Raw genomic sequence first — 72,089 nt, 5'->3', positions numbered from 1 at the left:
GAGTGTAGGCCCAACAGGGATAGGGCTGCTGCCAGCACTATGCTGGAGGCTCTCTACTGCCACCGAGGTGCATGGCAATCCCAAATCTCACCGGCATCTGCAGCCATGACCAGCTTGGTGATGTCCGTAGACTATGCTGGTGGTGAAGAATGCCAGTTGGGTGGCTGGCGGTGGCGGCGAAGACAGGCAGATGCATGCATGTGGGACAGGTGGCAGTGAAGAAGAGGGAATGCAGGCGGGTGGGTGGGTGGACGCCATCTTCGCCCATCCTTGAGTCTGTTAGAGAGCTCAGGAGGGGAGATTTCTTTATCCACCCCACCTGCAGCAGAAGTGCACAAGTTAGGAGGGCACTGGTGATTAGTTATTGTCTGGAGACATGGCATTACAGTTCTAAGTGATGTAGTTTTTTATTTTTATTTTATTTTATTTATCAAACTTCTATGCCACCCAAACTTTCGTCTCTGGGAGGTTAACATAAAACAATTAAACCATATATAAAAAGTTAAAACAATTCAGCAATTTACAATCAACCCTAAAATTCAAACAGACAATTTTAAAAAGCTTGGGAAGCTTGGGTGAAGAGATGGGTTTTCAGATGTTTTCTTTACATCAGAGAGATAGGAAAGGCCTACATGCCTAGCTGCTTGTTACATCAGGAGAGGGGCGAGAAGACGGAAGTCTGCCTCTCAGGTGAGAGAAGGAAACCTGAGAATATCAGCCTAACAAAGGGGGAGTAGAGGAAGCAGGCTCAGAGAGGGAGTGCCCTTACTGGCTGTCTCTACCCACCAAGGCTCCTAGTGGTCAACAAGGTTGGTGGTGGTGCTAAGAGGTGATGCCATGCAGTGCTGCATCTCTAACAGAACCTTGCTCCAGGGTCACCTGCAAACTTCTTACACCTCTGGTGTGTTGTCTGACTGTTTTGTGATTAGACACTGTGAACGTTTCTAAGGCTGTAAGGTGCTTTTGGTGGCCATACATGGGAAAAGTGGGACATTTAAAAATAATAATAATAAATGGAATAAATTCACTACAGGATAGAGAGTGGGTGAGAAGTCTCACTTCTCCCAACAACCTAAAGATGTCTTCAGCAACCATCAAGTAGGACAGGGATGTAGCAACCCCCTCACACACACCTCCGAAGAGATCTCCCCAAGCGGAGGACCCCTTTGGGCATGACCTCTATGGACGCAGAAGGATATATTCCAAAAGCAGCTGAAGTCAGCTCAATATGCTGGGGCTGGCAGAGGGCATGGATTGTTCTTTCTGGTCCCTCCCAGGTACATGCAGTTCTTGCTCCTCATGTGACTGAATTGGAGCAAAGGTTTCTTTGTTTGTAGCACTGACTGGCCAGGGAAATGCCACTGCTGGGGAACTTTCCAGTAGGGGATCTGGACATGGTTGGTATGGTATTTACTAGCATTTTCAACAGTTTAAAAAAAAAAAAAACCATCCCAAGATGTCTCTGTGTGTGTGTGTCTGTGTGTTTAAAAAGATCTGGGGAAAACGAAGTCCCATTTGGAGCTATGACCTTGACCGAGTTCCCACAACCAGAAGATATGGAGGTGAAGTTGTTTCTGGGATGTACCATGGCAAACAGTGGGCAAAGGATTTCAGGGCGAATTGTTGCTGTATGGGAAAAAAAAAAAATCCAATAATCTTTAGGCTCATATAAGCAGGCAGGGCAACCCCTAATTCCTCCATCAGATACCCCAAGGCAACCCTCCCTCACTCTACCTTTCCAGCAAATTCCTGATACAAATGTCCTGCTTTCTCTCTTCTCTGTCTCAGGGCCAAACTTTGATGCAAGTGTAAAGTCAGACTCTTGTTATCTAGTTAGGGGCTTAATTTTAGTTTAAAATTGCACCATCTGGGCCCTGATCGAGATGAGGATCATGGATTGAGGTAGGAGTTTTTAAACCTTCTGTCTCTGTGCCATATCGAGGGCTGCCATATGGAAAAGAGGACAGGTCTCCTTTAGCTTGAAGAGGTGCACAGAAGGTGAAATTGCAACAGGTGCAGCTTGTCATGCGGAGAAAAGAAAAGCTTCTCCTGTTGAAATTCCCTCTTCTGTGCACCTGTTCAAGGTATAGGAGACCTCTCCTTTTTCCCATATGGGAGGAGATCTGCTCTATATGGGAGGAGAGCTGGTCTTGTCATAAAGGTAAAGTGTGTCATCAAGTCGATTCCAACTCCTGGCGTCCACAGAGCCCTGTGGTTGTCTTTGGTAGAATACAGGAGGGATTGACCATTGCCTCCTCCCGCTCAGATGAGATGATGCCTTTCAGCATCTTCCTATATCGCTGCTGCCCGATATAGTACCAGTGGGGATTTGAACCGGCATCATAGCAATCATGAATTGTCTCCTTTGCTAAGCAGGATTCTTCCTGGTTTGCATTTGAATGGGAGACCACATGTGTGAGCACTGTAAGATATACCCCTTAGGAGATGGGGCCACTCTGGGAAGAGCACCTGAATGCTTGCATGCACAAGGTTCCATGTTCCCTCCCTGGCAGCATCTCCAAGATAGGGCTGAGAGAGACTCCTGCCAGCAACCTTGGAGAAGCCGCTGCCAGTCTGTGTAGACAATACTGAGCTAGAGGGACCAAGGGTCTGACTCAGTATATGGCAGCTTCCTATGTTCCTATCCCATACTCGTTTGACATTGACCAGAAGGCAATTTAAAACAAAACAAAACAAAACAGACTTTTGCCTTGAGAGAACAAAAAACCAAAATGCAGAAGTGATTTCAGCCTTTTCCTTCAGTAGTAGTCATGTGGAGGAAATTTATTCCTTATAAGCATCAATGCACTGAAAGTCTAGAACAGTAAAGGAATAGTGGGAGGATATCACTGCAGTGCAGCAGAGAAGCGAATGGAAATGCATGATCAGCGGGGCGGGGACATCTCTATCCATTGTGGCCAGGGATGATGGGAGTTGTAGTCCACCAACGTCTGGGAACCCAAGGCTGAGAACCCCTGACTAAAGGGGTTTTCAAAGTTCTGGCTGAGCATATCTTTACACTGGAGACGGTGCTGCTGAGAGTACGAGAAAGGGCTCGGCTCGGAAGGAATTCCGAGCCGAGCCCTTTCTCATACTCTAAGCAGCACCGTCTCCGGTGTAAAGATGTTCTGAGCCAGAACTTTGAAAACCCCTTTAGTCAGGGGTTCTCAGCCTTGGAACAGACTTGAACTGTGGTTGTTTCCCAACCTGTGGCTTGTTGCTGACTCTGGTTTTCCTTCTTTCCTTGCCAAGGGAAACCCCACCCGCTGAACCTCCTCTTGCTCTGTTTTTTCACCCAATGCGATCTCTGCAGCTTGGACTGGAAGAGTGGGAGGAGGAGGGACTGTGCCTTCCTGCTAGGCAAACATAGACTTTGGTAGCTGGAGGCCTTCATGCAGACAGCGATAACTACTTATGTAAAGAAACACAGCTAGGGCCAACTGCTGTGGTGGACCTCTGCCAGCTGGGATATTGGCCGGAAATCTGCATCAGCTGTCTGGAGACTGCAGAAAACTCTCGGCAATAGAACATCAAAGAGCTGAGAAAGACCCCCTCCTCAGGACCACCCAGCTCTTGTGTTACACAGGTAGAAAGGAAGCTGCCATATTCCAAGTCAGACCCTCGGTCCATCTAGCTCAGGATTGTCTGCACAGACAGACTGGCAGCAGCTTCTCCGAGGATACAGGCAGGATTTTCTCTCAGTCCTGTCTCTAGTACAGGTAACATGTGCCTTTGAGTCGGTGTTGATTCGGGGTGACCACAGAGCCCTGTGGTTGTCTCGGTGGAGTACAGGTGGGGTTTCCCATTGCCATCTCCCACTCAGAACAAGATGATGTCTTTCAGCATCTTCCTATATCACTACCGCCTGCACCTTAGGCAAAATAGACCAAAAGGGGTTTCCGGTTTATGGAAACCATCTGAGAAGGGGCCATGATTCAGCAGGAAAGCATCTGCTTCGGACACTAAAGGTAGAATAATAGAACCATCAAATAATCCCGGATAACTGGGCAAAGAGGCACCATTCAAAGTGGCGATTCTCTTATAATTAGCAGGGGGAGAGCAACTGGCCCTATCCATCCCCAGCACAGCATCCCTCCAGTGGCTGTTGCTGGTGTCTAGTTTGTGTTTCTTTTAAGATTGTGAGCCCTTTGGCAACAGGGAACTATCTTATTAATCTTATGTATTTTTGAGAATCTTGGTTGAAAAGTAGGGACATAGGAAGTTGCCATCTACTGAGTCAGACCATTGGTCTATCTAGCTCAGGATTTTCTTCACAGACTGGCAGCGGCTTTTCCAAGGTTGCAGGCAGGGATCTCTCTCAGCCCTATCTTGGAGATGCTGCCAGGGAGGGAACTTGGAACCTTCTGCTCTTCCCAGAGCGGCTCCATCCCCTGAGGGGGAATATCTTGCAGTCCTCACACATCAAGTCTCCCATTCATATGTAACCAGGGTGGACCCTGCTTAGCTAAGGGGACAAGTCATGCTTGCTACCACCAGACCAGCTCCAGTAGTTGAAGAGAAGTATAATGTTAGAGCTGGAAGGTCTTCTAGTCCTGCCTTCTGCCCAACACAGGAAACTGCTACAACATCTTTGAAGGATGGCTGTCCAGCCTCTCTTTGACTCCTGGGAAGGAGAGCCCACCACTGCATGAGGCAGACAGTTCCATGGGTCTCAGATTCAACCCCTAGCACCTCCTAGTCAGGCTGGGAAAGGCGCTGAATTCTTGGAGATCTGTTGCCAGCCACTGTAGACCAAGGCAGCACAACTTGGGCCCTCCAGCTGATTTTTGGACTCCCACCAGGTCCACCCACAGGGGCGTATAGTCAGGGATGATAGGAGTTGTAGTTCGGCCTCTTCAGGAGGGCTGAAGTTGTGCAGCCTTGGTATAGACCAGGGCAGAGCTGCCAGATTTGGCCCTCCTGCAGGTGTTGTCCTATAATTCCCATAATTCTTGGCTACTGGCCACTATGGCTAGGGACTATGGGAGTTGTAGTCCAAAAACGGTGGGAGGGGGGCAACGGTGAGCAGGCCTGGTGTAGACAATCGTGAGCTAAATGGACCAAGGGTCTGGTGGTATAAGGCAGCTTCTGACATTCATATGATGCCTGTCCCATTTCCCCTTGAAAACCCCTGCTAACTGGGCAAAGAGGCACCTTTTACCGTGGTGATTCTCTTTATTTAGCAGGGGGAGAGTAACTGGCCCTATTCATCCCTAGCACAGTACCTCCAGTAACTGTAGCTGGGGTCTATCTTAGGTTTCTTTTTAGAATGTGAGCCCTCTGGGGACAGGGAGCCATCTTATTTGTTTGTCTCTGTGTAAACCGCCTTGAGCCATTTTTGGGAGGGTGGTATAGAAATTGAACAACAACAACAACAACAATCTTCACAAATGCAGGAAACAATACCACCCCCCAAGACAGCTTATTCTCACGTTTTCTGCCTTTATGCACCCCAGTCCGAGCTTTGTGTCTCGATCCAAATTATGCAGCTGGAAGCCGAATTTATGCTTTTGTTTAAACTGTGGCTTGTGATGCCCTCCAGTACCCGTAGGAGGCATGGGGCTCTATGGAGAAATGTCTGTCCATGGACTTGTGCCAAGCTAATATCTGAAAGTGGGGACTGTCCATCTCCCAGGACATTTGAGGGGCAAGGCGGGAAGAAAGAGTGGTTGGTTTTCTACTGGGAAGACCTCCAGCATTTTCAGTGCTACTGCTTTCACCACCATCCACAAAGGCATGACCAGAATATGAGAGAGAGAGAGAGAGAGAGAGAGAGAGAGAGAGAGAGAGAGAGAGGACATATTTAGAGGATGATGTCCTAGTTCATGGATAGAGCATCTGCTTTGCATGCAGAAAATTCTGGGTTCCCTCCCTGGCATCTCCAGGTAGGGCTGGGAAAGATTTCTGCCTGAAACCTTGGAGAGCTGCTGCCAATCCGTGTAGACAATACTGAGCTTGATGGTCCAATGGTCTGACTCTGGTATAAAGCAGCTTCCTGTGTACATATACTGCTGCTGCCACCCCCTTGAAATGTTAACAGTGTTTCTCTCCCACCCCACCCCCTGAAATTGCTCTGCCCTCTAAACCATTCAGCACCCTGAATTTTGCTAGAAGTGCTCAAAAAGAATTTACAGCTGGACTCTAGTCCAGAGGCGTAACACCTGGCCCTTCTCCTTTTGAGGCCTACTCTCAGCATTTCTCTGGAAAGATCCAGATCCAGCATAATGAAGCTTCCGTCCGGTGGTCTTGATTCGAACTCCGCCATGAGGGAGGCTCTCCGGGGTTCAGAACAGCCTTTTATTTCGGTTTCTTACAGCATAGCTTTTTGGTCTTGGCGCAGGTCCCAATCTGTAATTCAGCTTCCTTGCAGGCATCAGATTCACAGGAACCACCTCGGAATAAGCAGCCTAGTGTGATAAAATCTCCTTTGCCTGTATGGAGAGCAAACAGAGATGTAACACCATCATTGCCTACCATTTTGAGACTGATTAGCTCTGACTGCCACTGGAGAGAGCAGAAATATATTTCAGCCCCTGCTTGGGCAGTGGCAGGACCCGGCCAGGCTGCATACGGCCTTACCCTGGAGATTTTAAAGGGCTAGATTATTACTCCATTGGCTCCTTGGGCTACTTGATTCCTATTGGGCTAGAGGCTGCAGTACCACTCTCAGACATCTGCAGTGGCGGTGCTGTAGCACGGCTGAAGATCAGAGGACACATTCCCTCCAGGTGCAGGGAATAGGGTGCTGGAGCTTTCCAGATCCCGGGTCTTAAACTTCTCCTGACCAATGCAGAGCCTTCATACTGCCTGCCAATCAGTGGAGCTGATGTTGCATTCCTTTCTTCCCTTCTGGACCTGGAGCAGGCTTGAGCACATCTGGGGTTGCCCACCATTACTGATCTCAGCCTCAGGTTTAGGCTGAGTCCTTGATTTTTGGGAAGAGATTTCTGAAGTCTTCCAGAACCAGTCTGGACTAGGCACAGCTCTTGCGGCTTATGTCCACCAGGAACCCTCTTCAGAATTCCTGGCCTTAATTGTGTTTGGGAAGGGGTGGGGAGGGCAGGGGAGGGGGCTTCAGAGAGGTTTCTAGAACCTGCCATTCTTGCTGTGGGAGCATGACATGGCCTAGACTTCAGGGGTTCACAAGTCCTCAGATGTTGTTGGATGAAACTGCCTGTGCCCATTTTGGCTGGGGGTGATGGGAGTTGTAGTCCACCCGCATCTGAGGACCAAAGTTTGAGAACCCCTGCCCTAGAGGTCTCATTTTAAAATTGGATTAATTAGGATGTCTGGTGCACATACTCCTCAGAATGATGGTGCAGCCGCATTTGGAGTACTACGTGCATTTCTGGTCATCACCATATCTGAGGCATGACATTGCAGAACTGGAGAAGGTGCAGAAGAGGGCAACCCAGATGATCAGGGGCCTGGAGCACCTTCCTTATGAGGCAAGGTTACAACACCTGGGGCTATTTAGTTTAGAAAAAAGACGACTGTGGGGAGACATGATAGAGGTCTATAAAATCATGCATGGTGTGGAGAAAGTGGAGAGAGAGAAATTCTTCTCCCTCTCACATAACATTAGAACCAGAGGTCATCTCATGAAACTGATTGCCAAGAAACTTGGGACCAACAAAAGGGAGTACTTTTTCACACAATGCATAATCAACCTATGGAATTCTCTGCCATGACAGGCAACAACCTGGATGGCTTTAAAAGGGGCTTAGACAAATTCATGGAGGACAGGTCTATCAATGGCTACTAGTCTAGTGTCCATAGGTCACCTCTGGCCACAGAGGCAAGATGCCTCTAAATACCAGTTGCAAGGGAGTAACAGCAGGAGAGGGGGTGTGCCCTCAACTCCTGCCTGTGGGCTTCCCAGAGGCATCTGCTGGGCCACTGTGGGCAACAGGATCCTGGACCAGATGGGCCTTGGGCCTGATCCAGTAGGGCTCTTCTTATGTTAATCAGTACGGATGTGCACGAACCTGTTCGGAAGCCCCCTAACGTGCACGCGACGTGCACATGACCGAGTTTGATGTGCGTGTGCATGCGCCTGGCATGCGCATGTGCACCAGGTACTTCCTGTTACTTCCAGCTGAAGTGGACATGGGGTGGCAGTTTTAAAATGGAGCACCGGTGGGGGAAACATGGTGGGAGGGGTAAGGGCATTCTCCCCCACCCTTAAACGTATCCCCCGCTCCCGCCGGTTCTGTGCACATCCCTATTAATCAGACATGGAAGAGTCCCCTCTACCTGTGAATAGGGTTGTGAAGACTTCGCGAAAACAAAACAAAAAAACCAGGCAAAAAAACCAAGTCCCCACCTTGTTCTTGCGGGGGGGGGGTGGGCTGGCTCAATTTTTTTCTGGAAAAAAACAGGGTGGGGGTGGGAAATAGTTTTTGCTTGTGAGGATCAGGAGTTAGGGATCAATACCAAAGGAGTACATGAATGGATCAGACTCCATAGAGTTCACTTGTTAGCAGGAGGATGTTTTTACTTTGTGTGGAGGGGAACTGGTCTTGTGGTAGCTACATGAATTGCCCCTTTTGCTAAGCAAATGCCAACCGCCCTGGTTTGCATTTGAATGGGAGACAACATGTGTGAGCACTATAAGATATTCCCCTGAGCGGCCGCTCTGGGAAGAGCACCTGCAGGCTTGCATGCAGAAGGTTCCAAGGTCCCACCCCCCACCGCCACCCCGGTAGCATCTCCAAGATAAGGCTGGGAGAGACTCCTGCCTGCAACCTTGGAGAAGCTGCTGCCAGTCTATGAAGACAATACTGAGCTTGATGGACCAATGGTCTGACTTGGTATAAGGCAGCTTCCTATGTTCCTGTGTTCCTATGTACCTGGACTAGGTAGGAAGACCAAGAAAAGACCAGCAAAGAGAAGGCAAAATATCCTCATGGTGGTTAGCGTAGTTGCCAGAGATGTGATCTAAAAGATGAGGAAGAAAAGCAAGATTCATGGCACACTGTTCTCCCTGCCGCCCATTTTTCATTCAAAAAATAGGGGGGTGGGATTTTTTATTCAAGATATATTAAAGGAATAGTCTCCTTAAATGTGTGTGTGTGTGTGTGTATAACCAACAAACATTATTATCAATAATAATCAATACAAAAGACTAACAACATTTTCGGAAACAAACATTACCATAGATATCTGCACATAGTCCTAAAACATGAGAAAATATCACCACTTGCATATTATCGTCTTATTACAAGCATTAAAATGGCACACCATTCTTGAGTTGATCAGGAGTAAAAAAGATTCCCCTGCATTCTTATGTTTGCTAAAAACAAAGAAGCTTGCTAAACTTCTTATTTCTATTAATATTTAGTGGCCCTTTGAAAAAGGTTGTAAAGGAGATGCTGCTTCAGGAAGGGCATGCTTCTACACAACTGTCACTGCAAAAATGACTGTTTCAAGTGGTTTATTATGCAAATTTCAAAAGGCAAATCTCCTGCAAATCATAATTTTGCAAGTGAAAGCAATCAAATCCAATTTGATGAGAAGAAAAGACGCAAATTGTCTCAATTTGCCAGAAAAAGACATTTCCAGTATATACCAGATAACATTTATCAAGAGTAAAGGGCAAAATTAATGTGTCTGTTAAAGATAGGTACCCATTAATTGGCAAATGATGGAGAACTGCCAAACTTGAATGTGTTTAATGTATTGAAGCACTGCTTCAGAGAAGTACAATTCAGAATGAATGACCACCTTTCTGTGTATGCTGACAAATCATTATCTGGTAGGCAGCTTGTATTGTGAAGAGCACACATTGTAAGGAGTTTGATGGATATGGGGAAGAAGACATCTCAAAGGTATATTGCTCATAGCTCTCTCTTTTTTTTAAACTACTTGAGATATATGATGTTGGAGAATATATTGTAGAAGTCTGTTTTGTTTGAACATGGTGACCCCAAATTGGGAGTTAAGAGCATCCAAGACCAGTAAGTGTTATAACAATTATGAGTGTAGCACCATCAATTGTCACATTGCTTTGGGGGAGTTTGAGCGGAGAATGTAGGTCTTTGTCCCCCCAGTCTAAAATAGGAGGATGGGGAATGACAACAAAGAGAGGCAGAGGTGGGAGGAAAGGGGGCAGAGCTGGTCTTGTGGTGGTGAGTATGGATTATCCCTCTGCTAAGCAAGGTCTGCCCTGGTTTGCATTTGGATGGAAGATTACAAGACTACGATGCTACACACGGATCGTGTGTAGAGCCGTTACATGTGAGCACTGTTGACTGTAAGATATTCCCCTTAGGTGATGGGCAATAGCTCAGCGCTTTAGCATCTGCTTGTGTGCAGAAGGTCCCAGGTTCACTCCTGCCTGCAACCTTGGAGAAGCCGCTGCCAGTCAGTGTAGACCAGGCCTTCTCAGAGTTGGGTCCTCAGATGTTATTGGACTTCAACTCCCATAATCCCCAGCCCCAGTGGCCTTTGGTTGGGGATTATGGGAGCTGAAGTCCAATAACATCTGGGGACCCAACGTTGAGAATCCCTGGTGTAGACAGTACTGAGCTAGATGGGCTAAGGGTCTGACTTCTAAGGGTGAAAGTGGCAAACTGAACTCCAGGAATGCAAGCTTCATTTGGGCTGAAGATGACGTCTAGGGGGTAGGCCAAGACCTTCATGGAAAAGTGGGTTTTCAGGAGGGAACTGAAAAGCAAGGGAGAGAAAGAGGAGAGAGGTGAGTTTGCGCAGGTGTTCCGGGAAGGCATAAGGGGCAATAAGGGAGAATGGATGGTGTTAAAGGGCAGCGTACTTGGGGGAAACGAGGGAAGCCAATTCTCTCCAGGGCTCAGAAGTATGGGCCTGTAGCAAGTAGTCAAGCCTTCCTCCAGGCCGTGATGTGTCTTAGCAGTTCTGAATTCTGTTAGGTCATAATGGGAAGATGGAGAGACCCAGGATTCTACCCAGGGCAAGCCAGTCTTTGACTGGACAAGGCTGTTGCTGGAAAGGACAGCGGCAAATGCATGGCTAGGCTGCCATGTTGCAGCTCAGAAACAGACTGTAAGCTTACTCAGCGGTGCAGGATACGTGATCACTGCTGCTCCCCCAAACCTGTTGCCTGCCCACCCCCTGCCTGCAGTGTACTACATCTGGAGTCTTGCTTGCCAAGGACCAGGGAGGGAGCAGATGGGAGGGGGCCATAGATGCCATGTCCCCGCCTTCACCTGGAGATTTTAAAGCACCTGATGCACATGTTCTGCTCAACACTTATACAATCTCTTTGCAGTGTAACCCAGGTCCAGATCAGTATACAGGTACACTTATTCACATGAGCCCGATTCAGACATTATGCTGTACGAGTGTACAGATGTCTGTACACTCGTACATGTGTTTGTGTGAATGACTGTACCTGTGTGTCCGTCATTTCCAAAGTGAACCTGGATACAGGTCTAGCAAATGCACGGTATAGATTGGAAGTGTACTTCTGTACCTGCGTTCAGCGTAACGTGTAAATGACTGTACCTGTGCAGAGATCTGTATCTATGTATGCTGTACAGTCACTGTATGAGTGTTGAACATAATCTGAATGGGCCTTTAGTGTATGGAATGCAGATCAGCAAAATGCAGATCCTGAAAACGTAAGTTGAAGCGCCTTAACTTGGAACCTACTGAAAGGCAACTGACAAATATGAAAGTGATTTTGCACTTTAAGAGGGTTAAGTTTCCTTTACTTCTATTTCGCATGGATGAAGGATGAAACCTTCCCATAACAAGGGGTCTGGCTGCAGGCCTATAATATCTCACCAGATCAAACCTTTTAACAAACAGATAATACTAGTGATGATGATGATGATGGATGATGGATTGAACAGAAGTTTTCAAAATCTTCTCGGCTGCAAGATTCAAAATCCGACTGAGGGGCCCAGAAGAGCAAAAGAGACTGTCCTGTCTCAGCCTGCCCAGCTCTTCAAGGATGTTGTTTGAGAAGTGCTTCTGATCAGAGCAGCTTTTGCAGAACTTCTCCAAATGGGAAGACTCTCTGTGGTGTACCAGGGTACGCGTATTTCTTGGGCAAACGCCTGCAGCACAAAATCACAGGCTCAAAACAGTACCTGCCAGTCGGGGCTTCTTCCTTGGGGCAGTATCCGACGCGGCAGTTATGCTGTCGCAGGTCACAGCTCGGCTTTTGCTCCTGCACCTGTCCTGCAGAAAGAAAGCAGTGCTCAGCCTGCAGGCCACTCAGGAAACCCTTTCGCTCAGAAATGAGTGGCTCTCCTGCTGCGCAGAGCAATGTCAACCGCTTTGGGGACTTTTGTTGAAAAGCGGTATATAAACTGCCCTGAGTCATTTCTGGAAGGGTGGTATATAAATCCAATCCAATCCAATCCATCCATCAATCAATCAATGCCCATCATATTCATATTCCTATATATGTGTCTATGTGTGGGCGGTTGGCGCAGTGCCCACGCTGCTGCAGTGCGCATGGAAACACCATCGATGGAGTTGCACACCAGAGCAGCTCCACTCGGGGAAAAAGGTGTGCATATGCAGCCACTCAGCGGACAACCAAGATTTGCAATGGACTCAGAGGTAGAAATACATTCTACAAGAGTAGCCATGTTAGGTCCAAGTGTGGTCATTGTGCGGGAGGGAGAGGCAATTTGGAGGGGGAGGAGGCTGCCCCCCTACTGGTTGGAATATCTATCTATTTATACACACACACTATCTATCTATTTATACACACACACACACACACACAAACTAGAGAGAAGAGCTGGTCTTGTGGTAGCAAGCATGACTTGTCCCCTTAGCTAAGCAGGGTCTGCCCTGGTTGCCTATGAATGGGAGACTTGATGTGTGAGCTCTATAAGATATCCCCTTCAGGGGATGGAGCCGCTTTGGGAAGGTTCCAAATTCCCTCCCTGGCAGCATCTCCAAGACAGGGCTGAGGGAGACTCCTGCCTGCACCCTTGGAGAAGCCGCTGCCAGTCTGTGAAGACAATACTGAGCTAGATGGACCAAGGCTCTGACTCCGTATATGGCAGCTTCCTATGTTCCTATGACTCCCTGATTCACATCCCTTGCACTTATTAAGGGGTATTTAAGAGAACTTCTTCTTTGCTATGAACCACACCGGCCATTGAGATAATCTGGAGAGGTTTGTCTGCAGTTGCCACCGGCTTGCCTGGTGGCTACTCAGGGATGGCTTTGGAATACACTTCCTGCTGAAATAAGAGCCTCCTCATCTCTTACAACTTTTAAAAGGGCAGTTAAGACACATTTGTTCACCCAGGCTTTTAATTAGACATTGTTTTAATTGTGTTTTAATAGTTTTATCATTTTAAATTTTAATTGTTGAAATGTGTTAATCTTTTTGTAGGTTGTTTTTATTCTCTTGTAAACCGCCCAGAGAACTGATGTTTTGGGCGGTATAAAAATGTGTTAAATAAATACAATTATTAAGCACCTACAGGCAGGCACCTGTATGTGTCGCAAGTGGCGCTTAAAATGTTAGTGAACACATCCTGGAATCAGAGGGCTTACTAACTGCAGCTCAGCCGCAGATCCTCCGCATTCGGTTCAGGGGTCCACCTGTTTATTCCCCTCCCAGTACCTCTAGTTTCAGGATCGCAGGGAGAGGGGAGGGAAAGGAGTGAGACACTGGAGAACAATGACATGGACTATTAACACAAGTCAGTCACTTGAAGCGATGGAGATCCAGGAACATGACTGGGTGTGTCTGAACTCATGTGCGGGCACAATGACACCCCACCCCCATCCTGATGTAATCTTGTCTACTACAGTTGACTAACAGGATCAAGCTCTTTGATCCTCATTGTAGACCAGGAAAAAGTGCAGAGGAGGGCAACCAAGATGATCAGGGGCCTCGAGCACTTTCCTTATGAGGCAAAACTACAATACCTGGGGCTATTTAGTTTAGAAAAAAAGACAACTGTTGGGAGACATGATAGAGGTCATGGTGTGGAGAAAGTGGGTAGTAATTTTCCTCCCTCTCACATAACACTAGAATCAGGGGTCATCCCATGAAATTGATGGCCACCAAATTTAGGACCAGCAAACGGAAGGACTTTTTCACACAATGAATAATCCACTTGTGGAATACTCTGCCACGAGATGTGGTGACAGCCCACAACCTGGATGGCTTTAAGAGGGGTTTGGGTAATTTCATGGAGGAGAGGTCTATTTATGGCTACTAGTCAGAGGGCTATAGGCCACCTCCAGCCTAAAAGGCAGGATGCCTCTGAGTACCAGTTGCAGGGGAGTAACAGCAGGAGAGAGGGCATGGACATACCTCTTGCCTGTGGGTTTCTCAGAGGCATCTGGTGGGCCACTGTGTGAAACAGGATGCTGGACTAGATGGGCCTTGGGCCTGATCCAGCAGGGCTGTTCTTCTGTTGGTATGTTCTTATGACCCCATATTTACTCATCCTGTTTCTATGCTCCTATGTTCTAAGGTTGCTGTGCTTGCTAGATATGCCATGATTTCATGCAGCAGCTAAACAGTTCTCTTGCACTAGTGCAATTTTGGTCCTAAGTTTCCAACTCAGATCCTAAGCTTCCTCTTGCAAAAGAGATTCCCCTCTATCTCTGTGGGACTATCCTTCATTGATGGAATGGACTCTTGCCTGGGTGCTTTCCAGATCAGACCCTGCAATGGGGTCAGGACAAATCTCTGAAGTGTGCTTCTACACTTCCTGTGTTGTCACACTGCAGTCCCAACGCTGACAGTTCACGGTTCACATTTCCGATGCCTTGTTTCAAATTTAATTGCTGCAATTTACTGATAAAACGTTGTATGTCCAGCGTAAAAAGGTTGCTGTTTTTTCGGGTTGTTAGTTTTCATGAGACTGCTCCCCGTGCTGGGCGCTTTGCTACTTACATTTTGAATGCAATTTGCCTGAACAGAAGGATTTTGCCGCTGTTGAGTGGCTAATCTGGAAAGTGCCCTGTGGAAAGCTCCTGACTTAATAAAGGGGTCACGATACTCTGGGTTCTGCACATAATCACAGCACAGAGAGATTCCTTCCTTCCTTCCTTCGATGCTTCCTTCCTTCCTTCGATGCTTCCTTCCTTCCTTCAGAATTCCATACATTGGAATTCATACATTAGAATACACTGGAATTGAATTCCATACACTGGAATTCACTTAGGGACAATTCACACATTATCTGTTTTGAACCAGTGAAGAAGAAGGACCTGAGTGTAAATGGCAGAACAGACCTGGACTTGTGCAAAGAGCAAAATTGCGCTAGTGCAAGAGAACTGTTTAGCTGCTGGAAGCAGCAGAGAGCTAGCTGAGGCTAGGATGGGGCTAGGATGGGGATGGGCAAATGTGGCCTCCAGCTGTTGTTGGACTAGAACTCCCATCACCCCCAGCCACAATTTATTGGAATGTTCAACAGCAGCTTGAGGGCCCCCTTTGCCCAGCTCTAGGCTCGGAGCTCTCTCCCCTGCTTTGTCCAGGTGTTTCCAAGGCTGCACTTCCTGTCTGGAAGCGGATGAGATTCAAGGCTCTAAGCTATTCATGGGGGCCTGTATCCCATTGGCCACCCCCTAATGACACCAACAAGAGGGAGGGTCCTTTTTCAGCAACAGACCTGCTTGAGTGCATGTTGGTTTGAATGGCAAGGGCTGATCTATGGAGGGTCTGCTGGCTGATTGGACGAGAACGGGTGTTCTCAACTTGGGGTCCCCAGATGTTGTTGCACTACAACTCCCATCATCTCCAGCCACTGGTGGTTGGTGGAGAGGGATCTTGGGGTCATGGTGGACAGCTTGTTGAAAGTGTCGACTCAATGTACGGCAGCTGTGAAAAAGGCCAATTCCATGCTAGGGATCATTAGGAAGGGGATTGAAAATAAAACGGCTAACATTATAATGCCCTTATACAAAACTATGGTGCGACCACACTTGGAGTACTGTGTACAATTCTGGTCACCACATCTGGAAAAGGACATTGTTAAACTGGAGAAGGTACAGAAGAGGGCAACCAAGATGACCAGGGGCCTAGAGCACCTTTCTGATGAGGCAAGACTACAACACCTGGGGCTTTTTAGTTTAGAAAAACTGTGACTGCAGGGAGACATGATAGAGGTCTATAAAATCATGCCAGGGGTGGAGAAAGTGGAGAGAGAGAAATTCTTTTCCCTCACACACAACACTAGAACCAGGGGTCACTCCATGAAATTGATTGCCAGGAGGTCTAGGACCAACAAACGGAAGTACTTTTTCACACAATGCGTGATCCACTTGTGGAACTCTCTGCCACAGGATGTGGTGACAGCCAACAACCTGGATGGCTTGAAGAGGGGTTTGGATGACTTCATGGAGAAGAGGTCTATCAATAGCTACTAGTTGGAGGGCTATGGGCCACCTCCAGCCTCAAAGGCAGGATGCCTCTGAGTACCAGTTGCAGGGGAGTAATGGCAGGAGAGCGGGCACGCCCTCAACTCCTGTCTGTGGCTTCCAGCGGCATCTGGTGGGCCACTGTGTGAAACAGGATGCTGGACTAGATGGGCCTTGGGCCTGATCCAGCAGGGCTGTTCTTATGTTCAATAGCTGAACCTCTACAGTAAGGTAAGCATTATTGTTACAGAGGAGGAGTTGAGGTGCAGAGGGAGTGGCTTGTCTAATTCAGATACTTCTGGGAAGCCCCCAAGAATGGTTGACGTAGTATACTTGGACTTCCAAAAAGATTTTGACAAAGTTTCACATCCAAATTAGCAGATAACACTAAACTATTTAGGGTAGTGGAATCCAAAACAGATTTAGCTTTGCTAAATAATCACAACCCCAATAAATAAAAATGCTAATATTATAATGCTCCTATACAAATCTGTGGTGCAGTCACATCTGGAGGACTGAGTACAGCTTTGGTCACCGTATCTTAAGAAGCATATTGTAGAACTGGAAAAGGTGCAGAAGAGGGCCACCAAGATGATCAGGGGCCTGGAGCACCTTCCTTATGAGGCAAGGCTACAACACCTGGGGCTTTTTAGTCTAGAAAAAAGACAACTGCGGAGAGACATGATAGAGGTTATAAAATTATGCATGGAGTGGAGAGAGTGGACAAACAGAAAATTTTCTCCCTCTCTCACAACTCTAGAACCAGGGGTCAGCCCATGAAACTGAAGGTTGGGAAATTTAGGACCGACCAGAGGAAGTACTTTTTCACACAACACATAATCTATGGAATTCCTTGCATGGGATGTGGTGATGTCCACCAGCTTGGATGGATGTAAAAAGGACTTAGACAAATTCACGGAGGACAGGTATATCAATGGCCACTAGTCTGATGGCTGTGGGCCATCTCCAGCCTCAGAGGCACGATGCCTCTCCATACCATTTACAGATGAGCAACAACAGGAGAGAGGGCATGCACATACCTCTTGCCTGTGGGCTCCTCAGAGGCATCTGGTGAGCCACGGTGGGAAACAGGATGCTGGACTAGATGGGCCTTGGGCCTGATCCAGCAGGGCTGTTCTTGTGTAAAGAACGCAGACAATATCCTTCCAGCTCTTGGTATTTAGAGGGACACTGTTGTACACACACACACACACACACACACACACACACACACACACACACACTCCTTTTGGGAAGAAAAATGTCTGCTTTGCAAGATGGGACAGAAGGATCACCGTATTGCCACAAAAAGGACCTGGAGTCTTGTTCCACCTTGACGTCTAACACATTCATTTCAGCACCAGCTTTTGGAAACAACAGTCCGCTTCATCTGATGCTTCATCAGTGACCCCAGAGTAAATCATAAGCTGGACAAAGTCAAAAAGATGCCATGGTAAGGGGGGTTGCTAAGGCCACAAATAGCTTGCAAATTTGTGTGCTTGGACTAATTGCTGAACCTGATGACTGAATCTCATTAACATATGGAGCTTGTTAATATATATACATTGGCCACTCCAGGCTAGGATTAGCTAATTTGACTAGCAGTGAGTCTCAAAGTTTTCAAATCCAGCAGTATTTCTCATTTCTGTGGCCGGAGTCCTTTTTCTGGAGGTGCTGGCCATGGAACCTGGACCTTCCGCACAGGTCTTCTGTTTAGATTTTGTGGCCAATGATCATTGATAGGCTTCTTCTCTTGCAAGAAATGTTCAAATTCTCCCTTCTATCCATGCAACCTAGTGTCTTTCACCACACTTGGTGGCTCCTTCACATATGCACATTCAGTGTGGTGATGACCGCAGCATGTGTGAAGGAGTCACCCGGAGAGAATAGCATGGACAGAGCACTTCTATCTCTGCATAAGGCCTCAGCAATACTTTCTAGTTGATGGCTGACATGTTCAGTGTGGTGTAGTGGTTAGAGTGTTGAACTAGGACCAGGGAGACCTGAGTTCAAATTCCCATTCAGCCATGAAACTCCCTGGGTGGCTCTGGGCTAGTCACATCTCTCTCAGCCTAACCTACCACACAGCATTGTTGTGAGGATAAACGTACCTATGCACACTGCTCTGGGCTCTTTGGAGGCAAAGTGGGATAGAAATGTAAAATACACACATACATATGTTCAGCTGCTACTCATTAAGTGTTGAGGAATCAGAGGTGGGTTAGCACACATGCATGTTCCTCACCTGACAACCAAAATGGTGGCTTTCACATGGGAATGAGTGTCTGCAGATCAAACACCACAGAATACACATCTGTATCTCTTCACATCCACACAAACACACATGCACTTCAGTAGACATCCGTCCCCAAGTCTTCAAGTGACGAATCTGCAAGTGATGAGTAATGCATGCACGGGCAAACTTGCTACATGATGAATGGCCTAACCTCATTTGAAGATTGCTGTCTCTCTAGGATAGGGGTTCCCAACTTTGGATCCCCAGAAGTTGCTGGGTTACAACTCCCAGCATCCCCAGCCACAGTGGCTGAAGGGGATCCCTATCTAGGAACCCCAGATGTTGTTGAACTACAACTCCCATCATCCCCAGCCACAGCAGCTAAAGGGGTCCCCAATCCTGGGTCCCTAGATGTTCTTGGACTATAACTCCCATTATCTTCAGCTACAATGTCTGAAGGGTCTCCCAATCTTGGATCCCCTAATGTTGTTGGACCATAAATCCCACCATCCCTTGGGCCATTGGTGTGGGGGATGAAGGGAGTTGTAGTCCAAAAGTATCTGAAGACCCAAGGATGGCAACTCTTACACTAGTATATTTTGAAAGATCTTACCAGCAGCAGCCAGGGCTATGGAGGCAAGGAACAGCAACAAAGAAGTCTTCATTTCTGCAGTCTTGCAATGCAACAGGATGTGTGACTGAAATAAGACCATGAGGTCTATCCCCCAAACTCACAAGCTTCTGTGTTATTTTCCTGGAGCCGCTTGCTAGGTGCTTGGGGAAAGAGAGCTAGTGAATGTCAATGGATAATCCTCCTCGTTTCATGCTTCTCATTCCTTCTGGGTCATTGTGACCCAGAGGAGGACATTCTTAGAACAATGCAGGAAGCCTGGCCAAACTTTAGCACCGAACAGCGACTGGCCGGTTAATTCACATGGAGAAAAGGCGAAACTGTTTCAGTAGTCCAAGGCACTTTGTTCCTGCAGACAGGTCCATGGGAAGAATGTCTTGCCTTCTGCACCTGGCAAATAGGTCAAATTGTACACCGAAAGCTGCAGAGGTTCACTGAATGTTGCATGCCCAACTTCCATTTCCACCCCAGAATCATCTGTGAGGTTCTTTAATTGCCCTGGTCCAGGGGTTATCAAACATGGGTCCTCAGATGTTGTTGGACTACGACACCCATTATCCCTAGCAGGGGCATAGCTGGGGGGGGCATGTTCACCCCTCCACCCAGCAGCCCCTCAGAGTGAAGGAGATAATGAAGAAAATAGGGAGGGGTGGAGCTGGGGGGCCTTCAGGACCTGCCCCCCCAGGTTCTTTGAACCCATCTGCTCAATTCTAGCTACACCCCTGATCTCTAGTCACAAGAGCCAATATTATTATTAGCCATTATTCCCATCTTCCCCAGCCAAAATGGCCAAAGATGAAAAATGGATCCTTAGGGAAAACCTTAGGGAAAAGGACAATATAGAGACAAATTCAGACACCAGTAGAGAAGCCATTGTGTGTTTTGAAACAAAAATCATTTGAGATGGCCAATAAACCTAGTCAATGGTTGGTTTATATGTTGAAGAAAACCCTGCTATACAGTATTTCATATTTGTAAAAAGGAAACAAGGCCATAACTGCTCATAAAAATATTACAAATGAACCTGCAGATTTTCAGGCAATGTTGTATTCTTCGGACTCTCCAAAGAAAGATACAGTTGCTCAATTTCTGAGTAGATTAAATATTCCAAAATTAAATGGAAATTAAAGGGCAGTTTATTTGATGTAAACTGCCCTGAGCCATTTTTGGAAGGGTGGTATATAACTATACATACATACATACTGATGATATTAACTTCTTCCAAGATTGTACAACAATGGAGGAATTAAGTTCCTCAATCTTTAAACTAAAAAACAATATATCACCAGGGCTAAATGGATTCACAGTAGAATGTACTAAGAATGTTTCCATTGTACTAAGTGAACTTTTATAAATCTATTAAATGATATTATGGAAACGAATAAACTTCCAGAGTCTTATTGACCAAGCTTGACCTGCCTAAACAGTCCCTGATTCACTGATTCCTAGAAAGATGTAGCTAATTGATTTCTGCTTACTTAATTGGAAGGTTCTAGTGAATTCTATGGTATATAGACTGAGAAATTCTCCTAGAATTACACACCTAACAGGAAGTTTAGCACAATAAAAACATGGCTTTTCTACATTGTCAACATTCTTAACTAATGCTATAACATAGACCCCTGGGGAGACTAGTATATGCATTCTAAACCTGTGGCATTACGTTGCTTACTATTTTCAGTTATGGCTGACAACTGTTCTCTGAGGTTTCAGACAAGCGTCTTCTCCAGCCCTATCTGGAAATGCTCCCAGGAGGCTTTCCACACAGGGCTTTTACTTCGAATCGCCTCCGGTATGGAGTGGGCCAGTCCACATTTCAGCTGCATTACTTTGAGGTCCCTGTGGGACCTCAAGTACAGACAGGTCTCTCCCCCCCCCCCCGAATCGAGGTTGCGCATTGTGGCTTGGCCCATATTATGTCTGGCTTTTAAAAATCCTCTATTTCCAGCGGCTTTTGAAAAACACCACCGCCACCCAAGGCTTCTGTTATGCCCTGAAGTTTCTCTGTGATGTGTGGAGAAGCTTCTTTCCAAACTTGCACTTGGAATCCACCCAGGTGTCAGCAAAGGAGATTTGCAATTGCAAGCGCTAAGGGAGCGGGGAGGGGTTGTGGCAGATGTGCTAACCACCCATGGCTTTGCTGGGGCCCACCCCCTCTTTCATAACTGATCACTGCAAGTTTTTAAAGTGCTTGGGTGGGTGGGTGGGGGGCTAAGGTTGTAAGCAGCCTCCTCTTCTCCCTTCCCTGTGCACAGCTTGCACAGGTCAGACCAGCCCCCTAAAACTGCACTGATGCAACCCCAATAAATAATCGTGGAACGGAGAGCTGGTCTGGTGGTAGCAAGCATGACTTGTCCTCTTATTTTATTTATTTATTTATTTATTTATTTATTTATTTATTTATTTATTTATTTATTTTATTGGTAAATTTATATACCGCCTTTCATTAAAGCAATCCCAAGGCAGTTGGGATTAGCTAAGCAGGGTCCACCCAGGTTGCATATGAAAGGGAGACTTGAAGTGTGAGCACTGGAAGAGATTCCCCTCAGGGGGTGGAGCCGCTCTGGGAAGAGCATCTAAAGGTTCCCAGTTCCCTCCCTGGCAGCATCTCCAAGATAGGGCTGAGAGAGATGCCTGCCTGCAACCTGGGAGAAGCCGCTGCCAGTCTGTGAAGACACTGCTGAGCTAGATGGACCAATGGTCTGATTCAGTGAAGTTCTTCTCACAATCAGACGAGCAGCCTCCAAGCCCTGTGGGCCGAATCAGCTACCCACACGATTGCCTGCTCCGTCACGGAGCCGGTGGGGGCTGTGGGGATCGGGGGCTGTGCGGCCCTCACAAGTCCCACGATGCCCCGTGCAAGTGCGCGGGGGCATCCTGGGGAGACCCCCGGGACTGGGAGGCTTGTTTCGGCCTCCCAGTGGGGGGGTCTCCTCATGTTCTGCCACGGCGCGGAGCTGTGCCACTGTGGCACAAGACCAGGGAACCCCGAGTCAGCGGAGTGCTCGCTCCGCTAACCTGGGTGAAGGGGAGGCCTTCTTTAGTGGGCTAGCCACCAGAGAACCACCGGGCTCACCTGAGAGCCTGGTGGTTCTCATGATGGGAGAAAACTGGGCTAGCCCGTTTTTCTCCCATTGTGAGAATAGCCTCAGTAGATGGCGGCTTCCTATGTCCCTGTGTCCCACTGGCTGAGGTGTCTGCCTTGCCTCACCTCATGAAAGGGCCGCCATGGCTGAGAGGATGAATAGTCAACACCCGTGCGAGAGGTAAAATACAGCAATGTTTATTACTAAGGACACGTAACTTTAGGAAGGACCATTCATTGCTGAAAAAGGGAGCAGCGGAGCCATCCTTTCTTTTTTCATCTCGCCAGCTTGCCACTTCTCACTTCATCACCTCATCCCGGCAACAGATCATGGTGTGGTGGTAGCAGGTCCCAATCTGTTCTTCGCCCTCACTGCAGTCATCGTACCGGCAGACCCCTCCTCTCCGGAGGCAATGGCTCACAAACCGGGGTTGACGCTGGCCACTTGCTGCGTGGGAGTGGGGCGTGGGAAGCAGACAAGATCAGATGGTCAGGATTGCCTTGCTAGAGCACACCAAGGCAAAGGTAGCCCCAACATTGTGCTTCCAACAGAGGATGGCCAGATGTCTCTGGTAGCACACAGCCAGAGATAGACGTTTATGGCCTTCCTCTGTTGCTTGTTCCCAGCATTTGGTGTTCAGAGATAGACTACCCCTGAACATGGCTGCTCCACTTGCTTCAAGTGGCTAATAGCTTTTGACAGACATTGCCTCTGTAATCTTTTTTATGAAAGCTGTGCCTGCAATTGCATCTCATGGGAGCAAAATCTGTGATGGGTTGTGTGAAGTAGCACTTCCTTTTGCCAGTTTTGAACCTTAACTGGAGAACAAGGAAGCTCAGGATCTGAAGCAACAGAAACCATTTGATTCCTGAGTGCATGTTTGTGTCCAGATTATATTTTTGCATTCCTCACCCTAGCATGATTTTGGCTTTTTACTTGGGCTAAATAACCCCATGGTACTAGAGGGAGGCAGCAAAATTACCCTTCTGGTAGATTTAATTTAATTTAATTTATTATTGTTAAATTTATATACCACCTTTCATTAAAAACAATCACAAGGCGATTGCTTACATCCGTCTATCTATCTATCTATCTATCTATCTATCTATCTATCTATCTATCTATCATATTTGAAGACTGCTCCAAACTTATGTCTAGAAAATTATATTCTATGTTCTAGAAAATTACCTCTAGCCACTCTTTATAAGCCTGAACCTATCTAGCTAAACACACCAGTTCCTTCCTAATATAGGAGAAACAGGCAAAACCTCAGGTCTGCACGAGGCTGCTCTGCAAAGCTTCTTTTTTAAAACCTCTTCAACCTATTATTGCTTTGCAATCTGAGCAGCTTGAGGCAAATGAAAGCCACTTGACTTTTCTGCAATGTCTGAGAGATGATCTTGGATGCCCAGGAGTTGAACCCCTGGCAGAGGAAGGTTGTTCCAGTGCCTGACACAATATTGCCTGGAAGAATGCTCTGTTCCCCCAATTAATGTGTCAGGAACATTGCAGCCCATTCTCATTTGGAGGTCAGAATTAAGTCTTGAATTTTTTTAGCACATCAGATCCGTAACTTGTAATAAGAGAGAAGCTGTGTGTTTACACATACACGATAAGCCTCCCTGGAAGTGAAGCAAGAGGAAAGTTGCTAGGCATACGAATTTCAAAGTTGGATGTTTGTCCTGTTTCAAGGTTGGTTTCTCTTAGGAGTAGTGACTAGTCTTGAGCTGCGGTGTGAGACATTTCTCACAAAGAAATCTTTGTAACCATCTTTGACTGATGGTAGTTGAGACATGGGCTCATGTGACTCTGTGATTTATATCTTACCTGGACTCACGAGGAGTATTGCAAAGAAAAGTCCAACCAAAAGGAGGAGAATCCTCATGGCCTGGTCTGAGTGGATCTTCAGAGTAACTAGGAAGAGAAGATAAAGGAGGTATAAAACTCTTCCTGTGCTGAAAAGTGCTATATAAATGGACAATCAGCAGTAATAATCAGAGATGAGTTGGTGAGGAGGCAACAGGGAAGGACAAAAGAAATGATAGGCATTTATTTTATCTATGCAGCTGACTCTTTCTTTCTTTCTTTCTTTCTTTCTTTCTCCTTCCTTCCTTCCTTCTCTCTCTCTCTCCCTCTCCTTCCTTCCTTCCTTCCCAGCCAATGCTAAGCCAAAATCTAGTCCAGCCAAAATTAAGCACTTTTCCTTCCCAACAATTTCCATGGAGAGAGATAAACAAATGCCTCTTGAAAGAAAGTGATGTGATCCAGCCAAAGAAAAAGATGTGATCCAGCCAAAATTAAAATTGGGCCTTTTATGTCCAAGGCCCAATTTTAATTTTGGCTGGATCATATCTTTTCTTTTTCTTTGTCTCTCTTTCTGCACATCCATGCAATTTCTGGCTCAACTATCAACAAGCATTTTCCTTTTTCATGATGGGGATACCGTTGTATGATAACCATGAAATAAGATGCAGTTCTGTGCAAAAGCACTCCATCATGACCTCAACTGGAGAGAACAGCATATACTGATGAATATATATTGATCACTGACATTTTATTGAAAGTCTTTTTCTTTTTCCAAAACAAAGCAAAACAAGTTAACTGCCGCTCCTCCTCTCTACTTTAAAGCTTATTTGCACTTATACTTTTCTCCTTCGTCCCTTCCTTCCTTCTATACCACCTTTTAGTTTAAAATAGCTTCAAGGTGGTGTATATAATGCCTTCTCCTGTAGGACAGTCTATCTATCTATCTATCTATCTATCTATCTATCTACTTAATTTAAAATATTTCTATAATGCTCAAAATTTGCATTTCTGGGTGGTATACAATTAAAATAATTTAAAACATTAATTAATGATGAACAGACATTACCTTCATGATCATGAAGGTAATGTCTGTTCATTTTCTTCATTCTCCGGTATACCATTACCTTAATTGGTGCTAGTGGTTTTAAAAACCCGACAAATTCAAGTTACTGATTTTTTACTTGAAGTTGTTAGATCTGCTAGTCGGTTGTCAATTTTTGAAAAAGAAAGCTAGATCTTGTTTCACATCTATCTGTTTGCCAAGATTCACTGATAAATTCCAGAGTTATATCAAATCATGTGGGTTTTTTAGATGTTTCTCATACCATTTTAGAAAAAGATTTTGATATATACATTTTTGATCAGCCAACGTTTCTGAAGGACAGGCCCAGCAACTTAAAACGTGACTGGCTGGCTGATCTTTGTTCTCTCTCCAATCTGTTCAGAGCTGCTTAGAGGAGATTATCAGGTCTCTGCTCATGAACCAGGGATTCACCATGAAAAGGGAAATACCTATGAGTGAATTCATAGACTAAATTAACTTAATTGAGCAGAACTAATCACTTAACACACTCCTTGTAGCAAGAGATCCACCTCATACTATTTGCCGTCTGTAGTTTTTTGGTTGATTTGGAAAGGCGAGGGAGAAAGAGATAAAACTTGGGATCGCATGGAATAATTCTCGATTTGGGGGGAAAAGGGTGGTGATGGTGGTGGTTTCTAGTCCACAGGTGAAGACCCAATTAGCGCACATCAGATCATGCTTACCCTGAGCTCCCTGGAGTACTTCACTCACACTGTGGTTATAAGCAACTCAGGCTTCTACCAACTCAAGATGTATAGATTATGACATAAGAGAATGAGATGCTCTTATGCTATTGGTTGAAAAAGGTGTCATGGAGGAAAGTCCATTGTTTTTCAAGCAGCCTCTTCTTTCAAGAATGTTCAGTCCAGCCAATCAGGATGCAAACGGAAAAGCTCCATATCAGCTGCTACAATGGAACTCACTTGTTAACACAGAGTTTCAAAGCGTGAAAATATCAGATCATGCCTCAAGTGCATTTTGGTTGCTACAGACTGCAGGGCTGCACAACTCCGACCCTCCTGCAGATGTTGGACTACAACTCCCATCATATCGCACTATTGGCCACTGTGGCTGGGGATTATGGGCATTGTAGTCCAAAAACAGCTGGAGGGCTGAAGTCGTGCAGCCCTGCTATAGAGGGTTGTAACTCAAAGTCTCCTGTTTCTGCAAGGCATCTTCCTCCAGAGAAAATACTTGTTACTCCAGAAGCAGATGTCCTTGAGGAATTTCTTCATTTGGGAGGAACGAAACTGCTGAATACAATCCAGAGTCATTTTAGACTTCAGTTAAGAACAGTCCTGCTGGAATGGGCCCAAGGAAGCCCATCTAGTCCAGCATCCTGTTTCACACAGTGGCCCACCAGATGCCACTGGAAGCCACAGGCAGGAGTTGAGGGCATGCCCTCTCTCCTGCTGTTACTCCCCTGCAACTGGTACTCAGAGGCATCCTGATAGATCTCTCCTCCATGAAGCTATCCAAACCCCTTTTAAAGTCATCCAGGTGGTTGACTTGTGGCAGAGAATTCCACAAGTTGATTATGTGTTGGACAACCAAGGTTGTCCAGAGATTAACATATTAGACACTGGAGAGTAGTAACTGCACTCCAAGTGGATCATAGACAGGATATTCAATAATCTAAAAACCTTCAGGCTAACATTATCAGTTGCAGGGGGATAACCGCAGAAGAGAGGGTGTGCCCTCAACTCTTGCCTGTAGGCTTCCAGAAGCATCTGGTGGGCCACTGTGTGAAACAGGATGCTGGACTAGATGGGCTTCCTTGGGCCTGATCCAGCACGGCTGTTCTTATGTTCTTATGAGAGCCAAAGTATGATTTTCAGTCATGCTCTAAAAAGCTAAAAGACCAAGGCAAAGTGTGAGCGCATGGAGTCTCATGTGTAAAGTCAGTGTGATATATTAGATGGTACAAAGTTGTTACAGTTCCTATGTCTCAGACATTAGGATGGGCACTTTAACTTGCAATTTCCACACTTTTTAGAGCATGAGTGAAAATTGAAAGCATTGTAACTCTCATCTTTAACCAAAGGTTGTTGCATTCCTGAGTTTCCAGGCTTTTTTAAAAAAAGTAAAATGTGACTGAAAGCAAAGTGTGGCAGTGATTCTTACTCATGGAGTCGCCATATTCATAGGCAGTATACCTCTGATGTGGAAGTCTGGTTGTCCATAGGGGGCAGTACATCTGCCTGCTTGTCTGTCTAAACATTTCTGCCCCATTCCTCCAGCACACGACTACTTGAAGTGGTTTACAACACAATACAATAAAAAATCAGCACAATGCATGTTGCAGAGAAATTACTTATGCTCTACAAGTAATTGAACAGGAAGCCAACTTTAAATGAGAAATGAGAGTTTGAGCTTTATAACTAACTAAAACACAGGCTAAGAAAACAATGAACAGACAACAGTCTCTCATGCAAAGAGAGGGAACCTCCCGGTTAGACATTCCAGATAGCAAGTAAGAAGACTCCACCGTCAAGCCAGAACAGTCCATAGAGACAAAACATACAGACAAGCATGTCTAGTACAAGAACTGAGACAGCGTGATGTCAAAATCCCAACAATGAAAACAACACCGCAATCTAAAAGGAATATCCCAAGGGCTACAATTGATTAAATGGGAAAACTTATTAAAACCAGATTTAAAATGCCTCTTGGAAGAGGAGGGATATCAAGCCCTTGTAACTTTTAAATATGGGTTTAGCCTTGCCTTTTCACTTTGATTAATTTTATCTTTATCATTTTATATTGTATATATTTTATTAATGTCATGAGCTGCCCTTCTCAGTAGTGTTCTGCAGAGGTGGGGTATACGTATTTTAACCAGACCTCTTCATGATTCACACAGAGACTTGTATGGCATGTGCAGCGAGCTGCGTTGGGTGCCTTAGAACCAATAATTCTATGTTATAGATGTGGGATAATATTTTTATGAAATCACACATTTAATTTAAGGAAGTATTTATGGAAGATCCATTCCAGGCTCCTATAGGCTGTTCCTGGATGTTTGTGGCTGTGAAAGGACCGGCACTGAGTTAGTCATATATTACTAATGCATGGATTTCATTCCTAAGCTATTGTCCACATGTGCATTTATGACATCCCACTATTGCTGAGTTCAGACATAACAGAAAACCAGAGGACCCTTCACCAACACTTTCCTAGGACACATGTCCACATTTGAGAAACCAGAGTTGAAAGCAGACAGGAGAGCGGCGGGGCGGGGGGCGGGGGAGCAGCAGCGGCAGCAGCTGTGGAGGTGTGCAGAATGGCAGGTCCATTGGACCTGCTGTTCCGTGTTACATCTGAAGGGGGCCTCCATTTGGCAAAGAAATCATTTATGAAATGTCTATTCTGGGCTGCTCTGGGCCATCCCAGACCATTCCTGGCTGTGAAGGGGTTGATCTGTTGGGAATTCTCTCTGGTAAAACATAGGAAACATAGGAAACTGCCATATACTGAGTCAGACCATTGGTCTATCTAGCTCAGTATTGTCTTCACAGACTGGCAGCAGCAAGAGACACCCTTCTATTACAGCAGAGTGCACAGAGGCAAAACACAGCAGAGTCTGCCCAGGCATGTCTGTATGCTGAGAGCAAAAGAAACCTGGAGCCAGTTCATAGTTTCAAATCAATATGAGGAGTCTTTATTGGAGAACTCCATTCTAGATAGGAAAGTGGAGAGATAGTATCTCTAATCTAGCTAGCTAGCTGGATGCAGAGAGATACTGTCTGCATCTCTGCACACACATGATGCAGAGAGAGAGGCGAGCGTGTGTGACAAGGAGAAGGAGGAAGGGAGGAAGTCCCTGAGAGTAGCAATCTACAGTACATATCAAAGGGATAGTGTCAGAGCAGTAGAGAAGGGATGACCAATGACTTGACCCCTCTAGCCCTCTGACTCACTAGTCTGTCCCCCTCTATCCTTGAGGCATGAGACAGTGCAGAGTCCTTCACTTCCAACTGATCAAAGTATAATATTTAATGGTCAAAAAAACCCCTGCCAGATTAAGACCAGAATTATGGCTCTCTCAGTCTGACTCAAGCTCCACAAAGCTGGGAAGCTGGAACCTCAAGCTGATGCCTTCACAGACGTGCCGCGTGATCCGTACTGGTGTGGTGCAAAGGAAGCAACATTGTGCTTGCTTACAAGTTGCCTTCCATGCCTTCCACACTTGCCATTCTTTTCAGTCTACTTTCCCACCTTCCCCAGAGGTACCCCAATCAGCAATGCATTGTGCAATCCCAAATGTGCAGGAGCGAGCCAGGATAAAAGGATGCGACTCGCAGGTGCAGATCAAAACAGGAGCACTGGCATGGCGAGGAGAGGCGAGAGTGAGAGGCCAGCCAGCCGGGCTCTGTAGCAGCAGCTGTTCCCCAGCTCTAGCTGCATTTGCACACAAGCAAGCTATGGCTTCAGGCCTCACATTATGAAGGGCCTCTGAATCGGAAAAGAGTGACTAAATTCCAAGTTTTACATGATGTATTTTCATGTGAAGATATTTCTAATGCAAATAGGCTTACTGCAAGATAACCGTTTTTATTAGATTATTCATCTTTTGCTGCTTCTTGGCCAACTAAAATATAGCTTTATGACTGCTATTTTCTTTATTTTGCTTTTATTTTATTATTTTTTATTTATGCTTTATTTTCTTTATGTTGCATCTTGGCCAACTAAAATATAGCTTTATGACTGCTATTTTCTTTATTTTGCTTTTATTTTATTATTTTATTATTATTTTTTTAATTTATGCTTTATTTTCTTTATGTTGCATCTTGGCCAACTAAAATATAGCTTTATGACTGCTATTTTCTTTATTTCTTTATTTTAATTATTTAGGAGGGATTTGTGTTTCCCCAGCTACAAATAACAGCTCAGTTTTGGCTAATCAATATGTACAGGCTCAGTGGCGGAGCCAGGGAATGGAGGCCCGGATTCCACTCTGCTTGCACAGTGACGCCCCTTGTGCGTGATGGCACATGCATGTGGGCGTGGCCCAATCACTGGAGGGCCCACGTGAGCCCCCCCCCCGCAAGCTCATTCCCAGCTAGTGTTTGCTGACTGGATGCATTGATTTCCCCTTTTCTCCCTTGCCAGAGGGAGAAGAAGCAAAATAAATGCACCCAGCCAGGAAACACTGGCTGGTGTTGTGAACTACACCTGATTTCGCGCTCTGTACATGCTCAGAGGGAAAGAGGGAAAGTCACATCATACACAAACTGAATTGGTTCTTGGAGATGGTGACCATGTAGGAGCTGGGCGCGCAAACAGATAGAGAGAGAGATACTTAGAAAGTTCAATGGGCTTTATTATAAAAAGTTGCTCATCAGGATAAAATAAAAACATGTTTCCGATTCAAGTGTAGTGTAATGTGCCTAACTAACATATGTGTGTGCGATCAGTAATTACAGCTATCTAACAATCTAACAAATCCTAATAAAACATTGAGAGAGAAGCAGAGAAAGAAGGGAAGGCTTAGGAGAGGGATGGCAGTAATTAGTAGGGAGGAGGGAAGAGGAATCTGAGGCTTGTGGAGCAGCATATTACCAGGGTCAGAGGCTTGAGAGCGGTGGGGCTTTCAGCTGAAGGAGAGAGGCTGTAGCTGGAGACAGGCGCTTGAGGTGCAAGCTTTAAGTAGTCAAGCAGGCTGGGGTCAGCTGCTCAGAGCAAAGTGAAGCACCATGGCTGGGGAGTCTGGACCTCTCACTGAGCAGCAGAAGTCACAGACAGTTCCTTCCCATGGAAAGAGTTCCTGCTTTTAGCCCCGCGGCTTTAGCAGCAAACGCCGAGATGGCTCTTGAGCAAGTATGCTTGTTAGGCAAGATTGCTTGGGAGTATCATGGCTGGGGAGTCTTGACTTCTCACTGCGCAGCAGAAGTGACAAACAGTCCCTTCTCCCTGGAAAAAGTTCCTGCCTCTAGCCCCGCGGCTTGGGCAGCAAACCCTTGGATTGCTCATGAGCAAGTCTTGCTTGTAGGCAAAAGATTTCTGACTCTATCCAGTAAGCCTCATTCTTTATAGTTGTATCTTATGGAGTCTATTCAAAATATCCTCACCCTTCCTGGGTCCCCCAAAGGTGACAATTTGCTGTTACCAGCTGGATATTGTCTTTTATTTGTTCAGGATATCAACTCAGTCCAGGGTAATCTCAATCCCATCTTCTGTTAGTTGCTATCTTGGGGAGGGGACTTTCTATTTTGCCCAAAGCAAATCTGCATCTCTGAGTTGCAAATGGGCATTTTCTCTTGTCCCCAGATTTGGGGCCTGGTCCCAGAAGGTGTTAAAAATTGTTAGTAAAAGGACTAAATCTACAGGTGTTTTCCTAGAGTGGAATTTCCATGGACAGCAGTTGAGTATCCCCTTTGGGCAGAGCAGAGCAATCATTGACAAGGATTAACATCTTGCAACAGGAAAGGGGAGCTCAGCCTCTGGCTTCTTCTACAGACATTATCTTATAGTGAGTTACATTTTAGCATATTGATCGCTCAGGCCGAGCCCTTGTGTTTCTGTGAGTGCCCATTTCACAGTACAATGCTGGATTGCCTCCTCTTTCACAGAGCAGTTAGCAGAGGCAGTCATGAGACCTGGCTGTCAGTTCACCTCAAGTTCAGGCATTTAACTGAACTCTTAATAAAATGGAATTAGACACAGGCCTGAATTCCATATACTTCTGGGTTGGTTCCTCTGGGTCTAATGTTGGGGTACGGGTGTCTCCAACACTGGGAATGAGCTCGAGAGGGCAAGCACGGCTCTTCCATCTCTCGCAGCCAGGTTCTTTGGTCTCCTCAATGGTAGATGCACCCCTGAGCTCAGGTATTCTGGGTCAGTATTTTTGGGGGCTATTTTTGGACTATGTTTGAAAAAATGAGTGTTCTGTGCTGGAAGTGGGTGGGACAGATTCCCTTTTACTGTGTGCTTCTTATCTGCAGTGTATTGCAAGGCAGGGACACCAAATGCATCACAAATTGCAATGCAAAACTTGCTGTGCGTACTCTGAGTGCAGCTTGTTTTGGCCCAAGGGAACAATGAAGAATTTGAAACATCCAATTGTTCCCCATGGGTAGGGTCCTAGGTACACCAACGTGGGTTGTGTGGTAGGGCATAATGGGTGCTACCTATCACCCAACCCAGAAAAGAAATGAGCAAGTGGGTGATTTTAAACATTTTTTTAACCTTTTCCCCAAACCCCCAATAGATTCTATGGAGGTTTTGGGGAAAAGGTTAAAAAAATAATTAAAAATTACCCACTTGCTCATTTCTTTTGTGGGTTGGGTGGCACCCACTTTGGTGTCTGTTTGCTGGCTGGGTGCATTTATTGACCTTCCTCTCCATCCAACGAGACTCTTCTGTGGCTCGTGGTCAAGTTCTTTGGACCCGTCTCCACTCTTGTACAGGCTGTTCAGTGTCATCTCTGAATGCTTCAGCCTTTGTTGGACACTAGACCTGATTCAGCAACTGCACCTGTTTGTGCAAGCTTCTACTTTCTCAGGGGAATGGTGTGCCTAGCTCTTTGCTAGCATGGGGATGGGGGGTGCAGATGCTATGGCCAGCATTAAGTTTTTGGTGGGTGTCTGATCTGGGATGGGCAGGGGGACCTGAGCAGAGATGAAACATTTAAAAGCCTCTTTAACAAGATGTGTTTTCAATTGTTTTTTAAAACCACTGAGGGAGGGAGCATGGCGAAGCTCTTCAGGGAGGATGTTCAAAGCCAAGGGGCCACAACCGAAAAGGCCCTGTCTCTAGTCCCCGCCAACTGGATCTCTGTTAGTGGAGGGGCCATAAGCAAGGCTTGAGATTCTGAGCAAAGTCCCCTGGCAGGTTCATATGAGCAAATGCAGTCCAACAGTTACCCCAGCCTTGAGCCATGTAGAGCTTTAAAGGTCAAGATCAGCACCTTGACTCTAGCCCGGAAGCAGACTGGTAACCAATGAATCTGCCGCTGGATGGGTGTGACACTCATGAAGCAACTTCTGCCCATGAGCATCCTTGCAGCAGCCTTCTGGATCAGCTGAAGCTTCCGAACAGTCTTCAAGGGCAGCCCCACGTAGAGTGCATTGCAATAGTCAAATCTGGATGTTACCAAAGCATGAGTGACTGAGGTCAGGTCCGACTTCTCCAAGTAGAATTGCAACTGGCATACTAGCTGTAGCTGGTAAAAGTCACTTCTGCACATTGCCACCACCTGTGCCTCCAAGGACAACGTCAGGTTCTGAAACACTGTTTCAGGACCCCAAGTTGTGGACTTTTTCTTTCAGAGGGAGTGTGATCCCATCCAAGACCAGATTTACCTCACTACTCGGATGATCAGTTTTGCCAGCCCAGAGCACTTCCATCTCATCTGGCATGACAAGGAGATCATCGGCTTCTACTTGTCTGCAGGGAGAAATGCATGTCTTCTGCCAAGGTAAATCTTCCCTCACCAACATTTTGGAGATCTTTTGAGAGTGACAACAGGCATGTGGATCAAGGTGATCCAGTTGACATAGTATACCTGGACTTCCAAAAAGCTTTTGACAAAGTTCCTTATCAAAGACTCTTGAGAAAACCGAGCAGTCATGGGATAAGGGGACAGGTTCATTTGTGGATTGGTCATTGGCCGAAGGACAGAAAACAGAGGGTGGGTATAAATGGACAGTTCTCTAAATGGAGGGAAGTGAGTAATCTGTACTGGGACTGGTGCTTTTTAATTTATTCATAAATTATCTAGAAGTTGGGGTAAGCAGTGAGGTGGCCAAATTTGCAGATTTCACCAAAATTTTAAGGGTAGTGAAATCCAAAAGGGAGTGTGAGGAGCTCCAAAAGGATCTCTTCAAACCTTGGGAGTGGGCAACAAAATGGCAGATGCAGTGCAGTGTTAGCAAGTGTAAAGAGATGCATATTGGGACAACAAAAAACAAAACAAAACACAAAACCCCACTTTACAAATACACTAATGAGGACTGAGCTGTTGGTGACTGACCAGGAGAGAGATCTTGGGGTTGTGGTGAACAACTAGCTGAAAGTGTCGACACAATGTGCAGCAACTGTGAAGAAGCCAATTCCATGCTTGGAATAATTAGGAAGGGGATTTAAAATACATAGGAACATAGGAAGCTGCCATATACCGAGTCAGACCATTAGTCCATCTAGCTCAGTATTGTCTACACAGACTGGCAGCGGCTTCTCCAAGGTTGCAGGCAGGAGTCTCTCTCAGCCCTATCTTGGAGATGCCGCCAGGGAAGGAGCTTGAAACCTTCTGCTCTTCCCAGAGCGGCTCCATCCCCTGAGGGGTATATCTTACAGTGCTCACACATAAAGTCTCCCATTCAGATGCAACCAGGGCAGACCCTGCTTAGCTAAGGGGACAAGTTATGTTTGCTACCACAAGACCAGCTCTCCTCTAAATAATAAAACTGCTAATAGCATAATATCCTTATACAAATGTATGATGCAGCCACATTTGGAGTACTATGTACAGTTCTGGTCACCATACTTCAAAAAAGACACTAAAGAATGGGAGAAGGGGCAGAAGAGGGTAACCAAGTTGATCAGGGGCCTGGAGCACCTTCCTTATGAGGCAAGGCTACAACACCTGGGGCTTTGTAGTTTAGAAAAAAGACAACTGCGGAGAGACATGATAGAGGTTATAAAATTATGCATAGTGTGGTGAGAATGGAGAGACAGAATGTTTTCTCCTTCTTGCATAACACTAGAACCAGGAGTCATCTCATTAAACTGATTGCCAAGAAATTTAGGACCGATGAAAGGAAGTACTTTTTCACACAACACATAATTAACTTATGGAATTCTCTGCCACAAGATGTGATGACAGCCACCAGCCTAGATGGATTTAAGAGGGGTTTAGCTAAATTCATTGAGGACATGTCTATCCATAGCTACTAGTCTGAGGGTCATAGGCCACCTCCAGCTTAAGAGGCAAGATGCTGCCAAGTACCAGTTGCAGAGGAGCAAGAGCAGGAGAGTGAGAGAGGGCATGCCCTCACCTCTTGCCTGTGGGCTTCTCAGAGGCATCTGGTGGGCCACTGTGTGAAACAGGGTGCTGGGCTAGATGGGCCTGATCCAACAGGGCTGTTCTTATGTTCTTATGATATTGGAACAGTCTCAGGGTGATGGGAGTGTGCAGAAAAGCAGACGACGCACAGGACAGTTGTGATTTCCCTCCTACTGCATGGTAGGCTTGTTGAGAATTAAGAACTTGTTATCTAAAGGCAGACAGCGATCTCAGGATGCTTGAGACACTCTTGCTTAGGTCTACAGTACATCCCGATCCGTTGGTCCTCTTATTCTTTCGTTCGGCAGCATTTCATTCTCGTATTGTAACAAGTTCCGATCTCCAGCTCATCATAGAAGCACTGGGCACCCCGGCATCTTCCCGCTCTTGACCAGCAGCGCCTGGCGGCCAAGTTGAGAGCAGCTCCTTAATAAAGAACAATGAGAATCCATCACCTCTGCAGCTGCTCCGTGCCACGCGAATAAGAGATGGGCTGACAATGGGGAGCCATGACTTTGCCTCCAGCAGGGTCTGCAGTTCAGTGGAAGAGCACACCCTTTCCATGCAGAACACCCCAGGTTCAAACCCCAGTCCCTGCGGTTAAAGGGTCAGGTAAGAGTTGCCTCAGTGGAGGCTGGTCAGAGAGGGCAGGAGGGGCAGTGCCCACCCCACCCCACCCTACCTCCCCAACAAGAAAAACAAACAAGCTGATAAAGGAACAGACTTAGCAGCAGCCAAGGAAACCTTCAGAGCAGGGAGCTTCTTCCAGCCCCTCTTCTCTTGCCTGTAACTTCTTGTTTTGGTCTGACTGGCTGGAGCAGCTGCTACTCAAGCTGCTCCAGCCAATTTGATTCTTCATTATGATCCCCACCACCCATTGAGGTCCTCCGGAGAGGTCCATCTCCAGTTGCTGCCAGCTCGGCTGGTGGCCACACGCGGATGGGCTTTCTCGGTTGCTGCCCCGAGACTGTGGAATGCGCTTCCTTCCTACTGAGATACGATCCTCCCCATCTCTGACCATTTTTAGAAAGCATTTGAAAACCCACCTCTTCACCCAAGCTTTTTCTGTTCTTTAAAAAATTTTAAGGTTTTAATTCGCGGCTGATTTTTAAATGATTAAATTTTACGTTTTTGTACATACTTCCCTGGCAGCATCTCCAAGATAGGGCTGGGAGAGATTCCTGCCTGCAACCTTGGAGAAGGTGCTGCCAGTCTGTGAAGACAATACTCAGCTAGACAGACCAAGGGTCAGACTCAGTATACAGCAGCTTCCCCTTAGCTAAGGGGACAAGTCATGCTTGCTACCACAAGACCAGCTCTTCTCTCAAAGGAGAGGCCCTGGGCCTCCTTCTGGACTGCCGGGCCCCGGTAATTTGTACTGGCTTTCCTTCCCCGCTCTCGTCGGCCCTGGTAAAATGTAGGGTCACTTATCACATTGCACTGTCATCCCACGGTGTGTGACCAGTGAGTGCCAAGAATATTGAAACGAGAGGGGAAGGGGAAATTGCATAATGCAATGACACCATGACATAGGCATCGCAGGAGAAAAGCCAACCCTGTTGTGCCATTTTTGGCATCACTGTGTTGTGAACTGATGCTGCCTAGAATTCTCATTTCATGAGCAATCATAAGAACTGACCTGGTACAAGGCAGCTTCCTGTGTTCCTAACTTTTTAACCATTGTTCCTTTATAATAATGATTAAAAACCACTACACTTTTAAGCCAGATTGGTCATCTGGTTAAACACAAATTGGCCGTCACGGGAGCCCTTACAACTCACTTTTAAAGTCTGGCCTTTCCGGGTTTTAAAATGGATTTAGTTTGCTTTTAATTGCTATAGCCTGTTTTCATTTTGGGACCTCTCTGCATTAATGTAACTGTCATTTTAATTTATTATGAGTTTTAGCTGTAATTATTGTAAACTGCCCAGAACTGTTAGATGGGATGGGATGTAATGTAATAAATAACAACTTTCATTTCCTGGTAAACCTAGAAAGGGATTTCCTGCGATTGGGTGAACAGGCTCATTCCTCTTACCTGAAGACACCAGCAAGAAGACACCACAAATGGCAACCATCAGCAGGTTATGGAACCTCATTACTGGAGAGTCATCTTCAATCACTGAGGAACTGAAATGGAAGTAAAAAAGGAGGGTACGATTAATAGCTTTTTAGGGAGTGGAAAATTAAGTTTTGAAAATGGACTGATGACATTCTGTCATCAACACATACATACGCAAAGTCAATTGTTCTCTCAACAGAGAGAATCCATTTGCTCAATGCGCCCAAGAATAAAAGTCCTGCCTTCCTATTGGCCAAAGGAAGTCATGTGACAGATCTGGAATGTTCCATTGTTTTCATCTTGGAGGCTGGTTCAGATCCGCCATTTGTGGGCCATGCAAGCAGCCCCCAGGTACACTCTTTGGGGGAGAAGCGTCCAAGGTATTTATTTTAAAAATGTATACCCTTGCCTACTAGACCTATGAGAACTTGGGCCAGATGAAGTTATCTTATTCTGAATCAACTGCTTGGCCTATCTAGGCCGTCATTGCCTTGTCATGGATACGGAAATACAACCATCCCTTCTTTCTTGCATTTTGTTTCAATTTTTGACTTAGGAAATGATGATCTTTTAAACAACAACAACAACTAATATTTATATACAGTTCTTCAACCAAAGTTCTCAAAGTGGTTTACATAGAAAAATAAATAATAAATAAGATGGTCCCCTGACCCCAAAGGGCTCACAATCTACAAAGAAACCTAAGGTAGACACCAGCAACAGCCACTGGAGGGATGCTGTGCTGGGGTTGGATAGGGCCAGTTGCTCTCCCCCTGCTAAATATAAGAGAACCACCAATTTAAAATGGTGCCTCTTTGCTTGGTTAGCAGGGGTTACCTGAAACCTTTTCTCCTAAAACTTTAGATTTGGGTTTTTCTGACATGCTTCCCCATCCCCTGCCACCAATTGCTGGATTGGGTCAGAAGTCCATTTCCCGACATTCCGGTTAAATGGCCAGAGTCTCCCTTCTCCGCCAAGAGACACCAGATGGGCCCTTTGACCTGCGTCCAACCAGAATGTCGGAATGCCAGTAGAGCTCAGAGTCCGTGTTTCTGATTGTTGGGGCTCACTGCTTGTTGTATTTAAACTCCTTCTGACAGAGGACAGACCGGGATGGACAGGCTTGCCAGACCAACCCAACAGCACGGCACGGATATTTTGATGCCTTGTGTTTTGTCTGTGCTGTCTGCATATTCCTATGTAATGACGTGCACACCCATGGCTGCCAACATCACTTCTAGTATTTAAGTTTCAACTAATATTAGCAGGATTAAGATGCCTCTTCTCCTTCTTTACCATCTTTAATCACATTTTAACACTTATATTTTCCCAATTACACAAAATCTCTATATTCACCCCCCCCACCACCACCTGAATCTTAAATAGGCTCACAAAGGCCCACCTGCCAAGGTGCTTCTGGATAGGTTTGCAGGCTTGGACTAAAGTGATTTTTTCTTCCATATTCCCCCCTCAATATTTCTCACCATATCAAGTCATTAAAATCTCCAGGACTGCTTCCCATAATCAACTGGAGTCCAGTTTGCTCACATGCATGCACTCCCATGGTTTTTTTTATAATGTCTGCTCAGTTAATGTTAGAACTTGCTCAGGTTGAATCAGGAAGGCCCCACTCCTGATGGACTGAATGTAAGTGCGCACACAGTGCCTCGATACTGCCGCCCAGAACAAAACTCATTCCGCACACAGATGAAAAGAATTAGAGAGACCACTGCTGGAGACAGATTGAATTTTTAAATTGCTCTTTAGATTTTTTAAATTGCTGTAATTTCTGAATGAGTTAGATTTTTTAATTCTTGTTTTAATAGCTTGCCTTGTTTGTCTTTGTTCTTGTGAACCGCCCGGAGCCCCTGGAGTCAGGTGGTATATAAATTAAATAATAGATAGGTAGATAGATAGATAGATAGATAGATAGATAGATAGATAGATAGATAGATAGATTCGTAGAGACCCCAGGGCAATGCGAGAGGGCTAGCAGTTCCACCTCTGGGCAAACAAGGATTCTGAAAACCAGGCCTGATCCAGCAGAAACTAAGCCCATTTTAAGGCTTAAAGCACATTTGTGTCAATGGGAAGATGCAGGAATAGAAACTGGGTGAATGAAGCAAGCTCACAAAGACCTGGACGCCTGTGCCCCTTCTCTGGGTGTGCTTCAGAAACATTGTGTTCCTCTCTGGAATGCAAAGAAACAGGTTCCCATTCATCCTGAAACCAGTGCATGTTTCTAGCAGGGAGCTTTCTACATTTCACACTGTTCAGCAGCAAAATGTTTCGGCTTGGCAGAATCATTTTGATAATGTAAATAGCTTGCGCAACCCTCCTACAATGGGGAATTACAGCTCTCTTTTTTTTGGCAATGCACATGCAACATTGTAGGGCTAAAACCCAAGGATAAAATCCAAAATAAGGCATTGGAAACGTGAACAACACCTTGCTGACAGCGCAGGGACTGTGATGTTGAAACACTGGCAGTATGGAAACACACATGGTGGACAGTAGTGACACTGTTGTTGGCGTGTAATCTGGAAAGCAAAGCACCCTGGAAGTTATCCAGACATGGCTTCATGCCACAGAGGATCTGAGGAGTGAATCTGCTTCTCAGCAAATTCGCAGCTGCTTAATTCGGGGGATTAAAATGGACTTTTCACATAGGGTTGGCTCCTCTCCGCAATCCCTGCAGAACTTTTTCCTGTGTGCATTCCCACAGCTTGCTGCAGGTTTTTTCTCCAACCAATCAGAGAGGAGGAGGGGAGCGACCTTTGTTGTTGTTGTTGTTAGACAGTTGTTGTTGCTAGACCTTTGTTGTTGCTAGTTTGACTGTTGAGACAAGTTGCCAAGTAGCTGGACATCTTGGGCTATGCAATGGCTGCAACCGAACATATTGTGGATAGTTTGCATGTAATCTGCTATGCAGCCCACTGCCGCTTCTTCAGCACTGGTTGGGCTACGTAGGAGTTTCTATTCTCCTTCCTGTTCCTGTTTGTTCCTGTTCCTGTGTGTGAGTCTGCGAGTTCTGCACTGACCTCTAAGCGTTTGTCTCACAGGTAAAGTGGTCTTAAACCTTGCATTGCTGTTTGTTCTGGAAACCACGTGGACAGCTCACGTTGTGCAACAGGAGCAAGGCCGGAGGCTCTAGTCTGCAGTTGCTCATAAACCAAAGGATCGGTCCTGCCTCCCGAAGTGCCGTCTGCCCCAGCCTGGGACTCCTGGGGGCATTTGCCCACCGTGGACGGAGTTCCTCGGGATCCGTTCCCCTGTCTGCCAGCTGGTTTTGGCCTTACGCAGCCAGCAGCGGCGTGGCCGTTTGGCGACATCTTGCCCCTTTGGAGTTAGGAAGGACTCCGGCTGTCCTTGTGCAGATGAGACAGGGGCCGCCAGAAGGACGGGGCGAGCAAAGAGAGGTGCAGGGCGATCGGGGCTGCCGGCCTTTTGGTGCTTGTGTTTGTGGTTGCCTTCAGGAAGCCTGCGAGGGAGGGCATTTGGACCAGGCAAAGCGTGTGTGTGTGTGTGTGTGTGTGATTAATTGGGATTCCCACCGTTTCCCAACGTCAGTCTCATCGCCCTCCACGTTGTTGTTTGAGCACAATTTGGAAAACGTTTGAGCACAATTTGGAGCGTGTATAAGAAAGAGGGAAAGAAGAAACGGGGAAAGGGGAAAAAGAAAAGGGGAAAGGGGGAAAGCAAGAGGAGAGCCCTGCCTCCTGGGCGCTCCAGTTGGACCCTAAGCCTAACCCTCTCTGCTGACTCTTGGCGGTTCATGAATCCACCCAGCAAATATTTAAAAAACAAAACAAAACACAAAAGTGCGAGTTTTAAAAGCCGTTTTGTTGACAATGGCCCCTCTTCACGGACAAGTGTCGGGGCTTAGCAGAAACCTCAGTTTTTTCAGAAAAAGCTGCTGCAAATGGAGGATTTTTTAAAAAATTACCCTGGACATCATTTGGGCTACGCTAGAATGAGCAGCCCTAATTCGGGGGAAGCCAGAATCGTTTGTGGACTGGTCCCTGATAGCCCGCTGTGACTTTGGGGGTAAATCTGGCTGATATGTGAACTTGCACCCTGTGTGTAAAAGTCCCAGGAGAGCTTCATTCTCTGGTTAAAAGAGGCCTGTGCCGGATACATGAGGTGAGAGAGACACCTAGTGGTCAGAGGGCAGACTAGCAGTTTTGACACCTGCCCTTCTATAGAGGTGACATGTGACAGAATTGTGCTAGCCCAATATTGCCATGTCGCCTCTTTGCAAAAACAGAAGCAAAAGCAAAAAATAAAAATAAAAATCCCTCCCACATTCTGCAGGAGAAAAACAGAGATGCAAACTTCCAGTGATTCAATTAGTAGATTAATTTGTTAAAGCTTTAGCTAATTAATTTGAGGGAACCAAGTTTTGAGGATGCCAGTTCAGGGCACACCACTTTATGATACAGTCCATTTTGGTTCTGCGATGTTGCTAACCACAATAAGGAATCAGAAGGAGCAGAGCACATGCTTTGCAGGGAGAAGTTCCCCGATCCAGTCCCTGGATTTCAGGCCTGCTTGCGTGCAGAAGGTTCAAAGTTCCCTCCTGGCAGCCAGGGGCGTAGCAAGGTTGTAGTGGGCCCAGAGACAAGATTTTAATATGCCCCCCCCCCTCACTGAAGCTCAGCTCATGAAGTAAAGAAATCTTAAATGAGGGGTAACAAAAAGCATAGTGTGTGTGTGTGTGTGTGTGTATGCATATATATACACACCTTTGTGCCACAATAGAACATCCTCCTCAATTTTTTTTTAAAGGTTTTGTAAATTGTGGACGATGCAGGTCATTTATTGGTACTAGAGAAAGACATGCTGTTCTGGTAGCTCTAGGTCTTTACACTCACATCAATTTTGGAGGAGGAATACAACTGAAGGAAGCCCGGGGGGGGTGTGGCTGGGGGAGTCAGTCATTTGACTTGCCTGTGGGAGGGGGCAAGACAGTGGGCCCCCAGACAACTGTCTCCCCTTGCCCTATTCTAGTTATGCCCCTGCTGGCAGCATCTCCAGATGGGGCTGAGAGAGATTCCTGCCTGCAACCTTGGAGAAGCTGCTGCCAGTCTGTGTAGACAATACTGAACTAGAGAGACCAACGGTCTGACTCAGTACATGGCAGCTTCCTATGTTCCTATGCTGCTAAGCTAGCTGGGCCAGTAATCTGACCCCAGTGTGTAAGGCAGCTTCATATGTAGTGGGGAGAGGACTTTGCTTTCCCCATCAATATAATTCCATCCGGCCTGGCTTCACAAATGCTCTACCTGTCTTCTCTGCAGGTCTAATAGCAACGTTGAGGAGAAAGAGCAGGTGGGAAGGGGCAAACGCTCCTTTCCCGTGTACCACTTCTCAAATTTGTTTGTTTGTTTGTTTGTTTAACGTATTTCTATACTGCCCCAAACTTACATCTCTGGGCGGTTTACAACCAGATAAAAACAAAAGTAAAATATTAGTTAAAAACAGAAACAAGAAATTTAAAAACACGACAATTAAAATCTTCTTTTAAAGATAACACGTTGTGGAATTCCCCACATATGAAAGCATTCAAGAATTGTTCATACCCTTGAGACACTTCTCTGCAGCAGATTGCTATCTAAATGGGACTGCCCTTGCTTAGGTTTCTCTCCCAGTTCCTCTTACTGCTGTTGCCTCTTAGATGGGCAGACCAGCAAGTGCCATATCCTCACCAATCACTCTTCAGGGGTCGACTAATGAAATGGCTGTGGCATATTTTGTAGGATACGAGCAGTCATGTGGGACCCGAGTTCTGGCTTGACAGGAGGGACCCCTGACGTAGGAACATAGGAAGCTGCCTTCTACTGAGTCAGACCCTTTGTCCATCTAGCTCAGGATTGTCTTCACAGACTGGCAACGGCTTCTCCAAGGTTGCAGGCAGGAATCTCTCTCAGCCCTATCTTGGAGATGCTGCCAGGGAGCGAACTAGGAACCTTCTGCTCTTCCCAGGGTGGCTCCATCCCCTGAGGGGAATATCTTACAGTGCTCACACTTCTAGTCTCCCATTCAAATTAAAACCAGGGTGGACCCTGGAAGAGTTGGGGATAGGGGGCACTGCCTTGCAGTGGTTCCACTCCTACCTCCCGGGTAGATTCCAGATAGTGGAGCTTGGTGACACTTGCGCCTCAAAACGGGAGCTGTTATATGGAGGGCTCCATTCTGTCACCATTGCTTTTTAATATCTACATGAAAGTGCTGGGTGAGGTCATCAGGAGGTTTGGTGCTGGGTGTTATCAGTATACTGATGACACCCAAATCTACTTCTCTCTTTCATCTTCATCATCAGGCAATGACGTTCATTTCCTAAATGCCTGCCTACAGGAAGTAGTGGGCTGGTTGAGGGATAACAAATTGAAACTGAATCCAAGCAAGGTGGAGGTGCTCATTGTAGGGGCTCAGAATCTGAGGGATGAGTTGGATCTTCCTGTGCTGGATGGGGTTGCACTCCCCCAGAAGGAGAAGATATGCAGCTTGGGAGTACTCCTGGACCCAGGCCTCACCCTGGTATCTCAGGTGGAGGCCATGGCCAGGGGTGCTTTCTATCAGCTATGGCTGATTAGACAGCTGCGTCCATTCCTTGAGGAGGATGACCTCAAAACAGTGGTGTGTCAGCTGGTGTTGTAATTCTGTTAGCTCGGCTAACCCAACAGGATTTACAACCCCTTCAGCTCTCCCCCTGTGAGTTAAACAGAAAGTAGCAGCGATGCTGCACGAAGGAAAATGAAAGACTCACAAAGAAAAATAGTAGTAAATGAATTAAAGTCCCCTGAACTAAACTAGGTGCCCCCCTCTACGATAACTGAGTAATAACTGAAAAGAAAATGACAGAGCAAGAAATGAATAGAACAAAGGACACCAGAGCAAGGAATTAACAGAACAAGAAATAACAAAGCAGGAAAGAACAGAATAAGGGCAAACTGGAACTTGAAAGGCTGAGGAATTCTAAATAGGAACACGGTCTTTGGTAAGTGAAAGTTCCTAACAGCAATCTGTGCAATTTACAGACTTGCTTAATATACAGGTGAAACTCGGAAAATTAGAATATCGTGCAAAAGTCCATTAATTTCAGTAATGCAAATTAAAAGGTGAAACTGATATATGAGACAGATACATTACATGCAAAGTGAGATAAGTCAAGCCTTAATTTGTTATAATTGTGATGATCATGGCGTACAGCTCATGAAAACCCCAAATCCACAATCTCAGAAAATTAGAATATTACATGGAACCAAGAAGACAAGGATTGTAGAATAGAACAATATCGGACCTCTGAAAAGTATAAGCATGCATATGTATTCAGTACTTGGTTTGGGCCCCTTTTGCAGCAATTACTGCCTCAATGCGGCGTGGCATGGATGCTATCAGCCTGTGGCATTGATGAGGTGTTATGGAAGACCAGGATGCTTCATTAGCGGCCTTCAGCTCTTCTGCATTGTTTGGTCTCATGTCTCTCATCCTTCTCTTGGCAATGCCCCATAGATACTCTATGGGGTCAGGTCAGGCGAGTTTGCTGGCCAATCAAGCACAGTACACTGTATACTTTTCAGAGGTCCGATATTGTTCTCTCCTTGTCTTCTTGGTTCCATGTAATCTAATTTTCTGGGATTGTGGATTTGGGGTTTTCATGAGTTGTACGCCATGATCATCACAATTATAACAAATTAAGGCTTGACTTATCTCGCTTTGCATGTAATGCGTCTGTCTCATATATCAGTTTCACCTTTTAATTTGCATTACTGAAATTAATGGACTTTTGCACGATATTCTAATTTTCCGAGTTTCATCTGTAGGGCTCAAGAGAACCGGCAGCCAATCAGGCTTCCCTGAGTCAGCACTTCTACTTCCTCTCCTGTGATATCCTGCGCCTGCGTTTCTCCCACTGAGCCTTCCTCTTGAGACGTCTTCTCAAGACAGGTGAAATCCCCACCTCCTCCTGATCAGCCTCCTCAGCTCTCATGTCTGGCAGCTGTCCCGATTCCTCAACTCCAGAGTCTGTTCTCCCTGCCAAATCCTGTTGCTGTAGTCGGCTTATAGGTTACAGGAATCAAAGCTTTATCCTGAGTCAGAGCATTGGTCCACCATGTCGCCTGTGACAGGAGCTCCTAACCTGGGGTACCCAGATGTTGTTGGACTACAATGCCTATCATCCCACAATAGCTTTGAGCAGGGCTGCTCAACTTCGGCCCTCATGCAGATGTTGGCCTACAATTCCCATAATCCCTGGCTATTGACTGCTGTGGCTGGGGATTGTGCGAGGTTTCATCCAAAAACAGCTGGAGGGCCAAAGTTGAGCAGGCCTGGCCTTGAGAGTTGTAATTCAACAACAGCAGGGGATGCAAGGTTAGGAATCCCGGGCTGGCAGGAATCCCTGGCTGGCAGCTGCTCTTTGGGGTTCCAGACAGGGGGAAATGGAGGTGCAGGTGGCGGAACCTGAGACCTCCTTCACAAAAAGTCATTGTGCTTTGGCCTCTTCTCAGTGCCTTTCATTCTTTTTCTGTATAAACAGAAGGAACCTCCTAGACTGAATCACCATCTTCATTCTGCATTGGCGCTCTTTCCTTCCAGTGTTCCTGAGATCTCAAATAAACTTCAGCCATGAGGCCCTTTCACCTTCTTTTCATTCTGGTTGTTCTCTTGTTCCATGTTGATGCAGGTAAGAAAGCAGCACCAACTGGTGAATTAATGGCGAAGCATGTAGAACTCTTCATCTGAGAGGTTTTAGTGAATGAAAAATGTACTTGGCTGATTGTACTTCTGCACTGAGGCTGCGGCCCTGTCCTAAGCATGTCTCATGGAAATCAGTGGTACTTGCTTGGGATTAAATGTCTTTTGTCCCAAGGCATGGCGAGCCAGTTCTAAGAGGTGGGCCATTGCAGGAAACAGGATGCTGGGCTAGATAGGCCTTGGGCCTGATCCAGCAGGGCTGTTCTTATGTAAAATTGCGTACATCATGCTTCCACTGGGGACATACTTTCCAAATGTTGCCTAGGGTGCACATGTCCCTTGTCCCGTCTCTGCTAGATGGTGTCAGTGACATTACTTTAAAACACAGAGCATTACTTTAAAACACAGAGCAATAATAACATTATTGTAACATTGTTATTGCAAATAACAAAATTTATAGGTTCTAATTCTGTTTTTTTAAATTGTTAGTTTTTAATTGCTTTTATTTGTTTTTATCTGGGTTTTTAGCTGTTTTGTCATTGTGACCTGCCCAGAGACATGAGTTTGGGGCGGTATATAAATGAAACAAACAAACAAAAACAAAAACAAAAACATCACTCTTAGCAGTGCTCCTGCTGGCAGCTGCCATTTTTTTAACCCAGAATCCCCCTTACCACAACACTACATTAACATGAAGAAGCAGCTTGTGGGTAAAAAGGCGGTGACTTCCCGCACCCTTGGAGGAGCATCACTGGCTGCAGCACTGGTAAGTTTGCTTGGCTTTGACCCCCATCTCTAAAAAGTCTCAAAATGAACCCCGTCTCACCCCATTATCCCCGCCTATGAAATGTGGAGAGAACTCAGGACATTCCAGCTAAGCACAATCATAATGAACTGGATAAAGACTGTGTTAGAACATAAGATGCTGCGCTACCATATCAGTAAGAAGTGATTTTCTCTTTGCAGGAGGGATTTGGAAGGCCTGTCACGAAATGGGAGGCATTTGCCTGGAACCCCGCACCTTTCAGTGCCGCTCGAATGTCATTCTTCCAGCCGTATGTGCTTTCAACTATGAGTGCTGCGAGCACAACAGACACGATTCGCAAGATGAGCCCTCAACTCTCGAAGAGTGACCGTTTGGTCTTTCCGTCTCGATAAGGATATGGGTCTTCCGTTGGGGAGGTGGAGTCCAGCTGCACTTGTGGCGAACCTTCAACCAATGAGATTAAAGATATCATTCAGATGCACATTTAAAATGTGGCTTGGAAACCTCGTTTGAAAGTATGGGCTGGCTGACATGGCAGCATCACCCGATTTCCGCTCATCTGCAAGTGGAAATGCCAATCCACACACCCAGGAACAATTGCGTGTCACAGCGCAGGCCAGCCAGGATTTTTGATCTCGGATCAGAGCGCGGCTCACTAAGTCGAGCCTCTCGCATGGCATACAATCGTTTCCTGAGGGTTGAAGCAAGGGATATGGACAAAACCAGTTTGCGCGGTTCAGTTTGAACCGGATTCAAACTGGGCATGTTCGGTTCCCCTCCCCCCGAATGGGCTCCCCATTTGGTTCGAATTCAAACCGGTTCGGGAGTGCCAGGTGCCATTAAATTAAAAGAAAAAAGTTTGACTTACCACCACTGAGGGCTTTGGTGGCCTCGGGGTGCGGTTGCAGCTGGAGAATGCATGTGTGTCTGGTGGCTTCCTCTCCCCTGTGGGCCACATGCATGCAAACAGGGCTGAACTGGCCCATGAAGACTTGGGGGGAGGCAAGCAAGGGGAGGGGGAGCTGCGAGAGGAACCTCCCCCCATGGTCGCAGCAGCACCTCTGAAGCCACCAAAGCCCTTGGCGACAGTAAGTCAAACTTTTTTTAATGGCACCCAGCACCCCCGAATCAGGCCCCAACCAGCATGGGAGGCTTGGCTTGACCTCAAGCCGAACCAAGCCCAGTTCGGTTTGAGGTTGAGCCCTCGAACCGAACCGGATTGAGCCAGTTCACGCATCTCTAGTTGAAGCAGGATTTCCACTTGCAGGTGAGCCAAAACCAGGCCCAGTGAGTTATCCTGGATATGCAGTTCTCAATTGTGTGAACCGGACCACTATTATTTGTGCAGCAAAACACGCCCCATCTTTCATGGCAGTGTTACATGCGCTTGGATCCTCTTGACAGAGGACGCCTTCACTCAGCCCAATGCAGCTGCACCACCACAGGCTGGGCCGGTCCTGAGGCTTATGGGCTGACATCCAGACTAAAGAAGAGCATGCAGAGTGACCGTGAAGCCCAGAGTATGGGAGGAATTTGCTGGAGATCACTGGCAACTTGCGGTGATCTCCCCTTCCCACTGAAGCCTGTTGTGCTCTGGGAAATATGTACCTGAGCCCACCTACGCTTTGCTACTCTGGATGTCAGCCACAGAATTCAGCCTGGATTGGCTTTGGGTGCTGGAGCACTGTTCTGCAACATGTCAATTGTGCCTAAATGCTAAGAACCAGCGGGATGGTGCCAAGTTGTGAACCGCCCAGAGACGTGAGTTTTGAGCGGCATAAAAATAAAATAAAATAAAATAAAATAATAAGTTCACTGCATAAGCTGGGTGACACTCCATTAAAGGGTGATGGAAAAGCACAGCTGCCATGGATTTAAGGCACATACACAGGGGCACACCTAGGTAATTGAGGCGCCCAGACCCACCCTGCTGCTGCCCCGCCATGCCATAACTCCAATTCCCCCCTGCACACACATTTAAGCCAGCATGGCCAAGTGGCTCTTGATACCTGTGAGGCACCCTAGCGCACCTGTGCTGTTGAAATAGATGGTTGGAAGCCCGTGACGTCATGGGCAGGCTCAGTGGTCGCTCCGAGGAGGTAGGCTAGGCCTGCTTGGCTCACCCCCCCAGCCGCCACCCCCCAGTCACACACATGGCAGCTTAAACTATGCAAAAATAAAAAACATGGAGCTACGGAGTGGTAGGGCAGCAGGATGGTCCCCTAGCCATTTGGAGCCCCCTCCGGACCCTGGAGGCCATGGACCAGGGCCCCAAGGTTCAGGGTAAGAGTGCCTCTGCTCATACGGTTGCCTCCCCTGCTACTTATACATTTTTTTCTCTTATTAATCAAGCAAAACCCTTTCCCCAACTTCTCCTCCTCCTCTTACATAATCCTAGAAGTCTGGATTCCCCTACTAAAATTGCCTTCTGGTATGTTCAGGTAAGCATGCCTCTGGTATGTACTTCTGGAATGTTCCAGTCAGAGAAAAGTACATCTTTAACTAGCATAATCAATGAGTGGAATTCATGTACTCAGGAAGTGGTGATATCTACAATCTTAGGTGTCTTTTTAAAAGGACGGAACGGACAACTTCACGACTATCCGTGGCTATTGTTTTAACTTTTTGTTTTTGTTGTAAACCACCCAGAGGCGTAAGTTTTGGGTGGTATAAATGTAAAACAAATAAATAATAAGTAAATATTGGCCTTCCAGACTAATGAAACCTCCATATTCTGAGGCAGTATACCTAACAATATCACATCCTGGGGACAAAGCACAGCCATCATCTTCAGGCCCCACTTCAGAGCTTCCTAAGGCATCTGGCTGGTTGCTGTTGGAAACTGAGGGTTAGAGTCATTAGATCCAGGTTCTCCAATCCCCAGATGTTGTTGGTGTAGGGGAAGACGTTCAGTCCCCAACTAGTAGAGCAAAACCAGTTTGGTGAGAATTCAACAAAACAAGAGGTCTTGAGACAGTTCTTTAGTATTGAATAACTACAAGGATTTATTTAAAGAAAAGGTGACAAACAAATGTGAAAGAGCCTGCAGCTTAATTTCAGCTGTAGCTCATAGCTGAAGAGAGAGACCAAAACAAGCAGCCATCTCTGGAGAGACAAAATGGAGACTAACACTGGAAGAACAAAGAGGGGAGGAGCCCAGCACTTTTATCCATGACCCCCGCCCCTCCACCAGTGGTCACTATGAGACATTGCAGCTGAGAGCTGATGCTGCCAGAGTCCTAGCTCCAAAGGTTGGACTACACCTCCCATCATCCTGAATAATGTCTGGGGGCCTAAATTTGAGAAGCCCTGCACAAGAAGCTCTGATCTGGTTGGGGAGGTCTTATGCTGAACACCTGAACAAGAGGCATAGTTCAGTGTTTCAGTTACAGATGAAGGCTTCCCAAGACTTCAGAAAGGAGCTGCAATGAGCACATTCTGACAGTTGGTTGGGACACATTCCTGTCCACATGCCTTCAGCTTCCCCCTCTTTCTTAAGAACAGTTAGCACAGAAAGGAAAGGAAATGTCACTCGATCACAACTAGTTATTTTCGGTTTCAGAGGACAAGCAACTTTCCGTATTTCCCAAATGTTGCAAGGTCTCGGTCAATTATTCTGGAGTTCAACTTTTTCTTGACCTAAACATTTCCCTAGCTCACTGAGAAAGCAATCAAGATACTTACAGTCCTGTTCAACTACACATTTCCAGGATGTCTATCAGTTAGGAAGAAGCTGAGGGCAAGAAGGATGGATCTGGGGGGCCAGATGCAAAGGCAGACCCCACTCCTGGACTCCTGTTGCGGGTACCTTACTCTGCAGAAATGGGAATTGCTGCATGTGCCCCTGGTCAGGCAAGTAACATGTGCAGGAGTTCCAAATCCACGGTGAATCCTCAAAGGAAAATGGAATTGAATGAATGAAACTGGAGAATGTATTGCTTGTGCTTGGCACAGCTAAGACATTCAATGGAATTGAATGAATGAAACTGGAGAATGTATTGCTTGTGCTTGGCACAGCTAAGACATTTTGCTGCCTGGGGAGAAGGACAATATGATGGATGCACCCCCACCACCACACACACACACCCCATCTGCAGGTGGGTACTCAGTAGAGCTGTGCAATTGTATTGGTCTGACAGGCACGCCACATCTGTGAACACTCTTGGAATGAATTCAGACATCATAGCAGGGAGCTTCAACAGTCACAATGCACCAGGAAGGGAAGCAATGTCATGAAGTTAATATCTTTTCCTGATGCAATATGGGAGGCGGGGGAGAAATGGTCACACCGTATAGTTAAGAACATAAGAACATCCCTGCTGGATCAGGTCCAAGGCCTATCTAGTCCAGCATCCTGTTTCACGCAGTGATCCACCAGATGCCTCTGAGAAGCCTGCAGGAAAGAGGTGAGGGCATGCCTCTCTCCTGCTGTTGCTCCCCTGCAACTGGTATTGAGAGGCATCATGACTGAGGCTGCCCCAGAGCCACCAGACCAATAGCCATTGATAGACTTGTCCCCCATGAATTTGTCCCCTGTCAATATGAAAACCGTGGGATATGTGCTGGTAACCTTCAGACCTGATGACTGCAGCATGCTCCATGTTGGGTTGCCTTTGGAAGTAGTTCAAAAGCTTCAACTGGTGCAAAACACAGCAGTCAGATTGGTCTCCAGGGGAACCTGAAGGGACCATATCACTCCTCTTCTAAAAGTGCTGCATTGGCTGCCATTATGTTTCTGGGCAAAATATAGGCTTGGGCCTAGGGTATTTAAGAGAAGATTGATTGAATGATCGATTGATTAAGTGCTGTCAAGTCGGTGTTGACTATTAGTGACCACATAGAGAGATTTTCTCCAAGATGATCTGTCTTCAACTTGGCCTTGAAGGTCTCTCAGTGGTGCATACATTGCTATCGTAATCAAGTCCATCCACCTTACTTTCCCCAGCATTATGGACTTCTCAAGGGAGCTGGGTCTTTGTATAATGTGTCCAAAGTATGAGAGTTTGAGCCTGGTCATTTGTGCCTCGAGTGAAAATTTTGGATTGATCTGTTCTAGGATCCATTGGTTTGTTTTCCTGGTTGTCCATGGTATCCTCAAGAGTCTTCTCCAGCACCCAGGTTCAAAAGCATCCATGCTTTTTCTATCTTGCTTCTTCAAAGTCCAGCTTTCTTATCCATAGAGTGTCACGGGGAAAATCATGAAAGAAAAGAGAATATAGTCCATACAAAAGTGGCATTTTAACCTCTAAACCACTTGGCATAGCCCCACCATACTTCTAAGGGGAAGAAAGCAGCATACATGGATTTCCCACATGTTATTCTCACACCGTTCCCTGTGATGTAAGCTGAGGCTTGGCTGGGAGGAATTATTTGCCAAGGTTCCCAGTTCCTGGCCAGCATACTGGGCAACATTCTGCCTGCCTTTTAATGGAATAGGTGCACAGTTGCACGAGAGTGCTCTTGTACCCAATGCAAAAATTGCACAAATACAGTTGCACAGTCTATGGCCATTAATTTGGAAATAGTTTCCATAATTGTTTTTTACTCCTATGCAATGTCATTTGCACAATTTTTGCATCTGCTTAATTTGTATAAGTTGCACAGCGTGCATGCATGCAGCATGGGAGGGCTGGCATACCTTTGCATAATAGGTCAGCCACTAACAAAATCAATAATATTAATTATTATTATTATTATTATTATTTACATTTTATATCCTGCTCTTCCTCCAAGGAGCCCAGAGCGGTGTACTACATACCTGAGTTTCTCCTCACAACAACCCTGTGAAGTAGGTTAGGCTGAGAGAGAAGTGACTGGCCCAGAGTCACCTAGCAAGTCTCAGGAGGCCGAATGGGGATTTGAACTCGGGTCTCCCTGGTCCTAGTCTAGCACTCTAGCCACCACACCACGCTGGCTCCCTCTTAATAGTAGTTGGCCATGGAGAAAATGAAGATTTAGCTGGAATCCAGAATGTTATTTACTTTTTGGGAAATGTAAGAGCAATCTAGTAGATTAAAAGAAATCACCAGGGTGTCTGAGGATGTTAGAATATATGCAACTGTACCTGTCCACTCCCTGAATATTTACTGTTTCTTGGGAAGAAGACCTTGCCAATTAAACTCAATAGGGTATCCCTTAGCCAAGGCCAGGTCATTGTGGTTTTGGAAAAGATAAAGGCAATCTGAAAGAAATTAAAATCAACAGCCAAGGTGCTTGAGAGTGTTAGGATACATCCAGACCATGCATTGTTCTTGGCAAGAAAGCTTTGCCAGTTAAACCCAATAAGCCATCCATCCAGACTGTAAAGACAATGGAATGAACATTTGCCAGCCGATGGGATTGCATCCAGGAATTTCACTGTGTTTATGCAATTAACTGCCATCTCAGTTAATTGCACACATGCGCGCACACGCACACACACACCACTCCTGGACTTGAAAGCAGAACTTGAAAGCAGGTGTTGAAAATGTACATGTAAAAAGAAAACAACTGGAAGCCACAGAGGTAGCATGGTCATGTGAGAAAGGCTCTCAAATCCTATCAAGAATGTAGAAATCTAGCAAAATAAATATTAAGTTCGTTGACACACAACACATAATCAACTTGTGGAATTCTCTGCCACAAGATGTGGTGACAGCCAACAACCTGATGGCTTTAAGAGGGGCTTGGATAACTTCATGGAGGAGAGGTCTGTCAATGGCTACTAGGAGGGCTATAGGCCACCTCCAGCCTCAAAGGCAGGATGCCTCTGAAATTGCAGGGGAGCAACAGCAGGAGAGAGGGCATCTCTCCAATGGCATCTGGTGGGCCACTGTGTGAAACAGGATGCTGGACTAGATGGACCTTGGGCCCAATCTAGCAGGGCTGTTCTTATGTTCTTATGACACGACTAGAATCCCTGGTGGCTAGGGATGGCTGGGGGGAAGCCAGGAGGATATCTACCTTCCTCCACAAGATCTCCTGGATCCATCTGCTGTGGTGCTTCGCTGCACATATGATCACTACTGCAGGGAGCAACGCGGCATTCTGGAGGCTGGGGAAACACTGCATGGCCTCCAGAAATCCCACAAAGCACAGCGTGAGGAAAGCGGTGCATTGGGAGATTTCCCCTCAAGCCAGGCACTCTAGAAGCCTGGCTCCATGGCGTTTTCCAGATTACGAGCTTTGTGCAGGTAGAAGTGTTACAAGGTGTGATGGTGGGTTTCAAACCATGAGTAAAGGGTTGTTCAGTGCTTCGTGGTAGTCTGGTGGCTGTTCATATTGCTGTCCACTGCAATGTGGTTTTCAGGTGGGGGTGTACATATTATCTTTGAACTGTTTTATCTGCCCCCAACTCCTGCCCCATTTTGGGCCAATGGGATCATGGAGAAGGTGGGGGCATGATGTGATGTTTTTAAAAACAAAAACCCTCTCATCTCCCTTGCGCAAAGCTCTCAGGGAAAGCACTGTCCAAAAACAAAACTTTTATTTTATGTTTTTAAAAATGCTTTTATTAGTTTAAAATGTAGGAACAGAAAATGTTATATCTCTGAGACATAGCCATACATGTTCTCAAATACAAGATCTTTTCCATCATTCCTCATGCATAGGAAAAATACTATAAGAATGGTTATATATATATGAAAGAAAAAAATATTAGAATAACAGCTCTCACAAATCTAAAAATCTAAAATCTAACCTTCAGTAAATAAAGTAAAGTAACCTTCAGGTTTTGGACCTCATAGGAAAGCCTCCCCCTGAACCGATCGAACATCTAACCATCAAGTAATCTGAGAAGAAGAGAACCAGTCCAGCCAAGACAGAAAAAGATTACATCATATAAACATCGACAAGCACCTCCATCTCGCACACAAAAGACCAAAGGTCTTTAAGCTTCATGCAGTGGCCGTATCATAGCCAACGAGGTTAATCCGAGGCGCAATTATTGCGAACTGAGACTTTCCTCAAAAACAAAAAATTAATTGCAGTGTTGCACCCTTGTGCAAGCACTACAGAAAAACACACACACAAAAACAAAAAAAACCAAAACCAAAAAATAAAAATAAATAAAAACCCACCAAAAAACCAATGGTGGGGAAAGGAAAGTACTGCTTCAAAACAAGAATTTAATTACAGCATTGCACCCCAGCACAAGCGATCCAGCAAAACAAGCAAACAAACAAGTAAAAATGGTGAAGAGGGCCCCTAGATAAACATCAGGGGAGTTGGGGATCAGTTGGATTTTGAACAAGAGGGTCATGGCGGGGGAGACAAGGCAGCTGTGCCCCTTGATTTGTCCCTGAAAAGTGATGAGCAAACCAAGCCCAAGCAGAGCCCCTCAGCTCTTAAGGCTCTGCCTGCCCACCCGCTGCTCCCCCTTTGCAGAGTGTAAAAATGAGAAAAAATAAGGGGGGGAAAGAAATAAAAGATAAAATAAAAAGAGACAAAATTGAAGCGGGAAGGGGCAATATGGACAGATTGCCCTCCCCACAATGAACCGTCCACACCATGCCACTCATACCGGGGCAATATCATTGCAACCCTCCTATAATGGAAAAAAATACTGCTACTTTCCTGCAACACAGATGCAACATTGTAGTGCTGCAGCACAGCAATAAAACCCGAAATAAAGTTGTGCTGTCAAGTCAGTGTCTACTCGTGGTGACCACAGAGCCCTGTGGTTGTCTTTGGTAGAATACAGGAGGGGTTTACCATTGCCTCCTCCCGCGCAGGATGAGATGATGCCTTTCAGCATCTTCCTATATTGCTGCTGCCTGATCTAGGGATTCGAACCAGTGACCTCTTCCTCCCTAGGCAAGCTACTTCCCCACTGCGCCATTAGGAGGCTAAGGCATCAGAAATATGGACAGCACCTCACTGCAAGTGATGTCAGATCGCGGGCAGTACGGAAGCGCACGTAGCGGACACGTTGCGGAACTGTTGCAGCGTGTAATGTGGAAAGCGCCCCTGTCTGTTCGGGGTGCAGGATCCCAAGCTGCTCGTGTGAACAGCCTCATGAAATGCTAAGAGGAAAGGGCTGGAAGGGAGGCACTGAGAGTTCAGGTGTCTAAAGAGCAGTTATATGAAATGCCAACCATTTGGATTTACACCACTCTGCGGCACCGATGCACATTTCAACATTCCAGAGGCTTCTCGCCTGTATAAACTGAAGGCACTTCCTCATTTCCTTCAAAGCTGCCCTTGTTCTGCTTCCTTCCAGCACTCTTGAGCACTCCGAGAAAGCTTCAGCTATGAGGTTCCTTTACCTTCTCCTTGCCCTGGTTTTCCTGCTCTTCCAGGTTGCTGCAGGTAAGAAGGGTAGTTCACACTCGCCCACGCTAAAGAAAGAGAGGGAAATGCCTTTTTAAAAAAATGTATGCAGTTGGCATTATTATTAGTTTATTCCTGAATTACGTCTGCTTTTACTCTCCTAATAAGAGTGTGATCTCAAGCTCACAGGCAGGTTCCATGGAAACTGATGGCAGCTATCCTGAAGAAATAATAAATAAAAATAAAAATAAAAATAAAATATAATAATAATAATAATAATAATAATAATAATAATAATAATAATAAAAAATAATTCAATTTCTATACCACCCATCCAACAATGGCTCATGGTGGTTTACACAGAGAAATAATAAATAAGATAAGATGGCTCCCTGTCCCCAAAGGGCTCACAATCTAAAAAGAAACATCAGATAGGCACCAGCAACAGTCACCGGAGGGGTACTGTGCTGGGGGTGGAGAGGGCCAGTTCCTCTCCCCCTGCTAAATAAAGAGAATCTCCACATTAAAAGGTGCCTCATTGCCCAGTTAGCAGGGTAAATGTGTTTGGGATTCAGGCGCAGCTGTGTTTGTGAAAGGAATAGATAAAGTAACAATAGTACAGCATAAGCTTAATGCCATATGCTGCTCTGGAGAGCTGTTACATATGTGTGTTTGTGTTTGTGTGTGTGTGTAAGTCAAAGCGTATAACTTTATTCATTCATTCATTCATTCATTCATTCATTCAAAATATTTATACCCTGCCCCTTCCGTACATTACTGCTCGGGATGGGTCACAACATTTATAAGACAGTTACAATGTGAAATCAAACTAATACAATTAACCAAATTAAACAAGTTAAAGATCCAAACTAAAACCACAATCAAAATTTGCTCTTAATTCCAAATAAAAATCTTAGAGATAAAAACTAAGAATTATATAAACTAAAGAACCTACCCGATATACACAACAGGTGAAACACTAAAAAGCCTGTTTAAAAAGATGTGGTTTTAGTTGTTTCTTTAAAAAACACAGAGAGGAAGCATGGCGGAGCTCTTCAGGGAGGGCGTTCCAAAGCCAAGGGGCCACAACCAAAAAGGCCCTGTCTCTAGTCCCCGCCAACTGGATCTTTGTTAGTGGCGGGGCCATGAGCAGGGCCTGAGATGATGAGCCCTGGCAGATTCATGTGGGTGAATGTGGTCTGATCGGTACTCCGGCCCCAAGCTGCATAGAGCTTTAAAGGTCAACACCAGCACCTTCAATCTAGCCCGGAAGCGGACCGGTAGCCAATGAAGCTGCCACAGGATGGGTGTAACACTCGTGAAGTGATTTGCACCCATGAACATCCTTGTGGCAGCATTCTGAACCAGCTGAAGCTTCCAAACAGTCTTCAAGGGCAGCCCCACGTAGAGCACATTGCAGTAGTCCAATCTGGATGTTACCAATGCATGAGTGACTGAGGTCAGGTCCAGCTTCCCCAAGTAGGGTGACAGCTGGCACACCAACCGTAGCTGGTAAAAGGCGCTTCTGCACACCACTGCCACCTGTGCCTCCAGGGACAGCATTGGATCCAGAAGCACCCCCAGGCTGCGGACCTTGTCTTTCAGAGGGAGTGTGACCCCATCCAAGGCCAGATTTACCTCACTACTCGGGTCATCAGTTTTACCAACCCAGAGCACTTCCAACTTATCTGGATTAAGTTTCAGCTTAATTGCCTCCATCCAGTCCAGAACAGCCTCCAAGCCCTGGTTCAGAGCATCCACTGCCTCCCTGGTGTCTGCTGACTTAAAAGATAGGTAGAGCTGTGTGTCAACAGCATACTGAAGAAACCACAGCCCACACCTACAGATGACCTCTCCCAGAGGTTTCATGTAGATGTTAAACAGCATAGGGGGCAGAATAGATCCCTGGGGCATCCCATAGGCCAAAGGCCAGGGGGTGGAACAGACATCCCCCAGCACCACCTTCTGAGTATGACCCCCAAGGCAGGAGCAGAGCCACTGTATAACCGTGCCCCCAAGTCCCTACCCAGAGAGACGTCCCAGAAGGATACCGTGGTCGATAGTATCAAAAGTGGCTGAGAGGTCCAGGAAACTCAATAGAGTCACACTCCCTCTGTCTATCTCCTGGCATAGGTCATCCACCAGGGTGACCAAGGCAGGTTCTGTCCCATATCCAGGTCGGAATCCAGACTGGAAAGGATCTAAGTAATCAGATTCATCCAGGGCAGCCTGGAGCTGAGATGCCACCGTGCTCTCCAACGCCTTGCCCAAGAAGGGGAAGTTAGAAACGGGTCTGATGTTCTTCAGATCATCTGGGTTCAATGAGGGCTTCTAAAGGAGAGGCCTGATGACTGCCTCCTTCAGCTGAGGGGGCACCACCCCCGCCTTAGGGAGGCATTCATCACCCCCACCACCCATGAACCCAGCCCCTCCCTAGAAGCCTTCACCAACCATGAAGGGCAAGGGTCGAGTCGAGTCACCAACCATGAAGGGCAAGGGTCGCATGTGGTAGGGCTCAGCCTTCCAAGCAGCCTCTCCACTTCCTCAGGCAACACAGTCTGAAAACCATCCAATATAACAGGACCAGATGGTGCCTTGGCAACATCTAGTTCCGGCACCACACAAATCTTAGCATCCAAGTCAGAACGGATGTGAGCAATTCCATCTGCAAAATGTCACGCAAATTGGGCACAGCAGGCTGCCAACGGTTCTTTTTTATGGTCTTTGGGGTTCTCACCAAGGAGGCTCCGAACCACTCAAAAAGGCTCTGCTGGACGACATTGAGCAGATGCGATGGTGGCAGAAAAGTTGGATTTCTTCCCCACCATCACCGTCATAGAGTAGGCCCTAATATGGGCTCTAGCCTCTGTTTGGTCACATTCATTCTGAGTTTTCTGCCAACAACGCTCAAGCCGTCTACCAGCTTGCTTCATTGTCCTCAACATACGTGTATACCAGGGAGTCTCTTGGACTCGGTGGGTCAGGAGAGGATGCCTAGGCGCAACTGTGTCAATCGCCCGACCCAGGCCCTCATACCAGAGGGAGACCAAGCCATCAACAGGATCGTCTACTCTCTCAGCAGAAAACTCCTGCAGAGCCATCAGGAATCCATTAGGATCCATAATCTTCCAAGGGCAGACCATCCTAACTGCTCTCTCACTCTTGCAGAGGTGTTTTGGGTCCACCCTCAGTCCAATCTTCACCAGATAGTGATCCACCCGTGACCCTTTTCAGATCTACTAGATTGCTGCCAAACATTTCACTGCTTATCTTAAATCTATGAACACCTGGCCATGTGTACCTCTGCTTATTCATTAAGGTCGTTCACACAAACATTGCAGCCTGGTGGGGAGGGTGTGAGGGGAAGGCGAGATCGATATTACCTCCTCCAATCTTACTCATTGTGTGCAGCGTGCAGCTCATGCGCCCACACGATCCACACTGCTCCAATCACCACGGATCTCCAGAGGCCGGGAAAATGAGTCCTGGCCTCCAGGAACCCCAACATTCACCGCACAAGCAGCACAGTGCGTTGAGGGATTTCCCCTCAAGCCCGGCTCTGTGTATACTTGGGCTGCAATTGCACCTCAGCCCTGGGGTTGAGGTCACACTTACACCCTCCAACCCCAGTTAACAGCCAGGGTTAAATGTCAGGGGGCAAATGTGCCAGGATCAGAAGAGATCCTGGCACTCCACACAAGCAAACTAACCCAATGGTGTTCTCTCTCTCTCTCTCTTTTCTCTCCAGTCTCCCCTTCCCTTTGAGTCTCATTTTCTGAATCCCAGAAGGATGCTATTGATCCAAAGGAATGGTATAAATTTATTGTTGATTAACAAACAGAAGAATAATGTGCACAACTTTTTGGCTTCTGCCTTCTTCAGTTGCTCTGATGTTATATGAAAGGTACAGAAGCTGCAGTAACAGCTACAGAATGCAGTTGCTGTATCTTTCATATAACATCAGAGCAACTGAAGAAGGCTGAAGCCAAAATGTCATGCACTATCAAATTAACAACAACAACAACAATATTTTAAAATAACATGTATATCCCACTTTTTCCTCCGAGGAGCTCAGAGGTTATGTACATGGTTATGTTTATCCTCACAACAACCCTGTAAGGTAGGTTAGGCTGAGAGATACATGACTGGCCCAGAGTCACCCAGTGGGTTTTGTGGTTGAATGGGGATTTGAATGCGGGTCTTCCCGGTCCTAGTCCAACATTCTAACCACTATGCTATGCTTTAAAGGAGATTTTAATTTTTAATTAAATTTTTAAAAACTGATCTAAGTTTTGCTTATTTAAATTCGAGTTCATCCTTGCTTTCTTGCTCTTAGCTGTAAAATGTTGATTGCTTGAGTGTTAGTTGCCCCTACAACTGGATAGTTAGTCACAGGAGGATTCCCGTGTCCTTCCAAATATCCTGGAGATTGGAGCTAACACATGCCTTAGAATAACCAAACTAGCTGCTTGCCAAAGTCAGAGTGTTAATTTTATTGAAAGTCACTCAGAAATCCAAAAGGATCAGATGAGTCACACTCCCTCTGTCGATTGCCAATTGGAGATCATCCATCAGGCTAACCAAGGCAGTCTCAACCCCACAGCCTACCCAAAAGCCAGTCTGGAAAGGATCTAAATAATCTGTGCCATCCAGAACTGCTTGGAGCTGAGAAGCAACCACTCGCTCAATCAATCACCTTGCCCAACCAAGGAAGTTTAGAGACAGGTCTGTAATTAGCTATCTCTGAGGAATCCAGTGCAGGTTCCTTCAAACAAGGTCTAATGATAGCCTCCTTAAGACAAGGAGGCATCCTACCCTCCCTCAGAGAAGCATTTAGAATATTTACCAGACCCTCTCTGATAAGACAATTACCAGATGATAAAGCCAAGTTGGAAAAGGGTCAAGAGAACAGGTGATGGGAGGTACAGTCTGAAGCACTTTGTTCACATCCTCAGAAGTAACAAACTGAAAGTGCTCCAATTCAATCCTACAAGAGGAGTTGCTGGGCACCTCTTTGATAGACTCTGCAGTAACTGTGGAGTCTAGTTGAGCACGGATACAAGAGATTTTACCTCCAAAGAAGGAACATCACAGCGAGTGAGAGATGGTTCCAAGTTCAAATTCAAGGCGGATGGGGCATAAACTAGCCCCCTCACAACCCCAGACAACTCAGCTGGAAGTGAATTTGCAGAAGCCATGTGGGTAGAAAAGAACCACTTTTTTGCCACCCACACTGCCGAAACATACATATTCAAATGAGCTCTGTGTTGCAATTTCTCGGATTCGTGCTGAGTCTTCCTCCACTTGGCTCCAATAACCTTCTCGGCTGGACCAACCTAATGGGTCCTTCACCCCTGCAGAGGACCTTAATTGTAGATTATAAGGGCCTTAACTGTAGGTTTATTATTGTGGATTAATAAGGGCCTTAACTGCAGGTTTATTAATTTGTACATTGTTGTTCCATCTTTTGGAGTGGATTCAAACCTTCAAGGCAGGTAATAATATCAGAAATTTAGAGACAGATAAACATAGGAACATAGGAAGCTGCCACCTACTGAGTCAGACCATTGGTCCATCTAGTTCAGTATTATCTACACAGACCGGCAGCAGCTTTTCCAGGGATGTAGGCAGGAATTTCTCTCAGTCCTATTTTGGAGATACCAAGGTCGCAACTTAGAACCTTCTGTGTGCAAGCATGCAGGACTGAATCCAGGCTTGGGCCCACAATCTCCCTACATTTTCATAATTAAACCTTTTCATACTCTCTAAAGGTATCCAACACTCTTCCCACAAGTTTGCTTCACAGGGTGGTAGAAAGACAAATATGGAGTTACCCCGATTTTTTAGGAATTAAAAACAAAGAAGCATTTAAAGGGCTTTTAAAATGAGTTTCCTGTGATGAAGCAAGTGTATAAAAATAGACTTTTTGCAGGGGAGTGGGAAATGCTTAATGTTCATTATAGCACTTTGGGAAGCCACTTTCAAGACCTTGGTGGTATTTCAGTCCATTACAAGCTTATTTAAAATGACAACGTTAAGTTATTTATATATGAACTTCTGTTACAAGCACAAACCAAAGTAAAATAATTATTATGAGAAACATATTGCAAAAGAACCATTTTCTCAGATGTTGCTATTTAAGCCATTTTGAGAACTTTGTTGCTAAAAAAGCTGCCTAAAATATTTTAAATAATAAATATAAGGCAAAGAAACAAGGAACGCCCCCACCCACCCGACCACCAGATTAGAGCTATAAGCAGTTTGGTGTCTTCAAACTTTACTAAACAGCCAGCACATGGTGAATCTCTCTCCCTCCCTCTCCCCCCGTCTCCTCGCTCTCTCCACACAGACTATTCCACAGTTCCAAACCAAGGAGGGAAGTTGGGGTGGGAGAAGAAACACAAGCGAATTGCCTTTCAAACGCACACAGTCACATACAGCCTGGGAGGAAAGAAACACATACAACAATCAATGGAAGTTTTCCAGTAGGAGGACTTCTCTCACATTTTGCACACACACAGTCCATAAAGGGTGGGAGAAAGAGAAACACAGTAGCTTAAGCAAGGGGAACAAATCAAATCAAACACATATAAAGAGAGAGGCAAGTTTAGCCAGCCCAGCTTTTTCCACTTCCCATTCTGCTCCTCCCTGAGCTTTGTATTTACGTGGCAAATGCTGCAGAAGAATGCAGCTGAACCAGTAAGCGGAGAGAGCAGGTCTAAGATAGACAGGGAAGTTAACCCTTTTTTGACCATACTACTGCCGAACCCGATCCTCTGCTACAGCTGACATGCTGATGTCCTTCCAAATTCATAGGGACTGTGCATGGAATAGAATCAACTGAGCAGGGGTAGGAGGTAGAAAGTTCTGCGCAGATGTGCAGCCGTGCAGCTTAGAGTGAACACTGCACCTGACCTGACCCATCCACAAATGGTAGCTTCTACCATTTGTATCACTGCAGGACCTCGAAGCGAAAATGCTTGTGATTTTCCGATACGGTAGGAGAGAGGACATGATCGGGAAGGGACTCTCCCAGCTGAAAGAGCGGCGGTGCTCCCACTGCTGTGTGGAGCACAGATGGTCAGGGATTGGAATTGGCTCTCCTGGGGATACAAGGCCTTAAGCAGTTGCCCAAGGATCCCAAGTGCCGACCTTGGATGTAGAGGAGACAAGGAGGAAGAGCTACTCTAAAGGGTGACCTGATTTCTGTAGGACTTCCATGAGGTTCATTCTCATGACCAGAAGGTGGGTAGGCGGAGTCTTCAGCCAGACCACAAACCGCTCTGGGCACTCCCCAAGAAGCGGCTGTGTGTGAGCGAAAGTTGTGGTAGGAAGAGGGGAAAATGATTGTGTGCTAGCCACAACCTGGGTAGGATACCAGGATAACAACAACAACAACAAGTAGCCAAAGATTGGTGGGACCATAAAATTGAAAAAATTGTAGAAAATGAAGTTGCAAAAATATTATGGGACTTCCGACTACAAACAGACAAACATCTGCCACACAATACACCAGATATAACTGTAGTCAAGAAGAAAGAAAAACAAGTCAAAATAATCGACATAGCAATACCAGGAGATAGCAGAATAGAAGAAAAAGAAATAGAAAAAATCACCAAATACAAAGATCTACAAATTGAATTTGAAAGGCTGTGGCAGAAGAAGACCAAAATAATCCCAGTAGTAATTTCGCCTTAGGTGCAATTCCGAAACACCTTGAAGAGCACCTTAGCACCATAGGGGCCACAGAAATCACTATCAGTCAATTACAAAAAGTAACTTTACTGGGAACAGAGTATATTCTGCGACGATATCTATAATAACAACAACGGTATTGATAATAAAATTCAGCCATCTCATGTCCTTGGGAAGGACTCGATATCTGGATAAAACAAACCAGTCAATAACACCTGTCTGACTGTGTAAACAAGAAATAATAATAAATAAGTTTATTTATTTATTATTTATTTATTGTTCAATTTTATACCGCCTTTCATAATACATCTTAAGGCGGTTTACAAAAGGTAAACTACAATACAATTCCATCAAGGATATATTTAAAACCTTAAAATCAGTTACACATTAAAAACCAATCAATAATAATAATAATAATAATAATAATAATAATAATTAATGATGATAATAATGATAATAACAATGATGATGATTAAAAAACCCAACTTTATTTGTTAGCCACCACATAACAAATTGTTCTCTGGGTGGCTCACTACAATACATTAAAAAAAATTCAATAAAAACACAGACAACACGAAAAAAAATTACAACACAAAATTAAAAAATACAAACGGCTGTAGAATACTAAACTTAATTATATTTTTTAAAAAACCAATTTGAAAGAGCCCAAGTGAACAGAAAGGTCTTTATCTGGCATCTAAAAGGATAAAGTGACGATGCCAGGAGAGCCTCACTGGGGAGGCAATTCCATAAATGGAGTGCCACCACCAAAAAGGCCCTCTCCCTAGCAGCCACCTGCCTCATCATTGGGCTGGGGCACTTGGAGCAGGGCCTCCAAAGAAGATCTTAAGGATTGCAGTGGCCAGTCCATGCTGTGTACCCAACTCTGCATTGGGGATGGAAGATAAGCAGGTCTTGCCCGCCCTACCAAGTTTGTGGCTAGCAGAGGTCACATCTCATTCCTCCTATCTCGATTTTTGCTGACACGGGACAATTTCTTGGGAGCACTCCCAGGGCTTGGCGACAGGCTGGATCCTGCCCACATGTTGGCCATGAGAACGGGCCTGCTGAATCATTTGGCCCAGTGCCAGCACAGCATCTCTCCAGTGTCGTATATACTTCAGGTGTCTTTTTAGATTTCATTTTTGAGGATAGGGAACCATCTTAGAAAGTGCCTTCTTCTGCATGATCCCCACCACATGTTAAGGTCAGGTCCGTCTCCAGTTATCACCAGTTTGTCTGGTGGCGATGAGAGGCAGGCCTTCTCTGTAGCTGCTCTTGGGCTGTGGAATGCACTCCCGGCAGAAATCCGTAATTTAAGATCTTTACTGTCCTTCAGGAGAGCCCTTAAAACCTATCTGTTTGGCCTGGCCTTCTAGGGTTTTAAATGACTGAAAAACTGTTTTAAATTGTTTTAAATTGCTGCCCTGATTTCCAGGGTTTTTCGCTGTTTAATTGGTTTTATTGTGTTTTACTAGTTTGATTTTAACTGTTAAGTTGTTTCAGTTGCTTTTATCCTGCTGTAAACCACCCTGAGCCATTTTGGAAGGGCGATATATAAATCTAATAAACAAATAAATAAGTAAACAAAATCTAAGTTATTTTTCTTTCTTTCTCCGTGAACCACTTCAGGAACTTCCGTTCAAAAGCAGTATCTCAATATTGGTAGTCATTTAGTAGGGGGAGTAATTTAGACAGGATGTCAGGTGTGTGCGTCTGTAAGTCTGATTATTTTTTGATCTACCAAGAAACAGTTTGGGGATATATCTGAAGTCATGTGTATCTGCGGATTGCGCAGGGTTGGGTGGCTTCTGTGTATAATATAATATGTGTATAATATAATATAATCATATATAATATGATTAATTTGAAATTGGGTCCCTATTGATTTCCCCCCTCATTCTTTCATTTCACAAGGTTGTGTGTACATACATCAGAGGCACCCCTAAAAAGTAAACTAAGTTCTCACTAATGACAAAATGATCTTTTTTCTCTCCCCCACCCCCCCTTTTTTAAATGCAGGACACACCTGTAAAAGCCTGGGAGGACACTGCCGCGTCCCACGAAAGGACGGCTGCCCTCTTCGTAGCGTATCGCTTGCAGCCAATTGTGGTATTAATGGAATATGCTGCAGTCGTCGCTGATACTGCTGAGCAGCTCAGATCCACTGCGGTCCATATTTGGTGGTTCACACTGATGTTCTGATCGAGGAGATGGCTCTTCTCCTGGGGCTGTTAAGCAGAGCTTGCTAACAATGATAAAGGAGTCAGCGGATGATCAAATCATTAAAAGAAGTTGAAACATATGCATCTGAAATTGTGTTTTTAAAGCATTCAGTGTAAAATACTATTCAGTTCTGATGATGTGGGCACATATGCTGAGAGCGGTCGATGGACTGAGGTCTTTTGTAATATTCAGCCTCTAAAGTAAAGTGGGCCGTGAAGTCAGTTTTGACTCCTGTCGCCCACAGAGCCCTGTGGTTGTCTTTGGTAGAATACAGAAGGGATTTACCATTGCCTCCTCCTGCACAGTATGAGATGATGCCTTTCAGCATCTTCCTATATCACTGCTCCCCGATATAGTACCAGCGGGGATTCAAACTGGCAACCTTCTGCTTGTTAGTCAAGCATTTACCCTCTGCACCACTTAAGGTGGTCCCTTCAGCCTCTAGGAAGCTGTAATCATCAACCAAATCAGGGATTCTCTAGAACTACTAGTTTGGTGCAGCAAAGGGCTGGCAAAGAACCTTATAAGGGGAGCAAGATTTTGCTAAACATTAAGGCTGTTCCCACGAGCAGCCTCAGGTAAGGGTAGGGCAACCTGGGCCATGGGTAAGGGTAGCGCAGCCCAGGACAGGCTGCTGGTGTGCAGCACCCGGATGGAGGTGGATCCTGGCGCTGCTGTGGTGTGTAACCCACCTTTTGGACCCAGCCTTTAGGCAAGGTAAAGGGTGAGAGTGCACCCTTAACCCGGTGACCGGGATCACATATTTGCTAGGGCTGCTTGCAGCCTGAGTAGACCCAGAGACGGACAACTAGAGGGCCCTTCTGATGAGGGAATCCCAGCCAAATGCACCACGCTCATCGCACGGTGCCTTTTGGGATGCCCAGAGGCTGAGATACATTGTCCTGGCCTCTGGGAAGATGCACAGCTTCCAGAGAGCATGGCCGAGCCATGCCACCATGCTGCGGCCGTGGGGAGGGCAAGGAGATCGTCAGGGGGGTGGGGAAGATAGGTTCAGCACAGCCTTCCCCCCACCCCATCTGCCTGCTCACTCTAACTCCAATCATGTGAATAGCCTCATCAAATACATATAGCAATAAGGTAATTAATGTTAGTTTCTTTACCTTATTAATGAAGCTTGCTTGACATTTTCCATTTTTCATTCAGAAAATGGGCCAGATTCTTCTTTGAAAATATTGAAGCTATTCTCAAGAGCAGCAAAAACCAGGCTAGGGAAGCCCAGCCCAGTTTTTGCTGCCCATGAGAACGGCTGGGAGCCATGTGGCTCCCATTGGCAGCCGCGGCGCAGCAGTGAGCCCTCTCATGTAGCCCGCCACATACCCCAGGTTTTGGACACAAACATGCCCAAACACCAGGTTAACTGATCGTGTGTCAGCTGCGGCTGCTTGCAGCTGCAGCGGACACACTTGGGGTGGGGAGGGAGCGGGGAGGGAATCCCAGAAATGCACCATGCACTCACGCGGTGCATTATTGGGGCTCCAGGGGGGTGGGGTTCCGCATGGTGGCGCTTCCCTGAGCCCGACCCCCCAGAGCAACCAAGCGAGGCATGAGCGGCCTGCAGGAGAGCCGCCATTCATCTGGGAGGGCAATCCGACCGCCCAGGGATGGAACACTGACCATCTTCTCACTGATTGTTCATGAGACGAGCTTCATGAAGGCTATTCACATGATGGGGCAAAATCAGGCTAGCAGAGGCTATTCCGATTTTGCCCCATCGTATGAACCACCAGGCTCGGCTGCGAGCCCAGTGGTTCCTAGGTGGGTAACCCGCCTAAGTACCCATGCCCTTAAACCATGCTTGAGGAGCAAGCACTCCACAAACCTAGTTTTAATTATTGTGAATAGCTGCGGTGTGGCTTTGCGCCACGGTTACTCATGAGGAAACCCCCAGAGGGGAGGCAAAAAGCTGCCTCCCGGCTCCAGGGGACTCGCCAGCATGCCCTGCTTGCTCGTGCAGGGCATGCTGGACCTTCCAGGGGCCGATTGGCCCCCTCTCCCCCCAGCCCCTGCCCTCCGTCATGGAGCTGGCAATAGTGTGGGGGGCCGATCCGGCTGCCCAGGGCTCCCGCTCTCCCCATTCATCCTGCTAAACCGGGTCTCACTGATCGTGAGACTCAGCTCATTGCCTTTTTGGATTAGGCCAAACCTTCCAGCCCATTTTCCATGCTAGTTTCCTTTTCCTGGCCAAGACCATGGGGTGAGGAGAGCAGTCCATATCAGACCAGCTGAAAGCTGCAGGGCCTGCACCCTACTGCAGATATGGTCTCACTCAGCCCAGTTCCTGGCCAGGAAGGAAGCTGAGGGGTTGGCCTGGCTCCTGGGAGGCTGGAGGAGTCTCCAACCTACCCGGCTCCACTGGCTTCTGCTGCTTGTTCTGGGGCAGAGAAATGCATGAATGAGGCTTCTTTAATCAAGGGAGCCCTTTTAGAACAATCCGTTCAAGCTACAGAACCATAACATACTGTGACTGAAGCCCAACCTGTGTTGCATGCTGTTTTTTTGGATGTTCACGTCAATCATGTCAGTGCCAATTGGACATGTTGAAGGCAGGCCAGATGTTCCAGAATTGCAGTTGTGATGTAATTCCAGTTGATTTAGAGGAGCAATCTCATTACACAACCCCTTGGAATATTTATACTTTGGGGGGAATATGGAAAATCTACTGAATGGTGGCCGGGGAGTTGGTCTAGGGCTGGGAGGATGGATGTGGAGGGGACGAGAGTTGGCTTTAGCATCAAAGAGCTGAAGAGTCAGGAGAGCCCCCAGGGAAAAGACCCTCAGCTCAGTGATAAATCACTTGTGCTGTCTGCATGCAGTTCTAGGTTCTGTTCTGATTTGGTCTTTCTTTGCTGATGAGTGCTTTTGAGGATGGAAATGCACGACCACATGCAACCCTCTGGGTTATATTTTTCATGTGTAGAGATGTGATGCCTGGAAAGTCTCGCCCCCCTTCCCCCAGCCTTCACATCGCTATTTGTGTGTGTCTTGATTTCATTGCCTTTACAGGGTTGTCAATACACTCGTGGCCCAGTATGACACATCAGTGCCAGTTATTCATGGGTTAGCTGTGGGCTGGGGCAGAATATCTTCTTTTGTAATGATCATCAACCCTGGAATAATCAAACATGGAATAATGAACTCACTAGAGTAGTAGATGCAAGTAGTAAGCATCCTCTCCGACCTGCTTTAAAGACATCCCCATGGTATTTAGATGAACTACGAGAATTGAAGCGGTGAGGAAGGCGACTAGAGCCTAAGTGGAGGAAGACTCGGCGTGAGCCTGATCGGGTACAACACAGAGCACATTTGAAGGTCTATGTTCTGGCAGTGCGGGCGGCAATCAATCAATCAATCAATCAATCAATTTATTACAGCCATAGGCCATACAGAGAACATACAAAGATTAAAACAAGATTTAAAAAACACAATATGCCAACATCCAACAGATTGCAACATCCGACAGATTGCAACACAGAGCTCATTTGAAGATATATGTTCTGGCAGTGTGGGTGGCAAAGAAGTGGTTCTTTTCTGCCCGCATGGCTTCTGCAAATGCACTTCCAGCTGAGTTGTCTGGGGTTATGAGCGGGCTAGTTTGTACCCCCTCCCCCTTGAATTTAAACTTGTAACCATCGGTCACTCACTGTGACATCTTCAACAACGTTTTTGCGGATAAAATCTCTCATATTCGGGCCGAGCTGGATTCCACAACTACTGTGGAGTCTCCTGTGGAGGTGTCCAGCAACTCCTCTAATGGGATTAGATTGGATCATTTGCAGTTTGTGACTCCTGAGGAAGTGGACAAACTGCTTCGGACTGTGCGTCCCACAACCTGTTCTCTTGACCCTTGCCCAACTCGGCTTATCTCATCTGGAAATCATATTATTGGAGAGGGTCTGGAAAAATATTATAAATGCTTCTCTGAGGGAGGGCAGGATGCCTCCTTGTCTTAAGGAGCTTATTATTAGACCACTCTTGAAGAAACTTGGATCCCTCAGAATTAACTAATTACAGACCTGTTTCCAATTTTCCGTGGAAACAGCTCTAGACAGTTTTGGATTATGTAGATTATCTAGACCCATTTCAAACTGGCTTCCATGTGGGCTATGGGGTTGAGATGGCCTTGGTCAGCCTGATGGATGATCTCCAACTGGCTATCAACAGAGGGAATGTGACTCTGCTGATCCTTTTGGCTCTCTCTGCGGCTTTCAGTACCATTGACCATGGTATCCTTCTGGATCATCTGAGAGAGATGGGATTGGGTGGCACTGTTTTACAGTGGTTCCATTCCTACCTCTTTGGTAGATTCCAGATGTTGTCACTTGGAGACTGTTCTGCAAAGTGAGAACAAAGAGGTGGAGTTCCACAAGGCTCCATACTGTTGCCAATGTTTTTTAATATCTACATGAAACTGCTGAGAGAGATCATCAGGAGGTTTGGGGCAGAGTGTTCTCAATATGCTGATGACACCCAGATCTACTTCTCCATGTCAGCCTCACTGTGAAATGCCATATATTCTCTAAATGCCTACCTCAGGTGATAATGAGCTGGATAACAAACTGCAGTTGAATCCAAATAAGAAGGAGGTACTGACTAGGGGGTGCGGGGGGCAGGACCCGATAGATGGTTTAGATATGCAGATAGATTATCTTGTAGCAAATGAGAGTGGTTTCAATGTTTGTCATTGAATCCACTCTCATTTGCTACCAGAGAATCTACGCTCAGAACACCTCAGAAACAACAAAACCCAGTGCCCCATGGGCTTGTGGGTATGGAAGTCATTGGCACCCTATGTGCACTACATCACCACTCACTCTGGGCCACCCCAGTGCCCCCCAAGTGGAGTTATGGGGCTGTTGAAATCCCCATTATTTCCTATGGGGAAAAAGCTTAAAGAGGCTCAAACTTCAGAAATTTTTAAAAAACCACCCCTTTCACCAATTTCTTTGAAATCTGGGTGGTAGCAGGCACTCATTAGGGCACTACCACCAGTCTTCTGCCCCCAAACCCCTTTTCTGCCCTAAATCTGCCCCAAAGACATGCCAACTCCAAGGTTTCAGGTAGAATTTTTTTTCAGCCCTATTTGAGATGCTGCCAAGAATTGAACCTGGAACCTTTTGCATACAGAGCAGATGCACTACCACTAAGCTATGGCCCTACTGCTGATGTCACATCCACTTATGTAACGGAATAACACACATTACAGGATTCCATGTGATGCATTACCCCATGTGTGGCCTGATCAATAACACGGGTTGAAAAGAAAGTAAGGGTGTAAAAGGAACTGGCTGGTCCAGTCTGGTTCAAGTCCAAACCATACCCAAACCAGATCAGGCCAGTTCAGTCTGGCACCCCCTTGAACCCCCCCCGTTCAGTCTAGTCCAGGCAGGGGGGTTCTGCTAGCTTTTTCTTTAATTATATAAAAAATAAAATTTGTGGGGTCATGCCAGGCCATGCAGAGGCCCATTGTGCAGGCGTGGCAGCCTCCAAAATTTCCCGCCATGTTGCGGGGGAAGACCTAAATGGACTGAAGACTGATTAATGGATGAACGGGCCAGTTTTATATGGAAGTGAGGCCAGTGGGGGGAGGGTGAACTGCCGCAGACCCCCCCATCACCTCGGAGGACCCCCTCCCCAAGAGTGGGTAGGTTTTAAAATTTTTTATTAAAAAAACACCTTGTGGACCACCCGAATGGGCCGAGGGGAGGGGTGTGTTCGGTCCAGGGTCGGACTGCACAGCGGTTGTTTGGTTTGACCCTGAACTGTCTAACCATACCGATTCAATGTTGAACCTGTTTGCACATCCCTAACAGAAAGTTTTACATTTCTACCTAAGGGTATGGGGACAACTGAACAACTGAGAGCCATTGCCTAACTCTGAGGGGTCCAATGTAGGCTTTTTCAAGTATGGTCTAATGGTGGCTTTCTCAAGACAAGGGGGTATCCTACCCAAAGAGAAGCATTTATGATGTTTACCAGACTCTCTCCGACAATCTGATTGTTAGATAAAATGAGCCAAGTTGAACAAGGGTCAAGAGAACAGGTGGTAGGATGCACAGTCCAAAAGAGCTTGTCCATATCCTCAGGAGTCACAAACTGAAATTGATCCAGTCTGCCCACATAAGAAGAGTTGCTGGATACCTCCATAACAGACTCTGCCCTAATTGTAGAATCTAGTTCAGTTGGAATACGAGA

General features: G+C 46.1%; 3 long non-coding RNA genes across 3 annotated transcripts; 1 reads left to right on the top strand and 2 right to left on the bottom strand.

The window, feature by feature from the left end:
- Positions 1 to 6,276: 6,276 nt before the first annotated feature.
- Positions 6,277 to 10,885, bottom strand: LOC128340994 (uncharacterized). The gene is made up of 3 exons (XR_008314135.1): positions 10,775 to 10,885; positions 8,853 to 8,940; positions 6,277 to 6,431 (listed from the first exon to the last, which is right to left on the bottom strand). It is a non-coding gene; the product is annotated as an uncharacterized LOC128340994 (long non-coding RNA).
- A 24,449-nt stretch (positions 10,886 to 35,334) lies between these two features.
- LOC128340232 (uncharacterized) lies at positions 35,335 to 37,503 on the bottom strand. Its single transcript, XR_008313536.1, has 3 exons — positions 37,415 to 37,503; positions 37,217 to 37,308; positions 35,335 to 35,604 (listed from the first exon to the last, which is right to left on the bottom strand). It is a non-coding gene; the product is annotated as an uncharacterized LOC128340232 (long non-coding RNA).
- Positions 37,504 to 37,516: 13 nt separating this feature from the next.
- Positions 37,517 to 47,215, top strand: LOC128340231 (uncharacterized). The gene is made up of 3 exons (XR_008313535.1): positions 37,517 to 37,620; positions 45,783 to 45,929; positions 46,907 to 47,215. It is a non-coding gene; the product is annotated as an uncharacterized LOC128340231 (long non-coding RNA).
- The last annotated feature ends 24,874 nt before the right edge of the window (positions 47,216 to 72,089 follow it).

The sequence above is a fragment of the Hemicordylus capensis genome, chromosome 1 (genome assembly GCF_027244095.1).
Source record: "Hemicordylus capensis ecotype Gifberg chromosome 1, rHemCap1.1.pri, whole genome shotgun sequence".
Taxonomy (NCBI): Eukaryota; Metazoa; Chordata; class Lepidosauria; order Squamata; family Cordylidae; genus Hemicordylus; species Hemicordylus capensis.
Note: the sequence above shows the minus strand (reverse complement) of the source record. Positions and strands in the feature narration are given on the sequence as shown.